The following is a 72089-nucleotide window of genomic DNA, read 5'->3' on the forward strand; positions in this document are numbered from 1 at the left end:
ACTTCTGCCACTGTTAGTATTTTACTGTCATTGTAAATTTTCCCTCCAATCCCAACTTATGTACCCTTTCCACCAGTCAATGTGACCTCACCACCAGTCAATGCAACCTCACCACCAGTCAATGCGACCTCACCACAGGTCAACGCAACCTCACCACCAGTCAATTCAACTTCACCACCAGTCAACGTGACCTCACCACCAGGTAACATGACCTCACCACCACTCAATGCAATCTCACGACCACCCTCACCCAATGCAACATCACTACAAGTCCACATGACCTTACCAACACCAAATGCAGCAACACCAACAGTCAGTATGACATCATTACCACTAAATGCAACTTCACAAATTGTCAACATGACCTCATCTACACTTCATTTAACCTCCCCAACAGTCAATGTGACCTCACCGACAGTGAACATGACATCAGCAACAGCTAACACAACGTCTCCAGGTAATGTAACTTCTGCCACTGTCAGAATTTTACTGTCACTGTAAATTTTCCTTCCAATCACAACTTATGTACCCTTACCACCAGTCAATGTGACCTCACCACCAGTCAATGCAACTTCACCGCCAATCAACATGACCTCACCAACAGTCAACGCAACTTCACCACCAGTCAACGTGACCTCACCAACAGTGAATGCAACCTCACCACCAGTCAATGCAACCTCACCACCAGTCAACATGACCTCACCCCAAGTCAATGCAACCTCACGACCAGTCAACATGACCTCACCACAAATCAATGCAACCTCACCACCAGTCAATGCAACCTCACCACCAGTCAACATGACCTCACCACAAGTCAATGCAACCTCACGACCAGTCAACATGACCTCACCACAAATCAATGCAACCTCACCACCAGTCAATGCAACCTCACCACCAGTCAACATGACCTCACCACAAGTCAATGCAACCTCACGACCAGTCAACATGACCTCACCACAAATCAATGCAACCTCACCACCAGTCAACATGACCTCACCAGCAGTCAACGCAACGTCACCACCAGTCAATGTGACCTCGCCAACAGTGAGCACGACGTCACCAACAGCTAACACGACTTCACCAGGTAATGCAACTTCTGCCACTGTCAGTATTTTATTGTCAGTCTAAGTTTTCCTTCCAATCACAGTAACTTATGAACACAAAAATATGCATGTTTGTGAATGCAGCTTGTCTGTCTTCAAAGGTAATGCAACCTCTGCACCTCTAACTGCAACAACCGCAACACCAACAATCCTAACTAGTGGCACTCCAGCGACAGCCCCACCATCAGAGCCAAAGGTTAACTTGGGTTTTAAGTTGGAGCAGACTTTCACCCCAGAACTAGCAAACACATCCTCACCTGAGTTCAAAGCACTAGCAGATAATGTCGAAAAAGCGGTGAGTTTGACATTTTCTTTTTGGTTTCTCTTATGCTTTTGCTTGATCTTCTTGCAGCAAGATACAAGAAAAGCAGAACATTTGTTTATGATTTCACATAGTTTTTCTCAGTCACTTTGGTGCATTTCTCTAATCATCCTCAATATTTGCAAAACTGTAAGTGCATTTCTCAAAACAATTCGTAGAAATATCAAAATAACATGGATTCCCTGCAAAAAGTAGTCTCTTGCTCAAAATCCTTAGTTCACCTCTCAAAAGTAAATATCTGTGTCAATGAACATGTCAGTGCCATCAAAATGACAAATCCTTGTGTCATTGTGTGTGGATAAGACAGTCAAATTGTTTAGTCATGTTTTCATTATAACAGTGTTCTCTGAAGGGATGCTCTGATGGCTAAAGTTTTGATGACAGTTATTGTAAATTATAAGTTACACCTTAGTGTATGTGGGAGATCGCTTGCAAGAGACTGGACAAGATTCACATTTACGCTTTTACTGTTTGCGTTGTAATTTGTTGACAGAGCATGTCATTGTGATACAGAAAGGAAAACAGCACTGCATAGCACAAAGAAAAGACAAAAGTAGAAAAGTGAACATAGGACAATCTCCTTAAGTAAAACTGTACATACAGTGCTGTAGGAATTACAATGCAGTCTTCCTACACCTCCAGAAGTTCCTGTCTGTTTGGCCACAAATTCTCATCCACATCACAAATATCATCTCTTGCATCTTTGAACAATTTCAGAAAATCCTAACCCTTCACACATTTCCCTTCATTTGAGAAAGTCAAGATTCACCTGGGAGCAATTTACCAATTCAGGACAGATTTTTTTAAAGTCTAATGGAAATGTATAGAAATATCCTTGACATATTATGACAACTTCTTCAACCATTTTGCATGTAATGACCTATGCGATGAACTAATGCCTAAATGTTGTGGGTGGTGAGACTATTCAACAGAGACCCATTACAATACATTTTGATCAGCATGACATAAGTAAGTGATAATGTAGGAAACACCAGAGAATTGTATACAATAATTTGCATGGAAATACCAAAGCATTTGCAACTTGTTCAAAGAAATGAGAAACTGCTTTTCTGATGTGCACAAGTGACACAAGGATGTAAAGATTGACGTTTGAAGTCGTTTTGAGAATTTCAATTCTGATCTAAGAAATGTACCAAAGCACTGAGAAAAACTGTAATATATGGTTGCATATAATTGGCACAGAGGCAAGACATGACCGTACTAGATTATTTGGAGATGTGAGTTTTTACAGACAGCTTAAAACTATTTTTCAAGATAAAATGTGATGAATGTCAGAGACTGCCATATTCTTGACCCAGATGTATTTTGAAATCCTTTCTTTTCCTAAATAAAATTATTTTCCTTCTTTCTTTTTCTGTCTATCTATCTGTCTGTCTGTCTGTCTGTCTGTCTGTCTGTCTGTCTGTCTGTCTGTCTGTCTGTCTGTCTCAGCTCAACGAAACCTATTCAGAAAAATTTGGACCAAGCTTTGTTAAAGCTGAAGTTGTAGGATTCAGGTATGTAACACTCTGCAATGACATCTTCAAGGTCTCTTTACCCTTTTTAGCAAATGTACATATTTTTCTTTTCCCAGTCACAGAAATTGAGAAGAATGTGCTTCTGTTTCTTTTTTATTTGCCTGTAAAAATATAAGCAGGGCTGGACTGGCCATCTGGCATACTGGTCACTGTCTCGGTGAGCCGATGTCGAGTAAAGGCTGGTCAACAGGTTTCCCCGAACCTGTAATCAGTAAATTGTAATGGGATTTTTAATTCCACTGTTCGCTTCTGTTATCCCAGTGCAGCTTTTCCAGTATGTATGGCACTGGTTATCAGCTCAGGAGACACACAGACCAATTACGTACGAGTTCAGACATCGCATGTGATGCTCCTCAGCCAATGAAGTCTGCATTGCAGCTGCTAAAGTTTAGCTGCTAAACATCAAAGCTCTGTGTTCAGACAGCAATTGAGAGGTGAGGGACAGATGAGAGGAGGATAGACAAAATAAAAAGACAAATAACGCAACACCGAGAAGAAAGTAGCCCTGCACATGCTTACTGTGTTCGGTTAAACATACAGCTGTGAGGCAGCTTTCTCAACTTTGAACATAATCAAAGCTAAATATGGTTCCAGACTCAGCAATGAGCTCCAAATGTGTTTACATTTGAAGACATCATTCAGAATTATATGAACAGACCTCACCACAAACACATCTTACCACAAATGATTCTTAATTGGTTGTTTCATTCCAGTGGCAAAACCTCAGATAAACAATGGCCACCAGAGCCAAATAAAATCAAAACATTAAAAAAAATTGCCAATTCCATTACAGCCCAGGATCCGTTGTTGCTGATGCAACGCTGACATTCAAGAATGCGACAACAGTACCAAATGCTACTACTGCAGCTGAGACTTTGAGAGCTGCTGCCTCTTCCTCAAATTTTTCCCTTCCTGTCAACACATCATCTATTACTGCGAGAGGTGAGAATAAATGGCATTTCTCAAATGTCTGAATTTGTGAACAATTTTTGGAAGCGCAACACAATCACTCATTTGGTAATTGTTATTTTCAGTTGTGTTACCGCCAACTGAAGCTCCAACCACAGCTGTACCTACAACCTTGGGAAATTCAACTTCATCATCAGGTAATGCCATGACACACACAGTCCAGGAAAGGTTGTTACTGTTCATTTTAAGAGAATAAATGAATTTCTTGTCACCACTCAAAATTAATGGCATAACAATACTATAGGAAGTGTTTATCACCTCCAGTATTATGTGTTAATGATTATATATATTGAGGAGTGAGAAATGTTTTATGTTGTTAACATAATTTTAAAAATTATCTCACTTCCACCACCAGTCAACACAACCTCATCACCAGTCAATACAACCTCACCACCAGTCAATGCAACTTCACCACCAGTCAATGCAACCTCACCAAACATCACCATGACCTCACCACCAGGTAACGTGACCTCACCACCAGTCAACACAACCTCACCACCAATCAATGCAACTTCACCACCAGTCAATGCAACCTCACCACCAGTCAATGCAACTTCACCACCAATCAACATGACTTCACCACCAGTCAATGCAACTTCACCACCAATCAACATGACTTCACCACCAGTCAATGCAACTTCACCACCAGTCAACGCAACCTCATCACCGGTCAACGTGACGTCACCACCAGTCAATGCAACCTCACCACCAGTCAATGTGACCTCATCACCAGTCAATGCAACCTCACCACCAGTCAATGTGACCTCATCACCAGTCAATACAACCTCACCACCAGTCAACATGACCTCAGCACCAGTCAACATCACCTCACCAACAGTCAACATGACCTCACCACCAGTCAATGCAACCTCACCACCAGTCAATGCAACCTCACCACCAGTCAACATGACCTCACCACCAGTCATTGCAACCTCACCACCAGTCAATACAACCTCACCACCAGTCAATGCAACCTCACCACCAGTCAATACAACCTCACCAACAGTTAATGCAACCTCACCACCAGTCAACATGACCTCACCACCAGTCAATGCAACCTCACCACCAGTCAACATGACCTCACCACCAGGTAACATGACCTCATCACTGCTCAGTGCAACCTCACCACCACTCACACCTAATGCAACCTGACTTGCAGTTAACATAACCTCACCACCGATCAGTATGACATCTCAAACACTTAATGCAACCTCATCACCAATCAACATGACTTTATCAACACCTACTGCAAGCTCACCCTCAGTCACCCTGACCTCATCCACACTTAATGCAATCTCACAACCAGTCAATATGACCTCTCCACCACTCAGCAAAATGGCATCTCCCAGTCTTACATTATCTCCAACTTCTGCTCCTAATGCTACAGTTACCTCTACTGCTGCTCCATCTACTGCTTCTAATGGTACAGCCACTCCAAACACCACTGCATCAACAAATCCACCTTCATCCAGTGAGGGAACCTTGGGTCTTCAGTTCAGCCTCAACCAAACGTTCACATCAGATCTCTCCAACCCATCATCACAAGCATATCAAAATTTAGCTGCAAATGTGACTGCAGAGGTAAGATTCCCATGTCGTATGTAACGACACGCTCGTCTCTTCTTTAACTAAATTGAAGGCTTGCTATGTACAAATTATATTCTGTAAGCATCTGAAGACAATAGAGAAAATGGAAATCAAAGCAACTTTAAATGATTCAATTACCATCCATTATGAATATGAGAAAATTCTTGTAGCCAACATTCATTTTAGCAACAGAGTCATTGTAATTTGAATTTAAATTCACGACATTTGGACAAATTTGTTGAAATACCAGACATGTAGCACATATATAGCCTATTCATGTTTACTTGAAATTCGATTTAGCTTTATTACTTTTCTTTAAACATTAAAAAAAAAAAAAATTAACTGTGTGCTTCAAAGTGAGATTTGTTTGCTTTTATTTGGTTTTTGAATGCATTTGACAGGAATGATATATTTCAGGTGAACACAGCGTGCCAGAGGCTCTATGGATCAGCTTTCATTCGTTCCAATGTTACTTCATTCACGTAAGCCCAAATTTCAGCCACTAACATTTTTTTTTAGATATTTCGCTGTGACATGCCTAATTGGTGTTGCTCTTTTTCACTGTCACAATAGGAATGGATCGGTGGTTAGTAATATGGTTCTCACGTTTGAAAATCAAAGCTCAGTGCCTTCAACAAGTAATGCTACTTCACAGCTCAGTACTGAACTTACCAGCAACTCTTCCTCCCTGAACATTGTACCAGGCAGTCTTACTGCAAGTAAGTATAAAATCCAAAATCTTTATTCATTAGTTTGTTACTGCCCTAATATTTAATACATGTGACTGCATCATATTTTTATTGATTAACCAATGATATTGTACAGCTTCCACTTCTGCTTCCACTGCGGCACCTACTGTTACAACTGCCCCGACTGCAGCTGCTAACACAACAGCTGCAACGACTGCAGCCTCTAACACAACAGCTGCAACGACTGCAGCCTCTAACACAACAGCTACAACGACTGCAGCCTCTAACACAACAGCTACGACTGCAGCCTCTAACACAACAGCTACAACGACTGCAGCCTCTAACACAACAGCTACGACTGCAGCCTCTAACACAACAGCTACGACTGCAGCCTCTAACACAACAGCTACGACTGCAGCCTCTAACACAACAGCTGCAACGACTGCAGCCTCTAACACAACAGCTACGACTGCAGCCTCTAACACAACAGCTACGACGACTGCAGCCTCTAACACAACAGCTACGACGACTGCAGCCTCTAACACAACAGCTACGACTGCAGCCTCTAACACAACAGCTGCAACGACTGCAGCCTCTAACACAACAGCTACGACTGCAGCCTCTAACACAACAGCTACGACTGCAGCCTCTAACACAACAGCTACGACGACTGCAGCCTCTAACACAACAGCTACGACTGCAGCCTCTAACACAACAGCTGGAACAACTGCAGCCTCTAACACAACAGCTACGACTGCAGCCTCTAACACAACAGCTGGAACGACTGCAGCTTCCAACACGACAGTTGCTGCAACGACTGCAGCTTCAAACACGACAGTTGCTGCAACGACTGCAGCTTCCAACACGACAGTTGCTGCAACGACTGCAGCTTCTACTACAACAGCAGCCACGACTGCAGCAACAGACCCTCCTACATCCAGCGAGGGAACTCTTGGACTGCAGTTTAGTCTCGACCAAACATTTACAAGCGATCTCAGCAACCAGTCCTCGGCTGCTTTCCAGGCTTTAGCTGCAACAGTGGTTACTGAGGTAAGATGCAACCAAAACCTGCTCATTAATGTACTGAGAATTATTTGCTGTTATTTGATGCTTGAAAGCATTTCATTGTCTTTCAGATAAACACAGTGTCTACAACACTCTTTGGAACATCATTCCTTCGCTCCATAGTTAATTCATTCTCGTAAGCCCAAATTTCAGCCTCAGACAACTTTTTTTTAAATATCTGTTTCTGACTTGCTTTTAAAAAATGTTGTTTTCTCTCACTTTCACCGCAGGAATGGATCAGTGGTTACCAATATGACTCTCGTGTTCCAAAATCAAAACTCAGTTCCTGCATCAGGCACTGCAACTACACAGCTGAGCACTGCACTTACTAACTCTACTTCCCTGAATGTAATAGCAGGCAGTGTTACTGCAGGTAAGTTACTTGAGACAAAATAATTTTTGCTTTGCATTTAAATAATAATTCAGTGAATGAATGCCATGTCTTTTTTGTAAGTCTATGGTCATTGTTAAGCATAAAAGCAAAAAAAAAAACAGCTCAAAGTTGGGAATTATTTTTCTATTAGGCTGTATTACAACCTCATGAGATAACTGCAGTTGTCTAGAATTTCTTTGACTAATGTTTCTGCTGTTTGGAATGTTTCAGAGTCAACATCAACATCAAGCAGTCCTCCTCGCCCCACAGTGGGCACACTGGCAGTCTTTTCACTAGCACTGCTGGCTGTGACACAAATGCTGATCGACTTATAGCCGGAAGCTGACGCAGATACACTGACCTGACCGAAGGTTTTTACTGTCCTATCAAATGAAGAAAAAGGCATATGCTAACGAACAAAAAAAAGAAGACATAACAGGTGTGCATTATGAAATTTACCAATGCAATGTCATGTGGTAAAAAGAAGTGTGCTGTGTGTCTAAAGTTCAGATGGTTTTATAGTATTTTCCATATTTGGTGTTACATCTGATTTAAAGTTCTAATCATGAAGGCTAATATTTGATGCTTTGTGCCATTCAGTAGACTTGTTAGTGCCTTTGTTTTACAAATGCATCTTTTTCATTGACGTAGCACATATTTATTTCTAATTAAGAGAATTATGCATCATTATAGACACTTCAGCAGGATAACATTTATTCAAAGTATGTGCAGTGAAAGAGTAAAACAGACAAAGGGTGTACCTACTCCAGTGTGATGCTGAACACTAAGAGAGTTGAGGCAAAGTGGCCTTGGATGCCAGAGGCCAATGATTCACATTCTGCCTAAGACCAACCAGTGGTAATTAAGTAACCACATTGTAACTATGTAGCTCCAGGCATCTAACCCTTAACACCAGCACAGCTGCCATGTAAGAGTACCATAGGCAAAACTGTTAGCACTGAGCTTTCAGTTATGTTGCCTTTAGCTTAGTCTTCCAATATCAAGTGGGAAATGTGGAAGGTGGATAACCATCAAATGAACTGCTTCATGCTTGTCTAAAAATGTCGACACACTATCATTATATGCATAATTTACACATATTTTTGATTGGTTAACAGTTTCTATTTAATACTGGTTCTTCCTATATGTTTTTTTTTGAAAATGGGGACACCAAAATTGTATTTATGTTAATCAACAAAGCATTAAAAATGTTATCTCTGAAATAACTGTGGTTTTTAAATGCTTTCTGTGTTTTCCCTCTCTTTTTAAAATACATTTTAAAAAGCACATGTTCCCTTTGAGGTCTCATAGCGATGATATGTCTGAATATGGACTGTGAATCGTGACACTTTAAATAATTGGTATTTTTTAAGAGCAAAGTTTATGATCATTACTGTTACTTACAGAAAATACATACAGTACATCACACTGGAAGTGAAAGCATTAGTACACTCTGGTCAGCTGAGAACCTTGCACAGCGTCATGTCTTGGTGCCACATTCAATTCTATCTTGTTCTGAACACTCCATTAAACTAATAATCACACTGATGGAGAGGAACTCTCTAGAATTTTATGTCATGGGTACATGGTAATAAAACACATGTAAATATCCTCAGAACTTCCTTAATTAAGACTAATGTTTTTAACAGTCTACGCTATTAATTCTTCTTGAACTTATGTCCATTTTTAGCCTTTAATCTATGCATTTCTCATAGAAAACAAGTATTTAGACTCTTGTATCTCAAAGAAAGACTGTTCTTAAAGAGGTGAAGATAGGAAGACTATCTTAAGCTTTTTAATCCCACACAGCCAAGTGGAAGCACTGAATATACAGTAAACTGTTGATTATATTCTCTATCTCAAACTCTGTACAAACCTGTAATAATAATAATGAGACCATTTTGCTGCTGCCGGGCCTGTGATTGTATTCCCAGGTGTCTGTTCTTTGGGATGGTGACTACAGCCCTGATAAGACTATACAGACATGCCAAAATAAATGAAGAAAAAAACACACAGGGGCCTGATTTACAATTAAAAACGGCTCTTTAATTATTTCTTCCACATCTGTCTTTTGTCTGAAATCTAAAGTACATCTTGTTCATATAGTGATGGCTGGCTGTTAACTGACCTCAATCAAAACAAACCCTTTAGGCATGAGAACAGACTTCACAAACAGCTGGTAAGAGAACAGCTAAATCATCTGGCCTGGTCTCTATTTACTTGATCACCTAGTTGCCAGCGTATTAATGCAATAATTAATTTCTCCCTGAGAAGTAAAGGGCTGCTCTTGAAGATGTGACTGTGTGCTTAATTTTCAACTAGTTTGTTACTTTTTAATGAGACCAGGCTTTAGCTATGGTGTCTCCCCACAGCCAGACCAGTTAAAAAGATGCTAGCTACAAAGAAAAGCTCTAACTATTTATTCTTGGGCAACATGTAGAATGCAAAAATTACACAGTGTTTGAGCATTTTTAGACATTTGCATTCAATGATTGTTATTTGCTTGAAGTTTTTTTTTCTGAAATATAATTTTTACGTGCTATTGTAAAATGCTTTATTGTGTGAGGATTAAAATCACCCATGGAAGTGAGATTTAACCCTTAGATGCAAGAGTGATTGGAAACTATGCTCTTCCATAACTTTTATGCCATTTTTTTGTCATTTTCTTTAAGAATAATAATTTGTATTACCGTTTATATTATACTTTTCTCCACATAAGAAAGGTTTCATGTTTTAAATGTGTTTTTTTTTCTCCCACTTCATAACGGATTTGAACGTTTTGCTAACTGAGAAAGCAGAATTTTACCCAGAACAGCAATGGAAGAATGACAGCATCCATTTTGTTGACATTTTTCCACTCTTTCCCCCGGCTGTTGCTGTTCTCCATCCCTCCAAGTGTGTGCACTTCACCACCTCTTGTATGATATGTTCAGTGATAAAGAGCTTGGGCTTGTGCATCTAAGGGTTAATTAATCTGAAGAAAAGACACAATATTGCATACATTGTGTTACTGATAAATGAATGAATTCATTATTAATGGGTTCTCACACAATTGGATTGCTCTTTTTCCTTTGTGTGCATGCAATAAGAACAATACGCCAGAAGAGGGCTGCATTGCCCCAAGCATAACTCAAGTTTGTGCACTTTCATCCCTGAAACGTTACAGTTTCCAGTTGGTTGTTCTCTTTGAGTCACAGTCACACAGCACCCCCAGCCATGACCATGATTTAGCTGTGATGAAAAGACACAGCCAGAGAAAACACTTTTAAAAAGGGGGAAAATCTGTACAAAGAGTGAGAACAGCAGACAGAGAGGCACACTAACCTGAAGGAAACAAATCTGCTCAAGCTTCCACTGCCGTCCACCAGAAAAGTTCCTGTTCTGGAACTGGTTTTGTTTGTGATCTACAGGAGTGTCGCCCAACAAACAAGCCTGCATTCTCACCCAGTTTTATGAAAACCGTTGCATCATGTCGACATTTGACTTGCACAGACACGAGATGTGCACATCGATCACATGTTCTGGGTTCTAACTTCTGGCCCTGGCGTATTCTGGTACCTAACTGGAAGCAATGTTTTTCTTTTTCTTTTTTTCCGCCTGCAGAAACATGGGACACAATTCAAATTTACCGGAATCGAATCGGTCTTGCGTTGGTTGGAAAGCGCATTGTGAGTTTTTTTCTTCTTTTTATCTGTACCGCCCCCAAATAAAAACATAAAAATCAGCAATTAAAACTGCAGCTGCTGTTGTGCAGAAGTTCCTTCTCACCTTTTCTGTTAGGTATCTTCCCACTCAGGCACCAAATGCTTTCCTAATAGGCATAAAAATTCATTGGAATCATGAGAACAAAATGTTTAAACGAAAAAAAAAGAGCAGTTTCTACTGAAGAATCACTTTTATTTATGTTGTGATGTTTTCAGTAATTCTGCTAAGATAGGCTGAGCAACGAAGGTAACTACTTGGGAACTAATTAGCATCTTGGTAGAAACTGAGGTGCACTTTCACTAATTGGTAATATTATTTAGTATTTAATGATCAATTATGATGCATCAAGATTGTCTGATTAAATGAAATAATGTTTAGTGAGATCTGTGTAGGTCATCACTGTCTGGAGGGAACACAAGTTTTTGTTTAATTGAACTGAGAGTTGAAGGAGCGTTCACATGTCTAAAGCAAGTTTGCGATTTCAGGACATATTAAAAATAGTAAAACTGAGGATAAAAGTCTTTGGGGTCATTTGTGATTTCATTTCTAATTCCAATTTGAGGAAAAAAAATATAACTTCACATTTTACAGACTTCCCATTTAAAAGCAAATTAGCTGGAAGCATTAAGAGTCAGAATGGAACTCTCAACCAACTCATGGAGTTTTAGAGCTACTTTTGAGTGAGACCAAAGAAACATTATTTAAAACGGTTTCTATTCACGAAATGTGTGATTTTTTTCTTGCCAACTAAGTACTCCAAAAGGCAAAAGCCTGATAGAAAAAATGCTGGATGTCGATGGTAAACATATTCATCACACCTCTATTGAACTATTACACATGTATATGCACTCAGCAGATTCCAAATGCAAATGCCACACTTAAAATTAACTCTAGACCTTTTATCTGCTCCTAGTAAATTACATAATGTGGGAATAACACACACCTGATCATGGAACAGCTGAGCAGTCAATTGTCCAATGGCTTTTGGTTCCTTAAACAAGCGGAGGGCACATATAGACTGTGTTGTAATTCCTACAGTATTCACCTGGTTTGCATGTAAATACCCAGTAGTTCTCGATTGTTTCATTTCACATCCATTGTGGTGGTGTACAGAGCCCAAATGCTGAAAATTGTGTCAGTGTCACTGTCCAAATATTTATGGACTAAGCAACAAAACATTTTACAAACTGAAGTCAAGTTAAACCTGTTTCTCACTAATTTGCTTAAACTTAAGCCATTTTGCAGAATGTTTCATATTGACCGCATCCTAGTATGTTGAATATTTGTTATCTTGCTTTGTGTGCTTATTACTCTGCCAAGGAGGCGGAGTCTCAGCAGAGTTATGTGACAATCTTCCTTGGCTTGTCTGTCTGTTCACAACATTGCTGAAAAACGGATCAGCGAATTTGGATGAAATTTTCCAGGATGGTCAAAAATGTCACAAGGACCACCTCGTCTGGATGCACAAATTTGTTAAACATTTCTGTATCATTGCGAGGTAGCGTCACGACTTCACTCTAACTATGACAACAAGTGACTCAATCATGAGTGCTATCCTTATGTGGACTTATCCGTCAGACATGATACAAGGAATGAGCAGCCTTGGCGGAGTACTGCACTCTCTGAGTGCTATAGCAAAACTGAGGCAAATCTGTCTCAAAACAAACACTTTCATCATTTAATTTCATTGATAAATGCAGAAATGAACAAACAAAACAAAGATGAGAAAAATGCTGCATATTTATGGCCACATGATGCTGAACATGAATAAGGCATCCCCTCAAAATTACAACTCCATATTCCTAAACTCTTTCAGCATTTATGTTTTCAAGGAGAAGTTATTGCCATCTGGATAATATTTCCCAGTCCTACAAGAGCTTGTATGCAGACGGTGTAATCCATAGAAATCTTTTCTAATTATGCTGATTTAAGATGGCGTGACATTTATCGTCAAACACATTTCAGTATTTAAATTGCAGATGTAATTTTCGGATTGCTAATTTGTAGAAAGTGAAATGGTGATGACAGAATACACACATACGGTGCTTTTAGCGAGTATTACATTGCTGATAATGAAATGTGTAATCATATATATGTGACAGGTCACTTTATTTGCTCTCTAGCGAATGAAACAAAACACTGGACTCAACCTTGCATCACTTCTTGTTCTCGAACAAAAGAACAGATGCGCCGCACTCTCCCCTGCCTGTAAAGCACACTTCTGTTACACATATGAATGACTGGTCTGAAAAAACACTAGTTGTTGAGCCAATGTGTCTTTTATTGCACCCTTCATTAAAAATCCCCTCATGTTTAATTAGAACCCATCCGCCACACTTGAGCTACGTCTGTCACTGGCTGAGGCCCAAGGTATTCAAGCTCGACAGGATTGGCTGTGGTCTGTTGGACACTGAGACACATGAAAGGGATCGTGAGAGCTGTTTTAAGGGCGTGTAGAAAATGTGCAATCAGATAATAAATAAACATGCTTCCTTCATTATATCATCCTATCTTAAACACACATTGTTGCTGTAAGTGGAGCCATCTCATTTCTTCCTACAGTGTTGTTAAGTGCAGTTAGTCAGATTTTCCCCCTTTAATTTCTGTATTCATTGTATCACATGCAATTTACAGGACAATACATGACAAGATGAGATAGTTTATCAATAGTCTTAATTGAGTGTTGTTTTCTCTTTTCAGTTTGGTCTTAAGTGTAATTTCCTGTCCTTTGAGTGTGGACAGAAACATGATTTTTGTTACACTGCTGGTGCATACAGGTCCTGGTTTGTTCTTCAGCAAATAGGAACGGCTGTGTCATCAGAAAATAAGAAAATCTAAGCCTTACCACCATTATTTGAAGTGAGTTGCCAGGGGAGCTGGCGACAGCTGTATTTTGTTGCTGTGGTTATTGTTGCATGCGTTCATTACAGCCCACCTCCCACCTCTCCCATCCCCCTTGTCTGCATAAAACCCACATTTACAGAACTGCGGTATGATACAGGCATGAGGGCAAACGATAATCTCTCGTCTACGCAGGTAAGTGTTTATGCAACTTTCTGTTGGCACCGGATGTCAAAGTCATAGTTTGAAATGTTTGCATTTATAAATATGTGAATTTGAACTGCAGTAGTAAGCGAGACGGTGGAGTCGTCACATGGGAAAATGCAGTTTTTTGCAGACTGTGTATCTTTTAAATGAAAAATTTAAGTTCTTCCGTTTAGTTTTATATTTAACTTCAATGTGCATGTTATCATTATAATATTAGTACTTTTTTCTGTCTTATTTCTGCATTACAACAGATGTAACTGTCACATCTAAATGTATTTTGTAGGAAATAAGTTTCAATTTGATAAGCATGAGAAAAAGACAGAAAGTTTTTGCACTAACACCTCAGTAATCATTGTGTGCTGCCAGTGTGAAGTCAGACGGACATTAGGAAGATCATTTTGTGGCAGTGAGAAGATCTTGTACACACAGTTCTTGCAGATATGTTGATATGATGTTAATACTAGGAAAATAGATAAATGTAAAGGAACAGTGCTATGTGCAGGGGGCTGGGGTGTGGAAATCACTATTTTGACACTTTTTTTTGTTGAATGCTGAAGTGCCTCTATTTTCCTGAGGAGGGAGGAGCAGAGTAAAGGGCACTTTCACCTGCTTTTGCTAAATATGTGTTTAACAGTAGATGTAAACAGATGTCATGATAGTCAGAGGACAAACTAATGCACACATAAAAAACTTCCTTAAAGCTGTACTGCACTTTACTTTTAAAGCAACAAACACAGGTGCAATACCTTACTGGAATTTTTAGTTTAACTCCAGTTAACTGAGTAAAGTTTATAGTTAATATCCATTTTAATTCATTTGTTTCCTCCAAAAAACAACAACAAAACCAAGCAAAAGGAACCCACAGAAAATCAGTTTAGTACAATTGGAATGGCTACAATATGAGCTGGAGCATTCGTTGCTTTTGTAATATTTGTGGTTTCAATTTGTATTATGACTTTATTGAATTACAGAGAGATCTTCATCAGACTTTGCATTGTTTTAATTGTGATCAGAGACAAAACCATCCTATTTGTCTGAAACATGCTGAAAAAGAGACACTAATGACTTCCATCATAATTTGGGTATCAAAAGAAAAACTATTCCTGGTTACTGTAGTGCAGTGCATGCTGGGAACTTTATGCAAAGAATCTAACCATCGGTCTAAGAGTTTGACAGGCTAAGCGAGCGATCTGTTGGACATTTAGTCAACTGATATGAAGAAAGTGACTAACAGTTTTTTAAATAACATTTTGTCTAGCTGAATGAAATGCATAACTAAATGCTTACTTCATTATGAGATTTTACAGCACAAATAATAAATTACACACTTTGTATTTTTTTCTCTTTCCCCAACTAAAAATAAATAAATAAAGTCATCAGAACTTCTCAATTTGTAAAGAATTACAGATGAAGACTGAAACTTATCACTTATTTTAAATGACATATGAGAAGAGCTGGATTTGTTAGCACAGTTGAAATTTTAATGTTAACTGCTGATAATTAAAATAACTAAAGCTGACTGACTTGGAATGCTTACATATGTAGAATAATGTAAGTTTATCACTGTGTTGGTTGGGTGTGAGCTTAAATGAATGCATACTATCATCCATTTTTCTCTTCGCTTCTTTGATACTGGTCTCCAGTGGTGATCAGTTCAACTGTTTACGACAAATTTTTTTGAAAAATAGAAGTAGTGTATTTTTTTTCTTAGCACTTCTCCTCAACGCTGCATTGTCCCTGCGGTGTTCATTAAAATCTTTTCCAATGTAGCCGGAACATCTGCTCCCTCCTCACTCCACTGGCACTGGAAATTTAATCTGATTCCGTTGATTACAGTCTTAAGTGTTCAGCTGTGTGATATGCTGTCGTGTGCAATGAGAACAAATATGCAGAAAAACACTCTTATAGGTTAAATTAGATATGTAACCGTTATCCTCACAAACCATTGCAACCATTCTGAATTTAACTTTAAGATTTAAATTCCTAAATACCTCTGGTGCCTGTCATGATATGCAGTTCTACTCCAATAGACCTGAAGACAATTGACTGATCCGGAGGACTCACTACCCTCTAAAGATGTTCTTTATATTATTTGACCGTTTTGATCCATGTTGATGAAAAGACCATCCGGTTTTGCTCACCACACCAAGCAAAGATGGCAGGTTAGATAAGGTGACTGCTGGAGGAAACTAACAGTTCAGAGATTAACTAATGATAAGTTACCATGGAGCTGCAATTCAACCTGAAACAAACAGAATTCTGGGAGGTTTCATGTACCATAAGGGAGTGAAGGCAAACTGCTTTGAAATACTGTCCTTATTCATCGCTGTATCTGTATGTTTTGGCAGGTCTGATTAAATCATGGATAACAGCAGTTTGGGATGGCTCGGAGATGCTAACACGTCCCTTCAGATTGAGCTTCAGCCGTGTACTACATCAAGGAACCAGATTGCACGCGTTTTCCTGTATGCCTTCCTGTCTGTTGGCATCATCTGCACGGTGGTGGGCAACTTCCTGGTGGTCTTGTCCATCGCTTACTTCAAGCAACTGCAGTCCCCGACAAACTCTTTCGTCATGTCCCTGGCAGTGGCCGACTGTCTCGTTGGCCTAGTAGTTATGCCGTACAGTATGATCCGGACCGTGGAGGGATGCTGGTACTTTGGTTCCCTTTTCTGTCAGCTTCACTCCAGCCTAGACGTCATGCTCTGCACTGCTTCCATATTCCATCTCAGCTGCATTGCCTTTGACCGCTACTATGCCGTCTGCAACCCCTTGGTTTACTCCTTAAAGATGTCCCCCAGTCGGGTGGCTCTCCTCATTGCCGTATGTTGGGCTGTTCCCATGCTCATTTCATTTGGCCCCATTATGCTCGATCTTCACGTTGCTGATGTCGACATATTGCTTCCTCAAGATGCGTGCGTGTTCTTGGTCAGTCGCATTTACGCTGTCATGGCTTCATTGGTAGCCTTTTACCTGCCCATGGCTATCATGCTGGTGGCCTACTGGAAGATCTTCAAAGCTGCAAAACGACAGGCCAGGCAGATCAGCGCCATGGAGAGCCAGATGGCTGCTGGAGTGGGCAAAGACTCAAGCAAGAAAAAGAAACACCGTAACACCATGAAGAGGGAGAGGAAGGCAGCAAAAACTTTAGGAATCATTATGGGAGTTTTCCTTCTCTTCTGGATGCCCTTCTTTACAGTCAACATTGTGGACCCGTTCATTGACTACAGCACAGAGGTGGTCGTCTGGGATATATTTCTGTGGTTAGGATATATCAACTCATCTCTAAATCCCTTCCTGTACGGCTTCTTCAACCGTTCCTTTCGTAGGGCATTCCTTATGTTCATGGGCTGCAGGGTATGCATGTCTGGATCATCCCCTGGGATGGAGTTATCGCACACTAGGAAAGAGGCAAATGAATGTGCAGATCAACCATGAAATAAAGATAATATGTGGACATTTTATGTGGGTCTAGAAAGATGAGAGTACAGTGAGGGCAGGATTTTTGTGAATCAGTGGCTCTGTTAAAACCAGAATTTCTGTTACCAGCCAGACAAAATATGTTTGAGGCAGTGAAAATGATTAACTGTGAGTTATAACACTAATGAGGTGCGACTGCCAACAGCCATGCCTTCGACCGTGATGTATGAAATCACCTGTTTGGCTTCCAAGTGCGTGCTCTGTGGCACAAACATTGTGTGAGAGAAAAAGAATCAAGTTTGATTCTGCCACAACAGCTTTCCCCAGTACTGGCACTTAAACGTAAATTAACTTTGGGTAACTTCCACGTATTTCCCTGATTCTGTTGTCCAAAGTAGGAAATGTATCAGTGATAGTAGTAGTTTGACTCGATGTCCACCTACCAGACAGTCAACATGTATCGCTATAATATATTTATGTCTAAAACATGTTTCTTTGTTGAAGTACAACTGTTCAAATGACTGATGTGTATGTATACCCACAATCAAAACTGTTGTATGACCATTATGACAAATCGATATTGATGGTGATAAACTTTCAGTAACGGAAAAGGAAGCTTCAGAATATCCAAAATGGAACCAAATGAAGCTTTGAAAGTGTTTAAAGTGATTTTTTTCCCTCATCTACAACTAATGATAAAGAAGACAAAACTACACCTAAAACACCGACAAGAGGTTTTATGTGACAGAAAACAATTCCCAAGGCTGAAATGAAAGTAGAAAGGTTGGAAGATATGCAAGGCAAGACTTGAAGACGCTACATGAAGCTTCACTTGGACGATTTACAGCTCAGGTAAAAAAAAAAATACTGATGCTTTTGATTCTGTATTTTTCTTTTGACCCCGTCAAATGGATTCCAAGTCCCAGAATTGTAGACTTTTGGCATCATCACCTAACCTGACTGTAATATAGATGAGTTTCATTTTAACCAGAAATCATATAACAAAAGTTCAAATTGAGGAAAAAAATGATTTGAATTGAAAACACAGGTCTAATACTAGTATATAATAAACAGTAATGGTGTAACCTCTTTGTTTTGTGGATAACTACAATTTGTCTTGCTGTCATTAATTAGAAAAATATCTCATGATTTGGAGTTCTTTCAGAGAGAACAGAAACCATGCAGGTAGAGGGTAAGCAGGCGAGCCAGATGTTTATGCAACTGCAAGACTGACTGAACTGACGGGAGAAATGCACGCACGTCTGAAGGTAGGTGTAAGTAAAATGGTTCAAAGGCAGAATGAAAAGCGCAGCACAAATCTGTGTCCCTAATTCTATTTACACTGGCAGCCTGCGTCGTGTGGTTTGCTTGTTTTACTGGTAACGCAATTAGTGCCTGAGCTTGCCAGCAACAATTATTGCTCCATTACGGGTGCATTTTTTGAAAAGGCTACAGTTTCGAGAAGGACGAAGGAGAAAAAAATTAAGGCCCTCTGAATGCACAGTAGCTGCTTCATGAAAATCAAAATCTCCCTGTGATAGATGTTACACCAAGTTGATAATGAGATTAATTATTCTCAGAATTTGTCAGAAAATTAACATGAATTGATCAAAGTTATGTTCTCCTCTAAACTAGATCTGCTTGAAACTTAAATAATTTTACAGCATGTTGCTCTTCTATCCTTTTAGGAATTAATAATAATTAATAGATTTACACATTCCTACACAGTCCACTTCAAACACTGTATCTTACTATACAGTGTATCCACAATGAATCCAGCATGAGGATACAAACACGTTCAAACACCTATTTTATTGTAAGCAATAAGCCAAAAAGAAAAAACAAACAAACAAACAGAGTTGTTTGTAGAATAAGTTTGCAGGAATCCTGAAGATTTTGATTGTGAGGATTTCATGGGTAAGAATAGCGCTGCTTGTTAATCATTCACTGTAATGTAAAATAAAGCATAAAAATGCAAACGCACAGTTAGTTTTAACATATTTTGGGATGTTTTAGAGATTAAATTAACTTAATTAGTTTGATGTGCTCGTGTTATATAAGCCTCTTGGTGTGTCTGGCATCACATTGCATGAATTCAAGATAATTTAATCACACAAATCGTGGGTATAAACACCATTTACTATTCAGTTAGGGGAGTGTTTTGAAGTCCTTGTACAGACTGAAAACGAGGAGTATCCCTCAGATCATATGTTTAATCCTGAGATGCACAAGTGATTGGACCCTACAGTCTTCCATAAGCGGGTCAAAAATGACTTGTATTAGAATCATTGTGTTTTAATGCCATTTTTGTCATTTTGTTTCAAAATTCTAATTTGTATTTTTACTTGTACTGGGGGCTGCACAGTGGACAGTGGTTAGCACTTTCGCCTTGCAGCAAGAAGATCCCTGGTTCAAATCCTGGCCTGGGCCTGGGATCTTTCTGCATGGAGTTTGCATGTTCTCCCTGTGCATGCGTGGGTTTTCTCTGGGTACTCCGGCTTCCTCCCACAGTCCAAAAATATGCTGAGGTTAATTGATAACTCTAAATTGCCCGTAGGTGTGAATGCGAGTGTGATTGTTTGTCTGTATATGTAGCCCTGTGACAGACTGGCGACCTGTCCAGGGTGTCCCCTGCCTTCACCCGAGTCAGCTGGGATAGGCTCCAGCGCCCCCCGCGACCCTAGTGAGGATAAAGCGGTGTATAGAGGATGGATGGATGGACTTGTACTGTTGTCCACACAGGAATGATTTCATGCTTGAAATATGTTTATTTTTGATTTTATAACAGATTTTGAACATTTTGATAATTGAAAAAGAAGAATATTACACAGAACAGCAGTAGAAGAATGTCAACATCCATTTTTTAAAAACATTTTTCCACTCTTTTTCTCTAACTGTTGCTACTCTCTGTCCCTCCAAGTTTGTGCATCACCTCTTTTATGATTATTATCAGTGATAAAGTGCTGGGGTAGTAATACAAACATTACAGTTTCTTTAAAAATGTAAAATGTGACTAAAAAAAAATAGATATAATGATATCAAAAAATGAAATGATCAAAACTTTTCATTACAAAGATATTGCAAGAAAAGGTCATTTTTGACCCATTTATGCATCTAAGGGTTTGTGTGGTTATCTCATTCAGGTGTTTGGGAACTGTCCTTTCCCTCCTGCAGTCCCAGTTGTACACCTTGTTGACACAGCTTTAACGGACAGCTCTCAATATTCCAGGTTTTCAGATTCTTTTTCTCCAAAGTGCTGCAGCTTCATAATCTTGCTCGGTGAGGCGTTCAGTGACACTAAAATATTGCTTCAGTGTCAGTTTAAGGTCTTCTAAACTCCTCATGATTTGATGAGGTTCATAAAAAGAAGTAATCGAGGTTTATTCATTTTGTTAAGATTTCTTTCTCGCCCACACACTTTCTTCAGTCTCTGTCTTTAATCTATTCCTAAAATCTCATTTGCAGTGTTGTTGTAGATGTTCTTCTTTCTTTCTGTGAGTCAGCACTGCGGATATTTGTTTGCTCCTTTATCGCCAGTTTTAGTTTTGCTCCTCAGTTTTGGATGGTAATATTAGAAATGCAGAAACATAAAGGAAGACTAATTTTAACTAAGAAAGCTAAAAAAGGTTTAGCTTAAAGGCAGAAAAGTCAGCCAATTTGGCTATCTCAACGGAGCTGACGGCTGCGTTTCCATGGGAACAAGCGATCACATCTGTTGACAGCTGACGAGAGGAAGAAAACATGACTCAGTTTGAGGTTCAACATTGCTGTAAAGTGAGTAATGAGAGAGGAAACAGTTTTTGGAAGCCCTTCTTGGAGGTGTATATTATTTTCTGCAATTGCCTCACTCTTCTTGTAGCTTGTAACCCAATCCTCCAAGGCACTTAGATACCCGGCGCCCGGAGCGCATAGCAAATTAGTCCTATTCAAGATAGTCAAGGACCAGACAGCTCTTTAAATTTATGAACTTGAATGTCTAGCTGCAGTCTGGATATAAGATCTGAGCTGTAGTCAAAGTCGCATCTTTGTTAAACGTGCATCAGTGCTGTCAGTACAACAATTAGGAGTCAAGGCAGCGGCTGCTTCTTTTGTTTTGTGAAACTGCAAACTGTGAAAGCATAATCAACACATTACAATGGGAGCTGGTGGCTTTTAGGACATGAGTTAGAAAATAGTTTTGAAAGACTTGTGTTGTAATTTCACATCTTTTCCAACAATATAGTTTTGAGGAACAGATTCTTTTGTTTTCGTCTTGTTCTTTTTTGTATTTACGTAAACGCTATATTCTGGATTTTGAGAGTACATCCAATGCAACAATAATTTGTCCTTTGGATTTCTTTCCTGTCTCACCCCCTTTTTTGGTTCCATTTCACATATATTTTCTTCTGTTGTGTGTTAGTTTTGAAAATGGTTATAAATCTTTTAAAAAAGAGCACAAATTCAACTGTTTAACTCCCCTACAGGTCAAGAACAGATTTGGGTAAACCCATGGTGGAATTAGGCTAATAACAGGAAGCAATTGAGATTTATTAGTCCTGATAGAGAGTCCCTCTCTTTTCTCTCTCTGTTCTACATTTCCTGCAGCTCCAGTCTTTTGCGAGTGTGTCTGTATGTCACTCTCCTTACTGACACATTATCACACCCATATAATTATTCCTTTCCACACAAATTCTCCTCAAAGCACAAGTTAGACTTTATGGTGAAAAGGTGGAGAAAGTAAAACGGCCAAAGCAATAGTGACCTCTTCTGGACAGATAAGTAACAAGAGGGCTTGACTAAACCTAACTGAAAAAACCGAGTAATTGTTTTCTCTTCTTTTTATTTTGCTTTTGATCTGACATGAACAAACAGAACATCGAAAAAATACAAAACAGAGTATATTCATTTCACATTAGCACTCACAAATTACAGTTAGGTGAACCAAAGTAGACTCAAGTGTACATATCAGGTTAACTTAGAAATTCAACAGAATGAATACTGTGCAGCATTTTCACTCTTATCTGGCCTCTTGTCTTTACAATGATTTGTCAGAACAAAAAGTGGCAAACGAAAGATCATAAATTATTCTGACATTTTACTTTTAATTAAATCTAGACATTTGGCGCAACAATAACAATTGCACTTATGACTCCTTTTTCCCAAAGCTTAAGGACATGTTTTACTTACAGTTACACGCGTTTTACATTTTTTATTCTTTTGTCTTTTTTTTTTTTAAATCAGCGAAATACCAAACAAAGCCATCACCAATTCCTGGAAGTCGTCATAACACAGTGTCGTGTGGCTAACAGTTAATGACATGGAGACTGATATAAAATTTAAAGGAATGCACTTAATAATAATAAAGATCCTGGCTTATGTTGAATATCTTGCCAAAAGACATTACATAAGCTACAGTCTACTGTGTAATATTGATGCAGTGCCTTTGAGCAGCAGTAAGTCCAAGGAGTAGGTAACTGTTGTGTCCACTTCTGAAATGTGGCTTTACAAGAAGTTTCATGTAAATAAACAGAATGGCAGGAAAGAATAAAGTTCTCATCCTTTGTGCTGGGATCAAGTCACTGCTCTCAGCTTTAATCAAGTTTTGATTTGCAGATATTTGGTGAGGACAAAATGATGCCCTATCACAGTCACTCTTACATATCGGTCCAATATGGCCCTTTTATAAATAAATAAAAGATTCTTTAAATGTCAGTCTCTTTCAGGCCATAGCATTCTGCCAGATCATAGAACTGATAACTGCTCTGCTCACAAGAGTTGTAAATCCCCATAGAGACCGTGTCGACCGTCTCTATCCGGCTCACTGCTGGTGTGGAACCCTTCCCTGTCCCTCCTTTGATTTTATTTGACAGATTGTTCACTTTCTCTTTGAGCTGGAAGGAGGACTTCTGCAGGGGTGGAAACAGACTCCATCTCTTGAAACCCAGCGAGCGCCCTTTCCCCTTTTGTAACAAAGAGCTGCCATAGGATTCGTGCACGATGTAGCCGGGCTTATAGTCTCCCCTCTGATCCCTTGTCATTCCTTTGACAGCTGACCGCCACCTCTGGTCATAGAAGCGGCGCAGGACCCTCCGCTTTTGGTGACACTGGCACCTGAGGAGCCGAGTGAAAGCCCGCTGGAACTCCTTGCTGGAGCAGGGGTAGATGATGGGGTTGATGCAGCTGTTGAAATATCCCAGCCAAAAGATCACCTTGAACACAGTTTCTGAGGGTTTCAGTGCCGGGAAGAAGGAACCTGGAAGGAGCAATCGGGAAGATTTGTGAGTAAACATACAGTATATGCACCACACAACACAAACCTTTTCACATACACGACCGTTGAAAAGTTTGAGGTCACCCAGACTAGTTCATGTTTTCCATCAAAACTCACACTTTTATTCATGTGCTAACATAATTGCACAAAGGTTTTTCCAATCATCAATTAGCCTTTCAACACCATTAGCTAACACAACGATCATTTACCACATCAACAATGCCTAGGCTGTATTTCTGATTAATTTACTGTTATCTTATTTGAAAAAAAGAATGCTTTTCTTTCAAAAATAAGGACATTTCTAAACGACCCCAAACTTTTGAACAGCATTTTATTTACTGTGAGAATTTTGGTCTCTTTCTGTTTATTGTTCCAACAGCTGGGCAGAAAGCTGCCATCCAAGGTCCTTTTAGGCAGGTACACCTCAAGGGACTTATAGTCAGTGGAAAAACATGCTTAGATATAACATCAAAATGAATCATAATAATAAATGATTACAGTATAGAGAAAAATGCTTTTCTTTCAAAAAAAGGACATTTCTAAGTAAACCCAAACTTTTGATGGTGTATATACTATCTAAATTAGTGCTGACATTTTGGACACATATCCGATCACGATTTTTGGCAATAGGATGCTATTTGCCATCTTGTCAATCTGAGATTTAATCACATTAAAATATGCAGTAAGAATAATCAGAATTGACCTAAGTTGACAATTACTTTCAGATTTTGTCATCACTGCCAATTTGACTGTGCAGCAAAGAGTGCTTACGAGTGTCCACAGCTGTAGTAGAGTACTATGCTATGTATATACATTTTTCAGCTCTCTGACAGCAGGATATTATTTTTTGCAGTGATTTATTGTGCAGCAGTGGCTGTGTGGTTATGTTTATTAATAGGAGCAAAGGAGTTTCTGACATTTAATGGGCAGATTTTAAAAAAAGCCCAAAATGCTTCAAGCACAAGCCCCAGTGCGCAGACCTTGTATTATGACACCTTTGCTCGAGCATAATATGTGATGGAGACACATTTTCTTGTTTCCCATTTACTTCTAGAAGGAATCTAAGTGATGCAGAGTCATCTTACTTTAAATGGGCGACATATAGGTGTTGTATTCTCTCAGGGCTTAGGTGTAATATACATCTTGTCATGAAAGAGGTTTGCGATTCTTGAAGGGGTCAGGTCAGACTTTGTGTTGCAGTGCCTGAGTCATCAAGGTTTAAAAACAAGTCTCCATATAATGCATGTATACCGCCTTTGTTTGTGCACAGGCTGAGCTTTGCCATTAGTTTTGTGTGCCACGGGCAACCTTTCAATATTTCATTTGTCATCTTTATTTAGGGTAGTGACGCATAAAAAGTTTTTTTCTTAGGGGAATGCGTAAACAACAGCCTTCTTGCATTTGCCACTATGTACTGGCAATTCAGAATAAATGAGAACATTAAATTTGTTTTTAATGGAAATTGCTTTCTTTACAGCTCACTTACAGCACAGGCTGTTGTTGCTTTGCTCATATCTTTATACTAGCAATGGTGCTTTTTGTTTAACATGCCATGACATGCTGTTTTTCATGGAATTTCGCCCTTTTTCCTATTGCTTTCTAGTTGTTCTTGTCTCCCCAGGCTTTGGATTTATCACAGCGTTGACCACAAGCAACATATCACCGTGCTAATGTCAAGTCTGCACTGCTCCAGCCCAGAAATCCATTTTCGTGGAAACATATGAAATTTCCTCCGTGCAATTTTCAAAGTAATGGTTTTCATTCTGATGTGAAAACAGCATGGAACTGTGCAATAACAAATGCAAACAGGAGACTTGTGCCATTTATCCAAAGACACAAACTGAATCATAAGACGGAGGTGTTTGTAATATTTATAGCAGGATTACAGTGTTTGCTGTATCTTTTGTGCTGCCTTGCTCTCACCCTGCTTTCACTTCTGCTAAAAGACTTGATCGAATCAGCTACATCTTGAGCCAGGTTAAAATGAATAAAGTAATTAAAGGAAGCGATGCCCTCCATTGATTCTTCTCTCGAAAATGACATCACCTTTCGAGGCAGAGAGCAAATGATTCACCGCCACGCTGACGCACAACCGCGACACCATGACAGTAAGTTTGTTTGTTCTATTATCTGTGAGTCTTTTGAAAAATATATGTAAGATGATGCCATTTTGAATCCTCTATGACTTTGATTTGTTAATGTTGGCGAATATCCTAGTACAAATCATAACATTAGGCAGCCAGTGAATTCTTTGAATGCACCCTGAAACCCATCAAGGAGTCTGGGGACTTGACAGCATTTTGTGACGGCTGTTTAGTGTGAGCAGACAGAATCCTGATCTGTCCTCCATTAAAGAGCTTAGGAAAATCTCTCTTTAACATTTAATGTTGTGCGTGAAGGTCAACATTACACTAGTATATGCAACTTTTCAAAGTTCACGCTCAACTTATGGCCATAAAGGGGGCATGGCATAGTTCAGTCAATACATACATAACCACTAGTATGCATTTATAGTATGATAGACAAATCAAACAATGAACTGTAGATATTACAGGAGATATCTGACTGCAAGAAGACTAAAACCACCAATTAAATACCCATTTTCTCAATACTTCCAAGTCCACTGGTTCCAACTCAAGATGTAAATATTTCAAAAAGGGTCGTGGACATATAGATTCCAAAAAAAGGTTGAATAATTTTTCAAAATGAATAATATCTGGCAAACAGTGGTGAAAGCAAAACACGAGTATATTCATGGTAGAACATCCTGCGATGCAACAATAACTGACTGTGAGCAAAAGTGAGGGTCTCTAGGACAAAGAAATGAGTTGTATCTTTGTTCAGCTACACTGACGATATTCCTGGTGGTCTTTTCATGGGATTTGTTTGGAAATCTAAAAAAATGAAGAATATAACCCAACTCATCATTTAAACAGAGAAGACCTTCAGTTCTTGATAAGCGATAAGAAAAAATATAAATGTAATACATACATGAAGTAACTTGTGCGAGGTAAAGACCACAAACATAAAATCCATTCTACTTAGCTGTAGTGGTCAAGCATAATTAAGTGTTTTCAGTGCTAAACACGGCATTCTCTAATGATGTCTTAATGTGAAACACAAAGACAGTCAACTGTAGGAAATAGTGAATTGAAACCTGTAGGAGTTGTACCACCCCTTTTTTATTCATTTTTTACTATTTGTATTGATGCCAGCCAGGAATAGAAACCATGAAGGAAAAGCAGCCAATTATAAAACTGGCATCCCATCGGTGCTAAAATGCTAATTCTGTACATCCAGTGCAGCGTGGTTGGGCTCAGCTTTACACACAGGGAAACAGACAGCATTCAGGGGAAATATGAAAGGCTATTACTTTTTATTCCATCAGTTTCTGGCAATAAACACGATTCCAGTACACCAATATAAGCAAATGGTTTGAGGGCACTCTCACTGGAGTTTCAAATGAGTCAGACTACTCCATCTACTTCCACATCATCACAGAGAAAAGGTCTGATCGGCATAAGAGGTGCTAAAAGTACACGCCTGCCTCTCAGCAAAAGGTTACGCAGTAATGATTGTTTCTACAGTGTACCGACATCAATCTGTCAGACTGATCAAGTACCAGTAAGGAGGGATGGCAGTTGTGGGCTGTGATCGCTCCACGCTCATCAGTTTGTCATTCAGTAAACAAACAGGAACCCTCCACAGGGATGAATCGACAGCGTAGCTCGCATTGATTCCTGTGAGGATGTATTGTTTTAAAATACCTCCCCCAGGGAAGTCAGAGTTCAGGTGAAATGATCCTGCAGGTCAGGTGGTTTCCAGCAGCAAATCCAGTAAGTTACTAGTTTAGAAGATTACAGTGTTCTTAATGGTCTGTCAGTCTTTATCATGCAAAGGAGAGGCCTCAACCATCTACCGGGGATCACAGATTTAAACCAACGAGCCAAGATAACATCAGCTCTACTCCTCCGAGTTAATTATCACTCTTGGCTGAGCTCCTTTGTGTTTTGTTTCCAATACTGATTTATAGTGCCATTGCTTCAGACTTGACATCCTTGAGGACCTTTGCTGAGGTTGCAGAGCAGCTGTATAAGATCACAAATCAGTATGATCATAAGAATAACATTAGAAAAAAAAATTCCACTATTAGAGATCTGGTTTGAAGCATGTGCCTGCTATTATCCATCCATCCATCCATTATCTATACACCGCTTAATCCTCATTAGAGTCGTCTATCCCAGCTGACTTAGGGCAAAGAAAGGCCACCAGTCCATCACAGGGCTGCATATACAGACAAACAATCGCACTCACGAGTTACCAATTAACCCTAGCATGTTAGACTGTGAGAGAAACTTGGAGTACCCATGGAAAACCCACACATGCACAGGGAGAACATGCAAACTCCATGCAGAAAGATCGTGGAAAGGCCGGGACGTGAACCAGGGATCTTCTAGCTGCAAAGTGCCAACCACCAAGCCACTGTGCAGCCCTGCCTGTTATTATGCAAAATAGAAATGATAATGCATGTTGTGTAACGTGTACCCAGCGACAATTAAATGAGATTCTTCAAAACTTGTCTTTACTCCTTTTTAATCACCAGAAAGGGCAGAGCAGACGTCTGCATACAAATAAACGTGGCCTTTTCTCTCCCACTGACTGAGTAAAGTGATTAGTTGCACCGATTTCATTTCTTGCACCCTCTCCATCCCAGCGGCCTTTGCTCTATTAATTCGATGCTGTAAATTTAGAGGTGCAGCAAGAATGAGAGTGCTGCGTGAGTGCGACACCTGATAAGATACTGGCCATTTGTTCGGAATGGCTTTTAAAATCAATTAGGTGAAACATATGGAGAATGAAAATTCATGAGACCGCCGTTAGTGCGTTTATGTGTGTGCCTCCAGATGTGCAGGGAGTGATATCGCTTTCTTTGACAACACAGATGCAAATGAGCAGAGAAATGTTGGTTGTTCTTTGTAAAGGGCTTTTAAAACCATCTGACTATCTCTGATCCCAGTACTGTGATCAGCTTTAGACATAGCCTTACTCATTATTTAATGTAAACACATATTTGCTCCTGTGATGTGCAGCTGGTATGTAATGTAATACATCTGCAGCAACCTTACCCTGTCACAAGTGTAGATCATGAAAAGCAACCCTTTGCAGACAAATATGGTGTCTTTATATTACTGTATGAGATTCTTAGCCCATGGGACTGCACTTGGAAGCATATTTAGTTTTTCAGTGCTCATTACAGAAGAATGCCAGTCTATTATGGCCGTTTTGTTTTTTGAAGGGATTTAGCCATCTGAAGAAAGAGATTCCCAGAAAAATTACAGACATGAAAACAAGCCATGTGAATGGTCAGCTCTGGCCTTTTCTGATCAAAATATTTGTTTTTATAGCATTAAAACAGTTTTCATTTTTGATCAGTCCCTGGCACACTTCCTAAAATAAACAGGGAATGAACTCCAGGCATTTTTCTGTTTTTGTTATGCCCAACTCTCAGGGTTTTGTAGTTCATGTAAGTTTTCTTTACGTATTGATTTAATACTGAGTTTGTGTCTGCGGCCAAAATAGTGAGTTGTTAGTAGAAGTCTACGCGGAAGAGCTGCACAGGCCAGCTGAGGCGAATTTTTATTCACACTGAACATGAATGAGGTTGCCAGAGAAAATCTGCAAACCAATTTGAATGAAGTGCTGGGTATGACTCATGAATGCACCTGACAGCATGAAAAGTGAGCATAATGTGTGCGTTTGATCTTTGTGAGAATAGAAAGTTTGACAAGTAGCACACTTTATGAAATGAAAATATCTCTCATGAGTGCGCTTATTGTTAAGAAAAAGCAAGCTGGAGACTGGAAAAGGCGCACCGGAGCGCGTTTTGTGGCTGCCTAAAGAAATCTAAAGACATAAAACATACCCATTGGCAAAAAGAAGAAAAAGGGCAGCCAGCAGAGGATGAACATCCCCACTACGATGGCGAGGGTTTTCGCAGCCTTTTTCTCCCTGGAGAACTTCATGAGGCGCACTGACAGCGAACTTCGGAGCGGGTTGTTCTTGCTGTTCTTGGAGCTGCTCGGACGCGCGTCCTCCAGCACGCTGCGACAGTGTATCCGCAGCACCACCTCCACAGACTTGTCCCTCTCCCGTTTCACGCCCGCTTCCAGGCTCTTGGTAGTCCTGCGGGCCACCACGTACACCCTGAAGTACATGATGAGGATGACCATGAGCGGGAGGTAGAAGGAGAAAAGAGAGGAGAAGAGCGCGTAGCCCGGTTCCTCCGTGATGCTGCAGATGCTGTCGTCCACCGGCGGCGGCTCCTTCCATCCCAGGAGCGGACCGACGGAGATGACCGTGGATGAGACCCACACAAGTAGCAAAATAGCCACAGCCTTCCTCTCTGTCATAATGGTGGGGTATTTAAGGCAGTATTTCACCCCAATATACCGGTCGACGGAGATGATGCAGAGGCTGAGGATGGATGCGGTGCAGCAGAGCACATCCACCGCTGCCCAGATGTTGCAGAAAACCCGGCCAAACACCCAGCATCCCAGGACCTCCAGAGACGCAGAGAAGGGCAGCACGATGATGCTCAGCAGCAGGTCTGCCATGGCCAAGTTGACGATGAAGAAGTTTGTGACGGTCTGTAAGTGTTTGTTGCAGACCACAGAGAGGATGACCAAGATATTTCCAACAATCGCCACCAGAATAAAAACGGAGAGGAAGATTCCCACTCCGACGACCTGCGAGTCCATCGTGAAGTTTCTGCATGTTGTGACGCTGTCATTTGGAAAGATCTGATCCAGAACGGATCCATTGAAAGCTCCAGTGAAATACATCCCATAGTTGCTCTCGTTCCTCGAGTTAGAGTCTGTCATTTTGAAACGCCATAAAGAAGAAGTTTAGAGTAAGTTTTCTGAGGAAAGCAGAGAGGCTGGGATTTTTTTCATTTCATTCCGTCTTTCCAGCAGCATCTGTCCTGTCCTCTCCTTCAATGTTTGGTTTAAATCAAGCGAGGAATGTATTTTAAAAAAAACAACAACAAAAAACTAAAGCATCCAAACGCACCAGAAACTGATGTTTTCAGAAGCAGCTGTTCAAGTCACTAAAAGGCTGCTTGGGTTGAAATCCTGGGGATAAAAGTACATTAAGATGATAACAAAACAAAAAAAATCAAACACATTTTAGATCCATTTCAATGCATTTCTTCCATCCGAAGGTTTTCCACTGGTGGCATCCTCTGAAACAAGTCTCTGATCACGGACTCTGAGCTGCTCCAGCAGGTCTGAACCTACAGCTCCACCCACTCCACACATACTAGCTGCTTTCCCAGTCCCCACAGCAGCACAGTGTGGCTTTAAATGTAGCCACCAGGTCTATATCACCACCACTCTGCCACTTCTCACATCATCACATCACTTGTTGTCATGTGTTAAATCAGTGCTTTTGCGTCCATGCATCCCATGAACTTTCATGTCTTCATGGGAAAACAAACACAACAAAGAGATTAAAAAAACCTCTCTACCCAAATAAACCTTGCCTCCAGGATGGAAAGATGACACGGAGGAGCATCGGTCAAATCATTTAAACAGCCAGCGGGCACCGACGAGCCAGTACTGACCCCTGATGTGAGTTTTCTTGGTGCCTCCAGGCGAAGCTCTGAAATTTCCCAGTGACACTGCAGCTGCCAGCTCCAGGCCCAGTGTGCATAGCTTAAGTAGAAGGACAGGCCTGTGCAAACCACCAGGGAGCCTGGAGAAGAGGAAGAGGTCAAGAGGCAGAGTCACAAAGAGGACAAACAAGGCCTCCATGGGAAAACAAAAGCCCCAAACTAGCACTTCGTCCTGTGTAGCAACAGCGTGACAAAAGGCTGCTGCTGTCCAAATCTTATTTATATCCCATAAATTTCACATGTGTGTTGGTGAAAAATGATCTAAGACATTGTGTGCATAGTGTGTGAATTTATATCCAGGTTTACAGAAGACAGCGCTACTCTAGTTTGACTTTGCTGCTGCTCTTTTATTGTTTCATTTGAATGGGTTTGATAGAAGTGCAGCTCTTTGCATCTGCCTCATGTTTTACACACACTAGTCACTGTAGTATCATGCAGCTCTGAATAACGCTTTAATTAATTTTACCTCAAAACAGCCAAAGACCAAAAGGCCCCACTGCTGAGAGTGTCTCACAGAAGGTAAAGAATGAAACCCCTTTGCTTTGTTGGGTTTCTACCTATATCTTCTTATTACTTTAAGTGCTTAAAATAGGCTAAAAGTCTGAAGATACAGTACATTCTGGATGATGTGTGTCTGTGCAGCTCAAAAAGCATTAGAGCCTCACCCCACTCGGCTCTAATGATGATTACGCACCGCATAGCAAAATTACTGGATGAAAAATGAAGAGACTACTGTTCTATTCTTGGATTCTTGCCGTCGTGGTGCCAAGTTTGCCCAGATAATGTTGGTGCTAGACAATTCTGCAACATCTGTGACAATGTGCAGTGCCAGTGCTTTTAAATGTCTCGCTTTCTGCAGTCTATATATATTTAGATATGCTGGCTGTCCATCAAACCAACCAGCTGAGGCTTTTTTTTTTCCTTTTCGATAAAGCACAAAATATATACATTAGCAACCCGGGTTTAATATTGAGTCAGTTTTGTGGCTGTGGGCAGCAGCACTTCTTTTCCCAGTCACGGTGAGTCTGCTCAGCTGTCAGAGCACATCCTCATTATTGGATTTCAAAAAAAAGCTACAACCTCATCCAGCCCACCTGCTCCTCCCTACGAGAGGGATAAATCTGCAGTCAAGCAGAACCAGCTTCAGGCCACACCATACAGGAGAGGCTTTCTGTGATGGCACTGAGCACGAGCTCGTCAAAGTAGCAGCAGATAATGAAAAATGGACTGAACTGTGGTTAGAGGTCACTAATGGTAATGTCCTGACCAGTCCACTCGACTTGTGACTACTTATTTTTTCATTTTACTAATGGTAGGAGAAATGAAACGGTGACTTTTGACAGTGTCTCTGCTTTAAGGGTGTTTAAAGGTGTCCAAGACCCATAGCCACAAGTGTGTAACATCACCTTACTTTCAGAAAGATTTGGCAGAACTTTGATCCGTTAACTGGCAAACAAAGCAATGAGGGGTTTTTTTGTTTGTTTTTTTTGGTGCCAGTGGAAAGCACTTGGCAATCAAACTGAGAACGTGTTTGGCTTGCTGAAGAGCAGCCTAAAGGCAAAAAGCCTCTGAAACAAGAAAGAGAGCAGAGCATCATTGGGGAAGACAACAGTTGTATGCTAATTTCTCTGGGACCACGGGTGACCACTGATAGCAAACAAATACCTATGTTTAATGCTTAAATGTCTGAAGATCCCTCCAATGACAATCTTTTTGTAACCTTATTAAATAACAGTAAATGTCCTTTTTGGTGCATTTCTGCCTAAAAGCTACAGTGTACTAGCCTAGCCGCGCTAGATAACCCACGGCAACGAATTTAATTCTCTGCCAGGGTGGGTCTAGTTACCCTCCATAAGGCTCAAGGTTGGATACTCCTAAAACTGGCCAGACGAATCACCATGAAGTGTAGTCAGAAGGCGGGCGTAACTAAGTGACGACAGAGGCGCGACGATTCTGACAGAAACAACCGGAAACAACTAGCCTAGCCGCGCTAGACAAGCCACTGCAACGAATTTAATTCTCTGCCAGGGTCGACAACAGAAACGACAACAGTCATTGAGCTCCATTAGCACCGACTCTGAATAATCTTTCTGTTAACATGTCTGTAATATACTTGAGCTTCACCCATTGACTGTATAAATAAGGCTTCACTGAACTACCCACTGTTGCCAACTCCTCAGTAAGGAAAGTAGCTATTGGCTGTCCTAAAAGTCGCTAGCAGTCGCTAAATGATGTCATCGCCTAATTTGCATATTTCCCAGTTTGCATGTAATTGTAATCAATGTTGTAGGAGAGAGGAATAACGTTGTCGAAGAGACCAAAAAGAGAGTATAAAACACCCAAAATATGTTTTTTCATTAGAGGCTAAATGCTGTGGTTTATTTTAGCATGACAGTGAAGAAACATTATCGTTTATATGGCTCCGTAAGTCTGGATGGGATCTGTAGTGACTGCGCATGCGCGATCCATCTATCGTCTGGCCGCGGAGTGATGTGGGTCTCCCCCTCCCCTCACTGAGACTGCTGCGGAGTTACTGGACTGACAGCCTGTGCTCTGGGAGGGGGAGAAGCTCACAGCAGCACCTGCTGCTTGTTGAGGACAGTAACTGCAGAATGAGCCGAGTTTTCCTATTGGAGTCTCCAAAACGGCAGAAAAAGTCGCTAGATTTGTCGCTAGTCGCTTTTGCCAAAAAAAAGTCGCTAGGAGCTTTGAAACGTCACTAGATTTAGCGAGAAAGTCGCTAAGTTGGCAACACTGGAACTACCGCATCCTCTGATTTCCGGCGCTCTAGGAGCCTATTTGTTGCGCTGATTGGTTGTATACCTACCCAATTGCTGCAGAGTGATTTGATAGACAACCTTTTAGCCCGCCTCCCTCCCTGTCGAGCGTGCCTAGACCCTTGCGTCTTCAGAGCATGGGTCTAGCACGGCTAGGCTAACAGTGTACTATTCACAGTATGAAAAACACTGATTTAGGCTTTTGTATGGAACAAACCTAAATAACCTAGCCCATCAGCTTGGAGAGTGGGGCTTTTTTATATCATTATTCTTCCAAAGAATGAAGTTCTAACATGTATGACTGAATTGCTCCAATAAAACAACTTTTAAATTAAAGTGTAGAGGAGTTTTACAGTGTTTGAGTCGAGGTGAGCTGGTGTGCTTAGCTGCAGTGCGGAGGAGTGACAGGAGGGAAATATATTATAATCATAGATCATTTTGAAATATGTCATTTTTATACATAGTGGTGAGTTTAGGAGTTAAATCATTAATTGGAGGGGGACACTTTATGGTCGAATAATGATTTTTGTGAGCTACAAAATTGTGTAAAATAGTGCAGCATATATTATACACTATCAGTCAAGAATTTGGACACACCTTCTCATTTAAAGTTTTTCTTTATTTTTACTACCTTCTACGTGTATGTGGATACATACTGAAGACATCAAAGCTATGAAGCAAGATATACGGAATGTAGCAAACAAACAAATGTGAAATAACTCTGAATATGTTTTATATTTTAGATTCTTCAAAGGAGCCACCCTTTGCTTTGATAACTGCTTTGCACACTCTTGACATTTTCTCAATGAGCTTCATGAGGTAGTCACCTGAAATGGTTTTCACTTCACAGGTGTGCCTTGTCAAGGTTAATTTGTGGAATTTCTTGCCTTCTTAATGGGGTTGGGACCATCAGTTGTGCAGAAGTCAGGTTGGCACACAGTTAACAGCTTTGTTTGACAACTGTTAGAATCCATATAATGGGAAATACCAATCAGCTGAAACGACAGTCCATCATTACTTGTGGGTCAGTGAAGGTCAGTCAGTCTGGAAAATTGCAAAAAAATTGAATATATCCCCAAGCGCAGTCACAAAAACCATGATCTGACCTCCCCAGTCACCTGACCTAAACCCCATCTAGATGGTTTGGGATGAGATGGACCGCAGAGTGAAGGCAAAAGGGCCAACAAGTGCTCAGCATCTCTGGGAACTCCTTCAAGACTGTTGGAAAACCATTTCAGGTGACTACCTCATGAAGCTCATGGAGAGAATGCCAAGAGTGTGTAAAGCAGTAATCAAAGCAAAGGAGGGTGATTTTGAAGAGTCAAAAATATAAAACATATTTTTGATTTATTTCACAGTTTTTTGTTTATTGCATAATTCCATATGTGTTCATTCATAGTTTTGATGCTTTCAGTGAGAATCTTCAATGTAAACAGTCATGAAAATAAAGATAAACCATTAAGAGAGAAGGTGTGTCCAAACGCTCTACCAAGATACAATGTTTTTCCTGTTTTCTGTGCAGCCTACCAGCATGAAAGTGTTTTACTGACTCATACTACTTGTTGAAATGTACATACATGGCAGCTTTTGGTCATTTGGTGTATCTTGCCCGTGAGCATTGTTTATCGCCTTCAAATTAACATTTGCAGTGGCATTTTTATCTGTGTTCCACGATGCTATGCTGTTGCGCCTGTGGCAATTAGTGACAAAGAGCATTCTCTCCTCTCTGCCACATGAAACATTTATTGTTTTCTCCATGTGTCCATGTGATCATTAAAGAAATATCTACACAACCTTCTCTTCCTCGGCACTCCACTCACCCTCAGAGGCTTCTGACCTGTTTTGAAATGCCTGGTATTTCCTGTAATATTGTACTGTATGTGTCCAGTGAGAGAAAAAAAAGCAACATGCTCAGCCTACTTGGATATATCTTTGTAGGATGCCTAATCCAAAACCATTCGTCCTGAAGTCTGTCATCACTGTGCTGAAAGTAAAAAAATCTCTTGAAGGATTTATTTGTTTCTGTGTTTTATTTTTTTTATGTTTGAAATGATTTTTCAAGCTGACAAACAGGAGAAGAGGGAGCAATCTGTTGCCTCATATTTTTGGGCCCTTTTGTTACGGTGCTAACCCAGATATTTGTGCATTCAGACAAACACACACACATGCACACGCACGCACACACACACGAACAAACACATTCTTTCTCTCCCCTCTGACTCTCAATATGGTAATCTACCCTAGACTTTGACTGTGTGCCATCTTATCAGTCCTCAGCAGAGCGCTGGGATTCAGTTGGTCACAAGTCATGTCATGCTTTGATATCACTTCATACATGACTGGTAAAAAGCTAAAATGTTCGAAAGGTCAAACGGTCACAAGTTTCTCATACTGCTTCTCGGTTTGTTATATTTTGTCATCAAGAGAACAGCTGATCAGAATGCATTTAACTTGAAGAAACAAAAACATAAACACGTTGCAGATTTGCACATTTTAAGGCATTAGCTGCAAAGCATTTCGGTTTGTTTTGGAGAAAATTCCACCGCTGTTCTGAAATGACATAAGCAAGCCCATTTTAGCAGTAAATTGAAACACTTTTCCTCAATGTCAAACAAGGATCTGCACTTTTCACTCAGGTTTCACTGTAAACCAGCAGTAACGTCATCTGCCTCTCACCCTCTCTGCATTCATAAGTGTTGATTTACACCTCGTGACTGAGCCTCAGAGAGCTCTCCTGTCAGACGGGGAAGCTGTTGCATTCACTGCTCCGATTTAATAGCATGGAAATGGGTACATTTATCCCACTTTTCCAATGTTTAATTAATGCCAATACAAAAAGGGCACCTATGAGCAGGTGGAGAAGGGTGGAAAGATGAGTGGCATCTTCGCAATCTTACATTTTATCAAAAGAATATTTTCCATTCTGACTTTAAAAGTGCAAAAAAAAAAAAATCTCCAATGTTTATCTCCTTATCCTTGCAGGCAAAGACTTGTATATCTATATAAAAGATAAAAGCACTAAAACAGGTCCATCTGTTTTTAAACCAAACCTATTAGTTTGCAATTCCCTCCGCTGTGCACGATTCTGAAGGCTTTCACTAGCTTCAATACATTTCTAATGCATAAGGTTTTGACTTACAGACAAGCGAGGTAAAATATAAGTGTGTTTATGTGACCTTAAGGTCTTGACTGTTGTTATTGCAGCTGTGGAATGCAAATTATATTATGGCTGTCAAGCAGGATTGGCATGTTATTAGATTATTGTGTTTGTCTTAAGTGTTGGAGGCCACGGCAGTGGTCCTGAAACAGATGAGAGTACCAGCACACACACAGGGGATTGAATGTCAATCACTGGGAATGATATGCTCTGAGAATCAGAAATGAGCTACACCATTTAAGATATTCTCTGGAAAGTTGCGAGACAAATGTATTAATTTTCAGGCCAGATTTGTGGCAATAAGCATGTTGTGGTGTCAGAAACCTATAGAAAAATGGGCTGCAAAAATGAAAAGAAATGCTTTTAAATTATGTTTTCAGAAAGAGCAGCATTAAGGCAGTTTTCTGTCTTTTTTCCTTTCTCTTTACATTTATATGGCTTCTTCTGATAATTTGACAAAAAGATGAGGCTCTTGTGGTATTCCTGCTATATTGCAATATTGCACATAATATCCAACACATACCTTAGATAAATGATTGTTATTCATAATTTACTAACTACCTGCATGTATTTTAATAGTAAGAAGTCAGAAGTCTGATGAGTAATACACTGAATGTACTGCAGCATAGTAACAACAGCAGCCACATTTTTTAAAATATGTTCACACATACAAAGAACATCCATATTAAACAATGCAAACTTATCTTTGGACATTTGTATTGTCACTGCCACACCTGAGCAGAGCTGATAACAGCGTCTTCTCCATATTGGGTCATTGCATATGACTGCAGACAGAGCACTATTACAATACAGAGCAGTAGATTAATGAGACACATCCGACAGAAACACGGCATCTCTCCTGAAGTCCCCCACTGTCTGAGCCATACCTCCACACTGCCTTTTGTTCCTCAGACAGAGAATAGATGGAACTGCATTAAGTCAGTACCTGTTGGCATTGTGCCTCTCATAAAAGGCTGGATTGCGAACCAGCCAGAATTCTTCCTCTGAGCACGGCTCGCTTGAAAACAACAGTAGTGGTGGCAAATAAACACTAGAGTAGCCGTGGCTCACGTGGGAAAGGAGGTCATTAAATCGCACATGCGGCAGTGCAAACCACACCTCTTGCTGCCCCAGCATCAAAGTATTCTCGAGCAAGACACTCAAATTGTTCCCAACAGGTGGGCCAGCACTTTCCACTGCAACTTCCAGTGTGTGTCTGCAGGAGTAAATAAGGGATGCTGCAATGCGCCAGTGACATTCTCAACAAGAAACACAGATTCAAAATCTGGGGCTTCATCAGAAACAAATGTTAGTAGCCAATGCTGTTATCTCATAGGGTGGGGCTTTGCCTGTATCATTATTCTTCTTAAAAATTGGTTTCAGGTCATGCTAACATATGCTAAACAAGAAAAACATTCAAAGAGTGCATACTCTGCCAAGGCTGTTCATTTCCCCATGTAGCATTGTCAGAAATGTGGCATATTTTTGTAGAAATGCAGCATTTTTTTTAATTAATTATTGATGATTAGAAATCACGGCAACATAGAATGTGACCATTTAGTATAGATGTACCCACAAACAAAATGACTTTGCGCTGAGCACAGGTGTGTGTTATGCAAGTGTATGTTATGTATGGCTACCGAATCACGTGACCAAAATATACAGCGGGCAATTTAATTAGTTGTTCCTTGTATAATTTTCAATGGATAAGTCCTGATACAGTTAGGTTCATATATATTTGGACACTGACACAAGTTTTCTTTTTTTTACCTGTTTACTGAAACATACTCTAATTATAGTGATATAATGGACATGGACATAAAGTGCAGACTCTCAGCTTTCATTTGAGGGTATCCACATCCAAATTGGATGAAGGGTTTAGGAGTTTCAGCTCTTTAACATGGGCCACCCTCTTTTTAAAGGGACCAAAAGTAATTGGACAATTGACCAAAAGGCTATTTCATGGGCAGGTGTGGGCAATTCCTTCGTTATATCATTATCAATTAAGCAGATATAAGGCCTGGAGTTGATCTGAGGTGTGGTGCTTGCAGTCGGAAGATTTTGCTGTGAAGACAACATGCGGTCAAAGGAGCTCTCCATGCAGGTGAAACAAGCCATCCTTAGGTTGCGAAAACAGGAAAAAAAAAACATCAGAGAAATTGCTACAATATTAGGAGTGGCAAAATCTACAGTTTGGTACATCCTGAGAAAGAAAGCAAGCACTGGTGAACTCAGCAACGCAAAAAGACCTGGACGTCCACGGAAGACAACAGCGGTGGATGATCGCAGAATCATTTCCATGGTGAAGAGAAACCCCTTCACAACAGCCAGGGAAGTGAACAACACTCTCTAGGAGGTAGGCGTATCAATATCCAAGTCTACCATAAAGAGAAGACTGCACAAAAGTAAATACAGAGGGCTCACTGCAAGGTGCAAGCCACTCATAAGCCTCAAGAATAGAAAGGCTAGATTGGACTTTGCTGAGAAACATCTAAAAAAGCCAGAATCGTTCTGGAAGAACATTCTTTGGACAGATGAAACCAAGATCAACCTCTACCAGAATGATGGCAAGAAAAAAGTATGGTGAAAGCTTGGAACATCTCATGAGCCAAAGCACACTACATCCTCTGTAAAAACATGGGGGAGGCAGTGTGATGGCTTGGGCGTGCATGGCTGCCAGTGGCACTGGGTCACTAGTGTTTATTGATGATGTGACACAGGACAGAAGCAGTCGGATGAATTCTGCGGTGTTCAGAGACATACTGTCTGCTCAGATCCAGTCAAATGCAGCCAAATTGATTGGGCGGCGTTTCATAATACAGATGGACAATGACCCAAAACATACAGCAAAAGCAACCCAGGAGTTCATTAAAGCAAAGAAGTGGAATATTCTTGAATGGCCAAGTCAGTCACCTGATCTCAACCCAATTGAGCATGCATTTCACTTGTTAAAGACTAAACTTAGGACAAAAAGGCCCACAAACAACAGCAACTGAAAGATGCAGTAAAGGCCTGGCAGAGCATTCAAATGGAGGAAACCCAGCATCTGGTGATGCCCATGAGTTCAAGACTTCAAGCAGTCATTGCCAGCAAAGGGTTTTCAACCAAGTATTAGAAATGAACATTTTGTTTTCAGTTATTTAATTTGTCAAATTACTTTTGAGCCCCTGAAATGAAGGGATTGTATTTAAAAACTGCTTTAGTTCCTCACATTTTTATGTAATCTTTTTGTTCAACCTGCTGAATTAAAGCTGAAAGTCTGCACTTGAACTGCATCTGAACTGTGTCATTTCAAATTCATTGTGGTGGTGTACAGTACCAAAATTAGAAAAACTTTGTCTCTGTCCAAATATTTATGGACCTAACTGTAAGTCCACAGCGGTGGATTTGTAGTAGGATCACAATCATGTGATCGTCAGCAGGCAGCTGATGTAGTGTTCACTTGTTGTCATAATTACAGTGATGCCGTGTCGCTATCTTTGAATGATACAGAAATCTTTAACACATCCGTGGATCCAGACTATCAGCTGCATCACTGTCAAAATCTAATCTGGTGGTCCTTGTGTCATTTCTGACCTTCCCTGAAAATTTCATCCAAATCCATTAGTCCGTATTTTTAGTCACGCTGCAAGACAGACGTACTACGATCGTCACAGGACTCTGCCGCAATCCTTGGCGGAGTACTTACTCCAGTATTTTGCAGCGTGAAGTAGTTTAAAGCATTGTCATAGATGAGCTAGTGTGCTCAAGCTGCAGCCAGTAGGGAGGGTGCATGGAGAGAGAGTTAGGAACTTTATACATCTGCATAATTTTAGAGGAAGCAATGGTGTTGAGTTACAAGAACACAATCTTAATGTAGGAAGGCATAAAAAACATAAATTTAAATACATTCTTCCGGAGGATGACTATTTAGTTTGAAAACCACTCTTTAAATCAAATAACATTTACACGGTTAATTAAAGTTTCCTGAGCATCATACTTCCTACTTTACCACTTGCAGATACAACAGGTGTGTATGTGTGGGTAGGTCACAGATCTTTACCATCTGCTCTAATTTACAAACATGCAAACACACACACACACACACACACATTCACACACTGCTGCAACCAGAGTGCTTTTCCATTTTTTTTTTTTTTTTTTTGGAGAGGTAGACACAGATCTGACAGTCAGAGATACACAGGTGGGATGCCATCTGTTCTCTGGAAAACGGCCATATTACATAAATTTATCAACCCAAACAATACAGAAGGAGGTAGTGAGGCAAAATGGCAGGGCAATGACGGGAAACAACCACACAATTAACTGCAGTTAACACGGACCGCCTGTCTTTGCTGTGAAGGGAATAGTGCTATGGGAAGCTGGTGCTGCTTGGAAGATAGTCATTTGAAATGTTGATTTTTTATTTTTTTTTTGTCGTCTTGTTGAGGTCCATTTTGACATTTCTTTTGACAGCATGAAGCACCTACGGCTATCAGAGCTCACTGTGTGTCCTAATGTTTTCTGAGGAATCTCAAATTGCTCCACAGCTTGAAAATCATGCAGTTTTCTTAAAAGGCTTTTCCGGACTGTTGCATGGCCATATTTTTCAAGGTCGAGACACATTTGTATGTTTTTTTTCCTCTGAGAAAGAATTTATAATGCACCCTTGAATATCACAAACTGAAAGAATACAAAACAACTGTATTTGAAGGTCAGGATCCAGGGGGTTTGTTTGGCCAATTTGAAATTCATTCAGATTTAAATTTCCTCTGAATGTGGTGAGTAACGAGTGTCAGGCAGAATGAAATCTTGGTAAGAATTGTAAATTCAAAATGTCCAAAGTGGCCTTTGGTAAACAGGACTTACTGAAATGACTCTACTAAAAGAAACAGTTCAACTATGGGCTTCGTTTTTGGTCCATGTACATTTTGGTAACTGGATTTTCCGTTCTGAAATGGGTATTGAAAAACAAAAGAGAAGTGGTTATTTGATTTTTATTTTAAAATACAAAAATTACAATTGAAATACAAGGTGTTTTTTTATTTTCATGATCAAAGGGGCTATATGAAATTTAAAAATGCTTTGATTTTCATTTTATATTTTGAATAACAAAGAAATAAAATCAGTAAGACACAGAAACGAAAAAAGGTCTTTTTTTTTTTTTAAATTTTCTGAGACCGGAAGTGGTCATCAGAAAGTGTAGAGCCAAACCATAACAAGATTCTCAGAGGGCAGAGCCAGAGAGCAGTGATTGGTCAGACCATAGACATATAGAGAAGACAGCGCTAGTCTTCCATATATATCTATGGTCGGCAAGTCTGGTAGCTTCTTTGACTGCTGTTGACCTTGTTTTTGGAGTAAAACACGGTAAGAAGATAAACACTTCTAACCAGTAGCGTTGTTTTGGTGTACGTTAAGTCAGCGACTTGTGAAGAGTTGTGTTTTGTCGTGTTTGAGCAGTTGGCCCGGACACGTTAGTGAGCTAAGCAGCTAAGTTAGCTAACGGGCTAATTAACACAGGTGGCTAACTTAGCGCTGAACACCTGTGTGAGTTGCTGCTGAAGAGGTCCGTTATTAGAATGAACTTCTCAACCTGTATTTCTCTGCTATGTATTTTAGCTTTTTAAAAAAGTTATTTTACTTTAAGGTTAACTGAAACCTGTTCAACTGCACTGAAGTTTAACATTCAACTGGTTTGAATTAAACACCGCTTAACATTGTGCAATATATTACCTCTCTGAATCTCCATAGTTTCATTAAATTCCTTCTCTCTTCCACTGCTCAAGTTCAATTTAATATATAAAATGACATTAATAGTGAATAAACTAACAAATAGCCGTTGTATTTATTTATTTATTATTGCATGTATTTGTAGTAAAACATGACTTGACACTTTCTACTAGGACTGCTCAAGCCGATCATTTTCAGTCACCTGACGAGTTAAACTCCCCTTTTTATGTGAGGTTTAAGCAGAAAATTTAGTTAAAGAAAGTTGTTTATAATTTGCAATGCCTGTTATCTCTGACTGAGGCTTTAGTTTTTGTTAAGCCGATTTACACGTAGAAACTTTGTTCAGGAAGATTTCTCAGTAGCTCAGAGGACAGGCTGCTTTTTACACAACCTTGTAAGAGAATGTCTGCCAGTGCTTTCAGCAGAATTTAGAAACACAACACTTCCTAAACTGATATATTAGGATGTGAGGATGAACGTTTGAGAGTCTGTGTGTTTGTTTGTGGTCTTTCTGTTTCTAGGTGGAAGCTGGATTAGTGAGGATGACTCCTGCTCCTGTCATCTCTAAGCTCCTCACACATCTTTACCTGCACATGATTAAAATCACTCCTGTAGAATACAGAAGTTGGAGAGAGTTAGCTTTAGCTGAGCCAAAGAGCATGTGGGACGCTAATCTAGCAAACATTTCAGACTTTTCTCTGTGAATTCTGAGAAATATTTTCCTATTTAATGACAGAGCTACACATCTGAACTCAGTCTCATTAAAGCAGACTCTAATTCAGTGTCATCCATCCATTTTAAAGTGCAGTTACCCAAAATGTTTGTTGCATGAGCTCCGACAAAACCTGTCCAGGTAGAAGGCCACTTTGACAAACAGGAAGTGGAAGATTCCAAGCGGATTTATAGAAGGGGGAACTGGACTGTACTAAGTGTGGTCGAGTATAGAGGGGTGCTTTGTGGGTTTTTGAGGCTGATAATGATTATTAGTGAGACATTTGGAGCAGACATTCATTTGCAGTCAATAAAAGTATTTAAAATCTTGGATTTAAACTTAGAAGAACACAAACTCTAACAGAAAACTTTGTTGATACGTTTTTGTTTTGTTTACAGATGTTAAGTTAAAGGAGTTTTATTCGTGACGTAGAACCAATCAAATCACTCCAGAAGACAGAGTGACCACAGGTAGATAAAAGTTCAGAGCCAAACTAGTGTCATTTTAACATTTATTTATTATCATAAATCAGTAAAAAATAAAATACTGATTATCAGTAAATCAGTCAGCCCACAATTACTACAATTCTACAATGTATCTCTCTTTCCTTTGACTCGTTATTTGTACAATATACGATCTATATGATGGCGTTTTTTCATACCAAAGGCTATACTATGATGTTTTCTACAGACATCCTATGCTACTCGGTTTGTTTTGGCCCTGGACCGCTGCACTCCTCCTCTGTTGTTTTCTGGATTGTACTCAGCTGAATGCCTTCGTCCACCCGGCATCCGTTGACTCGTCCCGCCTGCCGTCCCCAGAGCTGAAGCTGGACTGGAACAGACCAAAGTATCATCCAATCACGATGCCAGCTGCCTCTCAAAAGGCTCCTTCATCTAGCAGCAGTTCTTCTGAGGCTGAAGCTGAACTTCAGCAGAACTTTGGAGATGTGTTCCAGTGGTTAGTGGATGTGTGGTGAGATTGAGAGGAACCTTTGAATTGTTCAGAAAGGAAAACAGGGAACCCATTAGTAGTTTTAGTTTAGGGTGCTACTGTGGTGTATTTTTGGGTTTTAAGAGGTGAACAGGAAGAGTTTTTTTTTTCGTATTGATGATCTTTTACTTTGTTCCTGGTTGGAATGTCCATCAATGTCAACAATCCATTAGTTGACATTGTCCCCTTGTCCTAACTGCAAGGGAAGTTCACTTTTAGTTCTGGTTATTTATTTTTATTTTACTCAAATAAATACTCTTCTAACCCTCTGGAAACCAGCGTTTGGACTGTTTTTGGGTTGCTCCTCACCTACTTCAGACAGCCGGGACAGAACAACGTTGTGTGGACCAAAGGCTGTACGATGACGTTTTTAGAATGACATGCTACACTATGATGTTTGTTGAGCGACATGCTATACTATAACATTTGTTGGGTGACACGCTGTACGATAGGTTTTTTAATTGGCATATTACTATGACGTTTTTAGAGCGAAATGCTGTATTTTTCTTGTGCAATGAACTATTCTATGGCATTTTTTAGACCACATATTATACTCTGTTTTCTTGAATCACATACTATTTTGAAAATATATTTACTTTGACATTTTTTGAAATGCATATCATACATGACAATTTTAGGCAACATCCTATCATTTTGTGCTTTATGAACCACATAAAAATCCATGTTTTTTTGCTGACATGCTATACTATGAACTACAGGCCATACTATGTTATTCTTGAAAAGTATACTATACTTTGACATTTTCTGAATTACATCCTGTATGTAGTGAAGGCTCACATTAGTTTTATAAGAGTTTAAATATAGTTTAGATCATAGTTCATATGATTTTCCCCTGCCCCTAATGGTGGAGTGTAGCAACCCCATTCCCATTTATTTGTTTATTACTTTCTTTGAATGTGTAGTATTCGAGAAGTCATTTGTCCTATGTTTTTATGATGTAATTGAATGTCGCTCGTGGTTCGGGCATGTTTTGAGGCGTTCTCGTTGAATTGTGGGACAGTTTTGCTTGGTTGTGTCGTGTACAGCGATCAATACATGAAGGAAGAGACGTCTTAACTTCTTAACAGTGCTTTTTACTGGGCAGCATTTGCGGTACGTTACAGGCGAGTCAACAACAGACACAGTTCTGTTTACGTAAGTGCGTGATGACGTAGACACCACAGTGGCCTGTAGGCTCATATCATGACAGGTTGCATATGTATGGACATAACATGGAGCACATAGGAAGTGCAATGTTTCGTGGACTGTGCTTCGTTTAATGCAGTCTGAAACCGTCGCTGAGCAGTGTGGACTCTTTGACAGATCTAGAAAAAACGTAGTGCGCCTGGTGCGCGTTCACAAGGAGGACTGCTGCGGCTAACTGGTAGCGTTAGCTCCAATCGTCGGCTGCCGTTAATGAGAACGGAGGACTGCTGTGGGCTAACTGGTAGCGTTAGCTCATATCATCGGCCGTTGTCTACGAGGACTAAGGTAGCAGGTGACAGTCGGTGTTTCGGCGGACATCGTCACCGCTAGTGGATCGTCTTTCTTCGGACAGCTCCCCGCTTCCTTCCGCCTCACCCGCGGACAGGCATCAGTGCAGCAGCTCTCATAACTGTCGTCATCGCCCCTTCTGCCTCCAGGACATTCATCACATCAAACGAGCTCCACCTGGCCGCAACGGCATCATTCAGTAAGTTGGGTAATTCAGTCTAAGTTGAATTAGCTGGGAATAAGTACATTTGATTGTTTATATTCCATTGTGTGTTTTTATATTGCATTGTGTGTTTGTTCTGCTTATTCTTATATAAATAATTGTTGTTTTAAGTACATCCTGTCTCCCTCCCCTAGTTATTTAGTGGAGTGTTCACATTAAATCACAAGTACATAGGGTACGCCGGTGGCTATACACAGCACCGTATTTGGGTTCAGTTAATTTACAGTCCTTAGTTGAATTTAATTCATTTTCAGTAGCCGTCATTACACTGTACTATGGCGTTATACACAGAGTGCTTTGGTTACATGTTGATTTATAATCTAGATTTTTTTCTGTTGTTTTTTGACAGGATTACCACAGACCTGACCGTGAACACCGTTGACACCAACTTGAGGGAGACGCTGCCTAAGATCTCCAAGCTGCTTGGTTGTGGCTTTTCTGACACTGCACCAGAACGCCTTCATCAACTACGTCTTCTTTTGAAGAGGCCCTCAGATGCTGCAATCTCTGACCTTAAGGAGGAACTGCTACTTTCACTCTGTAACCAGACGGCGGTTATTTTAAAGACCCAGCTCCTGGCAGCTTTGATTGAAAATTTAACATCCATCAAAACGGAACTACAGACAGTTAAATCTGGGCTATCGGTCAGTATTTCAAACATCAAGTCCAACCCGGGTGTCCTAAAGCACGCTGTGGGTGAAACGGAAACTTCAGTCTTCACGTCGCCGACATCGTCACACTCCAAAGCAGACCACCTGTCTGCTGAACAGAGAATAATAATAAACTGCTTAAACAGTTGGTCTGTCCTTCTGTCAGTGAAAGCTAAACAGGAAGTGGTTCACTGAGGATGTTGTCCATTCAGTCTCCTTCTTCATAACCAGATGAGGATTTCCTTCTGTTGGCTTCACTCAGAAGATCCTCACAGTGAACATGAGACACCTGAGATGAAGACAGATGTCACAGTATCAGCATCAACAGCAGAGGTTCATTTTAAAGTGACCCTAGAAAGATTTCCTCTGTCGTATATATTTTCCAAGCACTGAAAGACAGAAAGGCCTGTAGTCAGTTTAGCTTTAGAGGAGAGGATTTTATTAACCATCGTATCTGTGGTGCAATTTAAATGTAATAACTGTAGTGTTCATCATTACTTTGGACATATTCTGGGAGGTTATTTTTCAAATCTGCACTAAGATATACAACAACGTGAATCAGTCATTAAATAATGTTAACGACTAGAGAGTAGATTTACTGTTTTCTCCAGTTTAACTTCAGAGACTCAGCAGATATTCAGGATTACTGACAACACAGAACCTTAACCTGACTGTTTTAATCACATTTAGGTACAGCGGCGGCTGGTGAATTTTTCTCTTGGGGGAGCGCACTTAATTTACCAAACCAAATAGCAGTCGGCAACACTGGAATACAAGAATTGATGTAAATTATGTTCACAGCCATTTGATGTGCTATTACTATGCACCACTACGAGGGTACACCTAAGCACTACTGCTGAGTCAAATAGACAGTTAAATGCATGTAAATGTTACCAGCTAGTGAATTTGAATTTATCTCCCCAGTGTTTGATATGAGTTGTTCCAGATAAGGTGTAATTGGTACACACAAACCCTTAAAATCTCCTTTTCTATAATTAAACAAATTAAGAATGTATAAATATGCAAATCTATTTTTTACTTCAAAAGTAAAAAAAGAAACAATTCATTTTTCAGCTTCAAAGAGTGCCAAGTGCTTCTTCTGTCCAGCAAAATCTTTGGAACAACATATTTATATTTACATACTCAAATAAACAAAAACAAATCCATACCTGTGAAACCAACAAACATTGGACATTTTGTAAAAAACAAACAACCTAACTATAAGGCTTAAAGCAGCCAGTGCTTCTGTGAGCTAACTTTGACATTAACAACCTTCCATGACAATGAGAAAACAGCAAATCTGCATATTTAAGATCAAAGCAATAAAAATTTGTCACTTTGCCTGAAAAAAAATTACTGAAACCATTAGGCATTATACGATGTATAACTATGCATGTGACAAATAAAACCTTATCTTATCTTAGGCTTTGAGCCCAAAGTGCTTCTGTCAACTAACATTAAATATTTACAATAAAAATAAAAACAGTAATTCCTCAGATTTCAGAATATATGAAAATCAACAGGCTTTCAGTCTAAAGTGCCACTTGTGTCAACTAACATTTGTATTTACATTATTAAATGACAAAATGTAAATCCTCACATTTTAGAGATTAAAGCCAGCACCTCTACATCTGTGCTATTTTACTTTCTCAGAAAAATGCTTTAAGTCTGCCATACCTGTCTGAATCCAGGCTTGGTCAGTTCCCTTGGTTGGAAAAAGCAGGCAAGGGAAGCAAAATAAAGCACCTGCCTCACTGCATCCTGTCCAGGCCGTTTGCATTTTTCAGAGAGATGTTTCAGGTCTCTGACCCCCGTTGTTTTCCACAGAACTTCAGTGCCAACACTTTGAAAAAGCAAGCAGGGAAAGCAATACAGAGCATTGCTAACTTCACATCCAGCTAGCCAGCTGTGTTTAGCATAACACAGGCAGGAGAAGCCCCGGGTGTAACTCCGTCCACGGTCACTTGCCTGCTGCTGGATTTCTAAATCAGGTTGCTCCGGTCCAAGCTCCCTTATCCTTTTTTTTTCCCTCCAGCGAACGCCTCGTAAAAGGATTATTTCGTAAAGAAACAACCGAATTTTCTTTTGCTGCCGCCATCATCTTCTGTCTTATTGTGGTCTGTCTGTCTCTCTCCGTATGTGTCTGTGTACGCTGCCAGGGGTGACTTTGATTGACAGGTATCATGAATCAATCAGATCAGATGAAAAATGATCGCCCAAACGCGCTGATTCGCCAGGGACGCAGAGAGCTGCGCCCGGAGGACAATCTTTAAGTAACCAATTAGAGACCAGTATTAAGCCAAAAGTTTTAGAATGTACATGCATGCTCATTTGGCAGGCGCCCCTCGCTATTGAAACGTGTAAAACAACCCTGAAAAAAAAAACAATATGGAATGGAAAGGCTTAAAAAAATAAAAATGAGACCCATTGTATGAGTGAACACTGTGCAGATGTGTTAATTACTTTAAATATGTATTTATGTTTACTGTGTCAATACCTTTTTCACAAAATCTTGATGGGGGCGGTGCCCAAGCACCCCCATTAACAAGCCGCCACTGTTTAGGTTTTCTAAACCTTACATTAATGTGAACCAGTGTCTCCACTGACAGTTTTATTAACTAAATGTACCACATTACACTAACACAACACACTTCAGCTGTTTACATGAAACTCAACACAAACATCGTTAGCTTAATGCTATGTTAGCTTTAATCAGGCTACGACTGAGCAGCTAGCTAGGTTAGCATCGCGAACATTACAGCTAATATTTACTGGATGCTAACTCTCTTCTCCGGTCAATACACACAAAAATAAACTCCACCAATGTCTGGAGTGCATGGCAAACATTATATCTGACACTAAAGCTGCATATAAAGTGCATTAAAAGCGGCACCGATACGAAAATAAACAGTTACTGAACAATTAGAGTCCTTTCAGTGTCGGAAAACTGGTTAAAACAAGCCAACAGGCAGGAAAACTGTCTGTGGAAAAGATTCTGCTGCTCCACCGACAAATAAACCAACAGTTATTATATCAGACTTAATCCAAAGGAGGAGAGCAGAGTCTGGGCTGCCTCCTCCATAGGACCTGTTACTGTAATCAATCATTCCAGACCTCACTGTCAATCAAGTAACCCTGCCCCCCGACTTCTCTAAACTTTAATGCTCTATAAAAAAAAACAAAACACAATATTGATTTATGATTATGACCATGAAAACTAACGAAAAAACATTATATACAGTCTATGCACCGTACTCTGTTTGGCTCCACACTTGCTGATGATCACTTCCGGTCTCAGAAAATGAAAATAACGGACCCTTTTTGTTTCTGTCTCTTACTAATTTTATTTTCTTGTTGTAAATATAAAATGAAAATCAAAGCATCCCTTTTTGATCATGAACAGGAAAAACGCCTTGTATTTCTATTTTCATTTTTGTATTTTAAAACAAAATTCCAATAACCACTCCTTTTTTGTTTTTCAATACCCGTTTCAGAACGGAAAATCCAATTACCAAAAAAACATGGACCATGTATAATGTGATGGTAGAGTTAAAATAAGTGGAAAATCACCAAAAAAAATAGAGAAATGTGTCTTTAAGAGTGGCAGGCTAGCTGGAAGAAACTCTTCTGAGGTAACATCAGATTACTTTATTACTTTCAACTTGAGTTTCAGTGTGAATCTCACTATTTTTTCCCCTCTCATAGAAACAGCGCTATGCAGTTCTGTCATGTCCAATGCTACGAGATTTTTTATCTAGATTAGAACAGCACCTGCTCGACTGAAATTGTCCTTGAATATTTGCTATTCGGAAACATGCAGTGAATCACTACAAACTGCAAATTACAAGTCAGGGAACGTGTCGGTGATTTAGTGCAGTCTGACTCTTTCATCAAAAGGAGAGCACAAGTTATAAATAGCTTCAGCTGTCACTGTGACGCATGTGGTGCAAACAGGACTCATAATGTCAGATCATCTCACACAAACAATATCTTTTATTATGTTCACAGATGGAAATTCATTTTAAGACCATTTCTAGATATGCTTTTTAACCTTGATTGAATTGTTAGTACATAGTTGTTTGGTGGCATGCTACTGTGAAGGTAAAATGTGTTTTGAAATGACCATTATTAGTATTAGCAGCATCATAACTCAATACAGAGTCATACTTAAAAAGAAAGTCATGGTCAGAGAAAATAAACACAGCAGGGGTTTTAACAATAGAATAGAATAGAATTTATTTATTGTCATTGCGATTTACAATGAAATTGGTCAATCTCGAACTGACCAATTTTTATTACACATAATTTACATCATTATTACATAAAGCCTGACAAAATAAATAAATAACAAATCAGTCCTTAAATCTTTATTTATAATGCTTATTTACAGCTACTGTGTCTAATAATGTTTTATAATTTTATGTGTTAAACCGTTAAAAGGTTTAGGTTTAATTACCATTTTAGTTGAATGAATAAATCAGCGTTAATGCTTGCATGAAGCAATTTAACATCGAAGTTGAAAATCCATTTACTATTCTATGCAAATGTTTTCCATTAAATGTTTATTGGAAAATGCTCCACATGTCGGAGGTGACTGTGAATGTGTCATGATCAAAGTTTGCAACAATTATTGTGACTTATCAGCAATCAACATCAGACTGCTCATTTCATTTTGTTTTCTTGTCAATATCATAATAAACTATAATACGCTCGCTGTCCTGCTCATGTTCTAATGCAGCTCATCTCTAGTGCTAATACGTCCCCAGAAGCTGTAGCTCGCCCTCATGTCAAAATGAAAAGTTAGTCATTGAATGCGTCCTCTACATCTGAATCATGTTAGGCTATCTTATGTGCAGACAAAATCTAACCTGAATGAGTCCGAAACAAGATTAGAATCCGAATTAGGCTGGTTTAAGGCCTGACAGCTGAACAGCTGAGACTTTTTAAATGTTTCTCTGTCATGTCCAGAGGACAAAGGCACTGAGGAAAGGTGAGGACACTGGCAAATGTTTGCTGCGACCTTGGTGAAATCCATTTAATACTGAATTTTTAATAGACACTCAGTCCATATCCTGTCAAGTGGCCCGCGGGCGGGCCGTTTTGATATCTGCATAAGCATTTTTCGAAATAGAACGACACTGCCAACTCGATGATAGAAACATTATACACCGATGGAAAGCTTAGATTCTCATGAATCCGCCGGTATAAACCACTTTCAGATGTGATTACCACAGCGGGTAATATAAACACATTTGTCTGACAAACAACGAATATTCATCCATCCGTTCTCTATACACGGCTTTAACGTACACAGCGCGACTCACATTTGCGGGTTCATTATTACACACAGATGAAAATATTCCTCAAAAAACGTAATCCAACCTTGGACATCCAGATGAAACAAGCCAGTAAACTATTTTGTCCAAAACATGTCCTGAAGTCGGTATATAATCCACGAATAGGTCGTTTTCAAGGAAATGCACCTCGCGATGCGCGTCCAATATTCCCTGTATTTCTCGTCATATTTTTATGTACAAATAAAACATTAGCGATTTTTTTTGTACTGAAAATGGCTGGAATTGACTGTACCTTATAGGGCTACAGTTTCCGAACAACTGGTGTTTGCTCTCACTTAAATATTATGAATACCTGTTGATTAAAGGTCCCATATTATGCTATTTTTCAGTCACATCATATAGGTCTCAGAAGCCCAAAAACATAGTATTTAAGTTTGTTCGCCCCAAAATCATCCTTTGTTCGGAGTTTCAGCAGTCGAAAAATTCACTCTCACCAGCCCTCCTCAGAACAGGCTGTTTCTGGGCCTGCTTCCAGGTATGCAAATGAACGCATCTGTCCGCGCCCACTCCCCCTCCCCTCTCTGGGAGAGAACGCGCTCAGTGCTAAATTGGTGTCAGAAGTGGGATGGCACTCGCCCGACTGCAGATGGAGGAAGAACTGAGGGAGCTCCAACAAGCTGTCATCGAGGGACTGAGCCGCCTCTTGGGAGCAAACCCAGGAGGAAAAGAGCCGGCCAGCGGAGAGTTCGCTCCCGTAAACCCCGACAGCTCCACCACACCAAGAACCCGCCGCCCCTTGACGAAACGGTGGGCCACCACAGGCAGCAGCCGCTAGCAGGAGAGATGCTCCAGCAGCCAGCCGCTGGCCGCTGGCCGCTGGCCGCTGGCCGCCGGAGCATCTCCCCAGCTGCCAGCAGCCAGCCAGGGGGTTCTGGAGTGGCGGTTCCCTCACAGTGCCACTCTTCTCTCGTTTCCCGGAGCTCGGTTTCTCGGTGCGGCCGCCGGGCAGTCTCGTGCGAAGTGACTAGGCTCATGGCACCGGTAGCAGCTGTCTGGAGATCGGCGGCGAAGTAGCCGGCTCGGTCTCTCGCTCCTCTTCTTCCCCGGGCCTGTACTCAGCCATCCTGACATGCGACTTGAACACGGAAGTCGTGGGGGGCCGGGACGTGAGCGCGTGTTCCGCTCTCTCGGCTTCCAATTCTTTTATTTACTTTACATTCAATTTTTGAGCCAATTTGCACATTCAAACACTGAAATAAAATCAAGGAGTTCAAAAGCAGTCCAATACATAATTGGGAGTAATTTCAGACAGGACTGGATGACCACTTTTAGTTTTTAAAGCCCCATTTAGCTTTTCTGAGGGCAAAGCAGAATTGAACTCAATTTCAAGAGCTTAATATTCATATTACTGCTTTTATCCTCTCAGCATGCATAAATACTAATTCAAGAGGAGCTGAAACTAATATAAACTGTGGCTGCAAATGGAAATTATTTCACCGATCAGTCTGCCAGTAACTTTCATAATTAAATGTCTGCTCCTCTCTGTCTCACATGTATTTATTTACTCCTACTCCACTTGTTTGTTATGTATAACACATGTGTTTTCCTAAATATCTTTGCTGTTCATTTTATTGCTTCACAACTGTTGCTACTTTCAACCAACCAATCATACAATAGATAAGACACGACTCATCACACACAAAAAAAAGCAGAAGGTTTAAACATGTTGTAAAACAGTTGTATTTTAACTGCAATGATATCTGCACAGACAAATTTACTGTACAACACTCAGCGCTTTCCATCTTCATGATTGTTCTGGTTGCTTCTCTTTGACACATCTCATTTAATTACAAGCCACTGACAGCGTTTACTGAAACATCTCTCCTGAGATCTGCTCCTCCAAAACACAGGAACCCTGCAGCAGCTTTCTCACGCTACATGCACTTTGTTGAGTGTTTATGTGTGTGGACAGATGAAATCAACACTGATCCATCCAAAAATACTGTGAAACACAACACACACACACATATCCTCTTGGCCTGTATTTGGTGTAGTGTAAACTGTATTTGATTGCTGACTGTGGAGCTAGTTTTCAGTGTTTTTGTGTCTGCGTTTGTGTAAGCTTGACAGAGAGAATAGTGTAAAAATTCACAGTCTTGCCAACATCATCTTTTATTTACTTTACATCAGTTGCTCTTTTGTGTGATAAATTAATCACTGCGTGCATAATTTGAATTTTTTTTTCATGTTGCCAGAATGAATTTCTTCTTGGCTTATAAATGCTTTAATCAGTTGACACTGTTCATCTAACATGAACCAAATATTCTTCATCTTTGGGTAGACGGTTTTTTTTATTCCCTTTATTATTCAATATTTAAATCTCTTTGTTTGTCAGATCTGAGTGTACCAGTAAGAAAACCAAGAAACATTTGGTTCAATACCACTAAGACAATCATCAATCAAAAGCTTCTGATTTTTGTATCTTTGTTTTTGCTTGTTGATTTTAAATATTGAACTAATCTAATGATTAATTTGTCCATTAAATGTAAAAAAACAGTGACAAAATACCTTTAGAACCTAAGTTGACATCTTTAAATGTCTGACGATATTCAGTTTATAATGATCTAAAATATATTAAGCAAACATAACAAATGCTTCAATAAGAGAAGATGAAACCAACGGTTTCCTTGAACAATATAGACACACATCAAACATTTAACAGCTTCAGTTTAAAACAAAAGTTTATTCACTCTTGTAGTGACCATGTATATCATGGCCATGTTGAGTTTCCTATGACTTCTATGTATAATAAATTTTTGAAAAACATGAGCTTTTCTCAGAAAAAAACAATAATGTGTTTAATTTTTTTTCCCCTTTCTTTTTTTAATAATACATTTATTAGAAAAAGAAAAAAAAGAACCTAACCAAAATCTGTTGGGTCAAAATATACATAAAGCAATTTGAATTTTCAGTTTTCAGATTCAAAAAACTTTTTCTGAATCTGAAAACTGAAAATTCAAGTTTGGTGATGTAGAAAGTTGTTAGTCAAATTTTCTTAGTGGCATGGCCTTTTACATTCTTGCGAATGATTGCAGTTGACTACAGCTGCTGACTCCTCTGAGCCAATTTGGATACACTCATTGGACTCAGGCACAAAGACTACAATGGGAAAGTCTAAGAAGCTCAGAACAGATTGGAAAAAGCAAACCAATGACTTGAACAAGTAAGGATGGTCACTTGGGCTGTCACATTCAAGAACAAAACACAAGCTATCCCCTGCTGCTGAAAGACAATTGGTCAAGAGTTAACCAAGAATTACCAAAAAGCAGGTCTGCAATTAATTAGAAGCTATTGGAACACAGATGTCAGTACTCAGTGTCAAGAGTGTTTTACATCACCATGGTTGAGAGGCTGATGTAAGGAGGGTCTTCCTATAGAAGTGGCACCCTAAGGCTCGACTGAAGCTTGCTGCAGATCACATGGTCAAAGAAAATTCTGTGGTCAGATTCCACAAAAATTCAGTAATTTGCCCACAATGACCAGAAATATGTTTAGAGGAGAGAAGTTGAGGCCCTAAACCCCAAGAACACCTACACCTACCATCAAGCATGGTGGAGCCAGTGGAAATGGTGCTTTGTGCAAAGTAAATGGAATAATGAAGAGGCAGGATTACCTGTTTTCCACAGGTACATGCAAACTTTTGTTCACAACTGTATGTTGGTCTACAGAACAAAACCTCTTCATGTGAAGTCAGTTTCACTTGCAAGATGCCTGTTTTCTCTGTCTTTTGTTCTCTTTGCCCATGTCATGACTCACTAGTTCTTTTTATCACATTAAAGATAAAAAAAGCAACAGAGTCGGCATAAAAAGCCACATTTGTGGAGGTCAGTAAACTTAAGACTTTCAGCTAGGAGAGTTTGAGTTCTGTTTGGGACCATTATTGTGCGGTGTTTTTACTTGCTGTTTATTTTTGTTTTATGCCACTGTTTTTAATTGTTGGCAGTCGCTGTTTTCTTCTCTTTCTTTTTTCACACGACAAAACTACAACTTATCAAAATGACACGTGAGTAAACGAACATAGACCTCTGTTTGTTTTCTAAGCTGCTATAGTGACAAGTCCAACCCCAAGAATAGCCCATAAAAAATGACTTTCATGCCTTTTTAGTAACAAGGATGCATTTTGTCCTGTGGACTGGCAAAGCTATTATGCTATCTTAGCTATTTTTTTGTGAAACCTCGTTGTGAAAAATCACTTAAGCAAGACTATAACAAGGTGCACACAGTTCAGAGTCTAGAAGCAGGCCTTGTCTTCTGGAGAATGGTTATATGCTTCAGCTCAGAGGATCTTTAAAAAGAATAACGCTCAGTACTTCAGCATTTTCTTTACTTTATGCCAGAATCAACAGAGCAGGTGTACTGTGAGCTGCTAACCTTGTTGCACTCACTCAACAACATCTACTCCTTATTTTGCCTCTGGAGGGAACCTGCACAGAATGTTTGATACTGTAGGGGGCACAGAGAAGAGTGTTAGTGGTGATGCAGAGAGGAAGAGGGAGAAACAAAAAATATTTGTGCCAACTTGACAGTTGTAACTTTGAGTGGAGTATACAAACAACATATTGCCGCAAGTGTTTGCAGTACGTGCTACTAAAGTGTTTTTTTGTCACGTGTACAGGTGTATATCAGATGTATAATAGTTCAGAAGAGTCTTTTTGTCACCAGTTCCCTGTTAATCCACTATTGTGTACACAGCAATTGGACATGCAATAAACACCTAAGGTTGTACAAATTTGCTGTTTAATCTCCACCTCTGTTTAGTTTTGAACATTACATGTTCCCATATACAGTATTCTTCATCTTTACACACTGTCATTAGTCACTTCTTCTCACTTGTCTTCCAGCCAAGCTGCTATTTTTGGAAACGCTGGAAACACAACAGCGCTGAAACAATGTTAAGCTGATTGGAAAACGTTGTACCCCTGTTTTACTCAGTTGGCAGCGCTGATTTACATGTAACATTTAAAATCTGCACTTGCCCATTGTCCGGTCGCCATGGTTATGTCATCAGCAAGACTGAAATAGCAACTTGACATTTCTCACATGATTCTGGATAATGATGGGTCCTGTGTTGATCTTTACAGCATTTTTTTTCTTTCTGCAACAACAGGCAGTTAAAGAACCAACATGACAGTGATTCTATATTTTCTGCAACTTTGACCTCTAATTAAGGCAGCTTAGACAACTGATGTGTACTTAATGAAAGAGATGCTGCACCAGCTGGCGTATGTACTGTAACTTTAAACTATGAATGACAAAGGCTCCGGCATCGTACGTGAACCAGTTTTCTGTAATAACATTCGTACTGTTTGTATACCGCTATCAGCAGCACGTTTAAGGTTCTGCATCATTTGCTGCTGTGTCTGTCACATCTGTTCACTGACAAACTAGATTGTTGCTCCGACGAAAACCGGCAAGCCTGTGCTGAAATATGACAGTAACAAAAACAGTAACCAGTTACAGCAAAATAGAGGACAGAGAGGAAGGGAAAGAAAGGGCAAAATCAATTTCTGAAATTTGAGAGAAAATTGAGGCAAGGCATTTTGGCAGCAACCAGTTGAGAGTGATGTTCACGAGAGCAAGAAGAAAAGCGAACATGATAGAAAAAGAGTTTATTTCTGCTTCGACAGAGCACCTAGAGACCAGGCGTGAACTAACCGTGAAGTCACCCGTTGGTTTCAACGCCGAGAAAATGAAGCCCGGATTTTGCTACTTCCTGGTCGCCATTTTGGATTTTTTGGAGCCAGTGATGTAAAAAGCGTCATCAAACAGGCTGGACCGGAGAGCACCTCGGCACAGGACTAGTCTATAGGACTGTCAATCAAGTACAGCCCCGATGATTTATTTAAAATTCAGTATTGATTTATTTTAAGATCGGCCACCTGATCTCTCATTTTGACCATGAAAACTAACGGGAAAAAAATCCTGAGCTGTAGAAAATCAGTCTATCAAATTTTATTTTTTCTAAAAATGAATTGGGGTCTATGGAGCAAAAGCCTTTTGGAGCCAACCCAAGTGGACGGCATGATATTGCAAGTTTTTGACACTTCCGGGTGGGCTTCATTTTTGGAGCCAGATGCTACGTCCACTATATATACAGTCTATGCTAGAGACACACTTTCTAAACATTTGTTTCCCAGACCTAGAAAAATCTGCACTGTAATGATCTAAGCTATTTTAATGACTTTATTATTCTGTTAGACAGTGTTGTCTTTGTTGTGTGAGTACAGTAGCAAGTTAGACTCTGATGCTCTTCAGTTAACAGGACAGCAAATCCCAAGAGGGTCTGCATCAAGACTTGTCTGAAAGCATAAAAGTTGCAGCACTGGTGGATTGGAAAGACTTTTTCAGCCGAGGATCTACAATAACAAAGCACAAAGAGGGAAAATTGAAAGTGGAGGATTTGGTAACCCTTTCAGTTTGCATTATTCAGGAGTTGTGTAACAGCATGCCGATCAGATGTAAGCTGCAGCCACTAACAGTAAGAATAGACGCGTGTGTGCATGCAATTATATGCATGTATTCAATCTGGTTTAAACTGTGCAGTCGATCATGTGGAATTAAGGAAACAGTAACCATGGAGTCGTGTGGAGCTACATGAATGTTAAGCTCACACTGTCAGCATGTCTCTGTAGCTTACGGAAATGTTGATGAGATTCGAGAATTCACACAAAGCAAATCTCCTTAAGTCTTACCCTTCTACATAGTCACATAGCTTTTGTGTAACAAACTCTTGTGAGAAGAATTTCAAAGCTAACAACTCATATTTATGCAAGATGCAGTGCTAGGTTAAATCTCTGGTTCTCTTTGAGTAGCCCAGCCAAAGCTTAACCTTAACCTCCATAGAACATCTGCTGAGAGACCTTTAGATGGCACTTCACAGACCTGACCATCCCCACCACGAAAGTCACCAACTTCTGGACTGTGCTATTTTTTCAAGGTGTTTTACACAACATCAAGAAAATCAACTTTCTCATCTGATCACCCTGTAATGATAACTAAATCTTTATCAACAGAGAGGAAACTGTTTGATTGAATCAAAATAGATTCTCGTAACTTTAAGCATCTAGCCTAATCATTTAACCTGGCAATAGCCAGATTAATAATTGTGTAGTACTTGATAGTACTCCACAATATCAATCTGGGACCGCTCCATGGAAATCCGTTCGGAGGAAAGAGGCACGGATTGGACAATGCAACAGTATGTCCCGCCTCTGACAGGTTTGTTTTTAGCCAATCGTGGGACCTTCACAACGAGCGGAGCCAATTGGTAGATTAAACTCTTACCAAAAGCCGTAGGTAAAAAAGCACAAACATCTTTACCATCCAGAAATGCGCAAAGCGCCTCTCGTTGTTCTTCCTTCAAAGAAGCAATAGGAGATTCAGCTAAAACTGACTTAATAGCAGCATCTACACGATCGTTGTCCTCCGTTGCCGTGTTTGTTTTGATCTACTGGCGCTTGGTGTCGTCTTCACACCCGGATATCCCGCCCCACACACGAATACTGCTGCGTGATTGGACCGTGCCAACTTGGCTCTGTACGAACAGTGAATGCGGGAGCGGTGCAAGATGGTTTCTTGAGAGATTTGTGAACTCACAAATATCGCGAGAAATCAACTTGCTGGCAAGGTTACTAATCAGCCCGATCTCACGAGGATTCGTGAAACTGTCACGTAAGTTTTAGTTTCGGTTTCGTGCGCACCAACACGATTTCGTCATGTTTTTCGTGCCGCTCACCACGAAATGCGCACCAATGTATTTTAAACGGCGGACTTTTCGTGCCACCCAGAACGTATTTCAAACGAATGTGTGTATTATATTTTTAATGTAAAACCATGGCGAATCCAACGCTATATTTTGCATGACATCGTCCCTAACCATAACCCTAACCATAACCATAACCCGGTGGTACACTTACCTTTTTTTTTTTTTTTTTTTTTTTTTTTTTTTTTCCCAATTTGCATAGGAATTTCAAGAATGTCCGGCGGCCGGCGGCCGCAAACGCGATCACACAAGCAGTATACGCCGATGGACAGCTTAGATCGTCATGAATCCGCTGGTATAAACCACTTTCAGCTGTGATTACCACAGCGGGTTTCGTTGTGAGCAACACGAAAAACATTTCGTGGTGAGCGGCACGAAAAACATGACGAAATCGTGTTGGTGCGCACGAAAAAGAAACAAAAAATTTACGTAACAGTTTCACGAATCCCCGTGAGACCGTGTTGTACTAATCATTATATGAATTCAGTAAGTATAATAGGCAAGATAACAGTTCAGTGTCTTTCTCCAACCTACAAATAAGGGTTGTAAAATGAAGAAAAGCACTCAGAGAGCGCAGTACTCTGCCAAGGCTGCTCAGTCGCTGTAAGATGCTGGATGAAATGAAGAGTTCATTTGCAAAAACGGGTAACTCCATTTTCAGAAAACTCATTTTTTTTATTGTTTACTTGAGATAATAACAATTATAACACTAATCATTTATTTTTTTCTCTATTTTGTCATGTATTTTTCTACTGAGTCAAATCCACTCAGCTTCAGTTTGATTGATATTATCTCAAGTAAACATTAAAAAAAGAAGTTTTCTGAAAATCTATCAAAACGGAGTTATCTGTTTTTGCAAATGAACTCTTCAAATCTTTAAACATTTCATGGTCCACAGCGGTTGATCTGTAGTAGGATCGCAATCATGAGATCATCAGCAGGCAGCTGACGTAATGTTCACTTTTAGTGTTTATCTGGCAATGATACGGAAATCCTGAACGAATCCGTGAATCCTGACTATAAGCCGCATCACTGCCAAAATCTAACCACTTGATCTTTGTGCCATTTCTGACACAAAGACCAAGTGATTAATCTTGGTCAAATAAATCTGTTATTTTGGATGAATAACAGATTTAATCCAAATCCATTATTCTGTTTTTGAGTTTTGAAACTCTCAACCTCTATTCTGCCTGAATTAGAACATTTACCGATATATTTATTTTTGTGGAATAACTTATCATACCTGGTAGGCTAATAACTGGCCGCACAGTGGATTGGTGGTTAGCACTTTTGCAGCTAGAACAGGGGTCGGCAACCCGCGGCTCCGGAGCCGCATGCGGCTCTTTCAGCCCTCTGTTGTGGCTCCCTGTAACTTTGGAAAATAAATTGTTCTGCCTTTCAGGAGCGTTTCAATGCATTTTAATATAGAGTTTTATTGTGAAATTACCGCTCTTATTTTGACGTGTCACTCCACCGGATGTGCTGCGGTTTTCCCCTGGGACATGAGAGCGTAAAGTTGATACAGAGAACATGGAGAAGCAACACTTGTAGTTTCACATAGTTTTGTACTCAAGATTGGCAAGCCTGTATATTAAAGCTCCACTCCAAGAAAGACACGTCTGGTCTTTGAGTCAAAAGTACTCATGAGTACTAAGGTAAACTACGGATAATTGTCTTGCTCAGTATGTACTCTTTGATAGGGTAATACACGTTACTCGCAAGAGCACGTCCAGCATCCAGGCAGCAGGTCAGAGAGTCAGAGGAGTGTCGTCTTGGAAAATGGGGAAGAGACTTACCTGAGAAAAGTTATAAGCTTCAGATAAATAGATTTTACAAGTTAAATAGACATTCGCAAAATATTGATTTCCAGCTAACATTACGTAACATATGAGGTCCAGGAGCAAAAATGACATTAACCAAGTAAGATAAATATTAGTGGAAGGACACAATTAAAAAATTTTTAATCTATCTAATTAGAGGCTTTGTAATTAATTAATCACGACTGATTAACAAGGGCATAGAGGTAAAAAAGTGATATATGCAATGTTGTCTTCATTTTAAATGCCAAAAGGATTTTGCAGCTCCCGGTGTTTTCTTTTCTGTGGGAAACGGGCCGAAATGGCTCTTTGAGTATTAAAGGTTGCCGACCCCTGAGCTGGAAGATTCTCGTTTCACGTCCCCGCCTTCCCAGTATCTCTCTACATGATGTTTGTATGTTCTCCCTGTCCATGCATGGGTACTTCAGCTTCCTCCCACAGTCCAAAAACGTGCTGGGGTTAATTAGTGATTCTAAATTGTCCTTAGGTGTGAATGTGAGAGTGACTCTTTGTCTCTCTGTGTAGTCCTGTGATAGACTGGTGACCTGTCCATGGTGTCCCCTGCCTTCACCCGAAATATGCTGTGAGTCTACAGACAGTTTTTAAAAAAATAAAAAATTTAGCCCACTAGTACTTGGTAAATTAATCTTGAATTTCAATGATGGCGTTTAAATATTCATAGCTTATGACGAAATATAGCTTCAAGCAAATCAAAGATGGCTGAGCAAAAAAACCCTTGTTGGTTTGAAATGGAATGACCCTTGACCCTGGAGTGTCTACATGAATGCATACGAGGCTCCAAAGCACAACATTGCATTGTAATGAGCCGAACGATGTTATTCGCTTGTTATTTGAATGTTGCTTATGTTTATGTCCTATTTGAGACACATGCTCCAAAATGATGCTAATTCAAAAACTATAAAGAAATAAAGATAATGTATATATTTCTAAATAAAGCCTTTGTGTTTAAGCAAAGACAGGACTGACACGACAGTTTGTCATTTCCGAGACTCCGACAGTGCAACCAAAATTGGACACAGAAAGGATGTTTGTATCAATGACAACAGGTGATGCATGATGATGGGAGGTTTTCTGCTCTTATTATACAGTAGATGCGAAAATGTAACTGCAGAACTCCCCTGAATTTGTTTCTGCCTCATTTAAAGAGCACAGAGTATGATTTGTGCACATCTATGCAGGCTGATCAGAAAGAAACGATCAGTGGGGCAAAGCCTTATTTAGAAATCCTGATGGTTAAGATTAGGCATTGAGAAGTGGCTCCAAGTTAGAAAAAGTTCCAAAAAGCACATTACAATGGAGTCATTTTAATTGCAAGCCTGTATATCTGTTCCAAAAAAGAAAGAAAAACTCACTTGTGCTGGTCAGCAAACGTTATACTGCAAGCGCCTTTACATCTGTGACATTACTACTGTGAGCTGAACGCCTGTGCATCTTCCTGTTTCCTAGTGAGTTTGTCTTAATAAATAACTTGTCTCGTAATATTGTCGTACTGAGCAGTTGCTGAGTTGTTTAGCAGGTGTAAAGTACAAAATGTAATTGTCTTTTAATCACCTGTCAATTAAGCAGTTGAAGTGGATTCAAATGCAGTAATCCAGAGGAGCACTGGCTGCTTTTGAACACAACTTTCATTGTGGAGGACGGTGGAGCGGGTTCGGGGAGGTTGGTGGCCATTAGATGAGGTGGCAGGTGGAGGCTGGCAAGGAAATGTCAGCGTGGAACCTGGCGTAGAGAGTTTGGCAGAGGAATGGCACAGCTGGGTGATCAAGGCTGTTCAGCAGCTGGGCGAGCGGGCTGGTTTTCACAAGGCGGCAGGAACAGAGGAAACATGCGAGCAAACACTGGGAGCAACAAGTAACTGGAGCGATATTCTATGCAAGAGTGAAGAACTGAGGTTTAAGTCTGCCAGGTGGTCCTTGATAATTCAAGGAGGAGCAGGTGTGCAGGCAGCCAGGAGAGAGCCACCCGAATGGAGGCACACAGACACAGAAAAACAGGGAGACCATGAGAAAGGAAGGAGAGAACAGAAGAAACATGAGTGATAGGAAAGCACCGCCAGATCATAACATCACCTTAATTTAGTAAATGCTGTTCTACAAATTGAGGGTTGGACACTCTTTACAGCAAAGTAGCCAAATTACTGTAAGCAATAATATTCAAGAAACCGGTAATGAGACCACGGTTGCTATGGTTACATTCACTTTATACAACTCTGTGCTTCTGCTGGTGAGATTTACCTAAGTGGTGTTTCACACAACACAGGGACTCTTTATTTCTGTTCAGTGACAGCAAACACAACACACAGGCTCTCAGTAACTATCAGCTTATCAAGGCACGTTACAGCTGACTAAAGTCAACTTTATTGCCCTCGCAGCAACACTTTTCTGTGAGTGACTGTGGCAACATACTTATGTTTTTCTCACACCACGAGAGACTCAACTCCTACAGCAAACCTGCTAGTTGATGTCACCACCTTCCTTAAAGAGGATGTGCACTTAGGCTTTCAGTATGCAAACCTCACTGCTCATAAAACATAGCTTTGTTTATGGATTTATTTATTGACCTTTATTTAACCAGGAGAAATCCCACTGAGATTAAGAACCTCTTTTTCAAAGGTGTCCTGGCCACGATCGTTAGCAAATTCAAAACACAGCTACAAATTACATTTAAAACAGTATTAAAGCAATAGCAAATAATAAAAGATTACATTTATGAGCATATTATGAAAAACAAGTGTGGAGTCAACCTCATGAATTCGCAGTTTGGATTTAAAAGTACTCAATGAGATTGACGTAGATTCCTTCTGTGACATATTCCATGCAAAAGGTGAAGAGTAGAGAGAACAAAAGGCATTTTGCCCAATGCAGTACAGGCATATGGAACTGAAAGCAACAAATGATCTTGAGATTGGAAAGAGTAAAGAGCAGGGGCCTCATTTATAAAGCTTGTGTACGCACAAAACAGGGCTAGAAAGTGGCGTACGCCACTTTCTACGCAAAGGTTGTGATTTATAAAAACAAACTTGGCGTGAGAATGTGCGCACCGGTGCGCCAACCTTGATTCTTGATGCTTGCTTACGCACAAAAGAGGGCGTAAATCACAAACTTTGTGTAGAAAGTGGCGTACGCTGTGTACGTTGTGATTTCTAAAAACAAACTTGGCGTGAGAATGTGCGCACCGGTGCGCCAACTTTGATGCTTGCTTAAGCACATTTTGGAGACAGAGGGAACGGCAGTGCCGGAGGGTGAAGTGGCGAATTGAAACCAGATTGATCTCAAACCTTTATTGTTATCACATATCAGACTTGTAGAGCCGGATAATCATAAACCCTCATTGTTGTAGATGTTCCTATAGTGCGTCATTCGGCCTGCGACTGTATTTGCAGAACTATGTTCATATATTAACAGGGGCAGGTTGAACGTTATTTCATTCAGTCATTTGACCGAAGGGCCGGTCCACATCTGGGGCCGGTGCGGTGATCTTTATTAAATAATTTTGTTTATTGATCACCCGGCGCCCGTATGGCTCATCGGGGAAAGCAGAAGACCCATTTGTAGGGGTGGTCTCCGACTCAGTGGCCCGGCTTCGATTCCTGCCCGCGGCACTTTTATGCATGTCTTCCCCCTACTCTTCTCCCCATTTCCTGTCACTCTTCACTGCAACTATCACAATAAAAAGGCCAAAAAAAAGTAAAGAATTTTGTTTATTTATTCATATGCGGCCGAATGGGATGAGCGTCCAACCATTAATCAGCCCTGTACAGGCACGCAGGCACACATGCTTCACACCACAACCCCCGAGTGGAAATGAATTTGTCTATATGAACCGAAAAAATGCACATTCAATCAGTTTACAAATTATTTGTACATTGGACATGATCATAACAAATTTAGTGGCAGGGTGGCCTGGGTCAACACATGATTCATTCATCCTGACGCACAGCAGTGAAAAGACTGCCGGCCGGCGCTGCGTGAAATGCTGTGGATCAGCAGCTTATTTATATACAGATACATTCATGAGTTACTTTGCATTGACCATTCATGGTAAAATGTGGGTGTGTTGTGGGCGGGATGTGAGGTGGATCCACCTGTGCAATCTTCCAGCTGGTGTCTGATTTATCAAGAAATTGCATGCAGCTGTGCGTACGCACAGTTTTATAAATCAGGGGCGAAGGGCATACGCCCTTTTCGTATTTTCGGCGTACGCAAACTTTAGTATGGATCCTACGCAATGTTTTATAAATGAGGCCCCAGCACTTTTCTGTGCAATTTAAGAAACAAATGGAAGTGGGCAGTAGGCCAAGTATTGCTTCATATGTAAAAGTACACCATTGACTATGACGTATATGACACTTCCTGTGAGTGATGGACGAAGCACTCAGATCCTTTAGTGAAAGTATTAATACCACACTGTAAAGGTCCAGCACTGAAAAATGTACTTGAAGTAAAAGCACATGTGTATAATCAGGAAAATGTACTATGGTATTGAAAGAATGTGTCTTGTGACTGTTACGCTGAAATAGTATATTTTACTGGCATGGTAACCCTAATGGGCTGCTCCTCAAAGAACTGGAATTGATAATCAGATGTTAGGAACTGTGGCAGTTAGAACTCAAGCAGCAGGCAAACAGGTGAATTAATGAGGTTAATGCGCTTGATTTAACAGTAAATAAGCCAAAACGGGAGGCACAGGGAATGAACACAACGGGGACCTAAACAAACTAAAGCAACGGCTCACGACCGTTGTGGGAGCTGAACTAAACTAAAACGGGGAGAGGTGACTCACGGTAGTCCGGGGGGGAAAAATAAAAAAAAAATAAAAAATCGGGAGACGAGGTGGGGGTAGAGCTGATGAAGCCGGTGGCGGGGACGGCAGAGCAAGCGGAATCTGGGCAGACGAGGGGAGTGCAGAGCGGAGGAGGGGAGATGAGCAGACGAGGGTTCCAGGTTGATGGGAAGAAGACGGAGCAGGCGAGGAAGTCCGATGGCCGGGGGGAGCAAGACAGCTCGGGTAGAGGTGTGCATATCTCGGAGAGCTGCAGGTAATGACCCAGCAATGGAGAGAGTCTGGTTTTATACTATGGTGATAACTGATGCGAGCTGGAGTGCGGAGCAGGAGAGGGAGGGGCCATGACATCAGAACTGAAAAATCTTAGATAGCACAGTGACACTTTGAATGCAAACCAAAGTTATGTAGTGATGTATGTGGAAGACATTGTTGCTATGATTACATTAAAGTCAGCGCTTTCCCAGGTATAGTGGTGTCATTCATGTCAGCTTTGTAGAAACAAGTGTTATGTAATCACACAGGTTACAAAATGTGATGTAACATATTAGCTACTGATTTAATTGATCATACTGAAACTATTCTGCCAATTAAACTGGTAAACTAATAAGGACAGATTTTTTACATTGCAGAAATTAAGTACACTTTCAAAATTTAGGTAGAACCCACTTCCCCAAGTGTGGTAATGCTACAAGGGTTAATGTATTTAGGCTGATTACCAAATGACTGACAACACGACCTGGGGGAATTTCACCCCCAGGAAATCCGATTAGAGGGAACCACCACTCCAATACAGGGAAAGGTCACACAGGTACGTATGACACGAGAGACAGACGTGACGCAAATATACACAAAAATGGAATTTACAATATATTCTGTCTGTTAAAAGGACAATGTTTCAATATAAAAGCCTTAGTGATGGTGCCATGAGATAGCTCAATAACAAGTGGCCAAATAGAGGTAATCTGTTAGGACCTCCAGGTTGCAGCCACTGAACATGTATATACAGAACGCAGGGCTTACCAGACCAGAATGACTGACTGACTGAAGAGGGAGGGAGATGGTCCAGATGTGACACACCACATGTGCAAAAAAAAAAAAAAAAAAAAAACACACACACACTAATGGACACCCAAGTGCTCTACTGTACAGAGAGTGAAGGGACCACCACCTCAGGGGGAAAAAATAAAAATAAAAAAAATAAAAAATCAGCCAGCCACTCGCCACCCAGCCCAACAGCCCCTGTCCACAGAAACAGAAATACAGTTAGCCACAGGAACAGAGATCTCTACAACTACCCTGACACCACACTATATGATACTGGACCCCAGAGGTCACCACCCAAGCCAATCAGGCCACCTGCTCACCCAAACAAACAATCATACAAAACCCCCCCAAAAAATAATTAAAGAACCAAACACAGAATCACAAAAGAACAAACAGATCACAAACTCAGTAAAAAGTAATTCTAATAATTTTTACAAACAATAACGGGCGTGCCAGGTGATGGGCACAAACACCAGGATTGTCTTTTAAAACACCATAAAAAGACCAATTCAGCAATTCATGATGGGCAGTTTGCTGCAATGAACACGGAGACAGAACAGCAGCTTGCTTCAGACGTAGAGCGGCTCGTCAATAAAACTGCAGCTCCTCAGGCATCGGGGGAAACAGCCACAGAGAACCTGCATGATCACTGCCAACAGCAGTCAGAAACAGTGAGTTCACAGGCAGCCCAGCAAACACATTCAAAATGACAGGAATGAGCCAACCTACCTCAAAAATCCAACTCGATGCATAGGTTATGCCCAGCTCCGAGGCCACACACACCCGGCTCCCAGCCTTCGGCCAAGGTACCAGCCGAATTCTACTGAAAGCAACGAGCAGATCAGACACAGCACAAACGTCGCTGGGAGACGCAGTGAACGCGTTGGAACGTACCTGACAGGTAGGTAGAAAAATACTCCCACCAGCATCTCGAGACTGCCACAGCAAACCACGCAGCTGAGTGAACACCCCAGCTCCAGGTAGAGGACACATGTGGAAAATGTGCAGCCCTCTCACAGATATAATGCACTATAGCACCGCCCAGTAATCAAGATGCGATTGGATGATTGCTCCCAGCTGCATTCAATGACTGGGAGCAACTGAAAACTATACCACCTGATCCAATACACAACATGAGTGGAGACGGACTGGGCCGTCCTGCCACACAAGCATCTAAAAAAAGAAAAAGAACAGAAACAAGAGTTGAGGAACTAAAACCGTGGGAGTCATGGCCCTGCAGTGTGTGCATGAGAGAGGTCAGCAATACAGGGAAGACTAAACAACAACTTCTGTTGGACTCTGCATTTATAATTATATTAGGTATTTAAGTTCATTTGTACAGCATTTAAAATGAAATGCATTACACACACAATGAAATACGCAGTCATGCATGAATAAACAGGCAGGACAATGAATGATTAAAGACCATAATAAAAACACCAAGGATCATATATCATCTATAACATAAAGAAATTTAAAACTTAATTTGAAATAATGCGGGGCTCAAGTGCAAAAGTCCAAAATAATGTTAGAGGAGAGCACATTTTGATTTTAGTTAAATGATTTTAAAAATATTCAGAATAGTTAGAAGAATGTATTTCCATACAAGCAAGATGCACGTCTTTTTGTTTGTTTCTGGAAACCTACTATTCTTGTACAACTTGTACCACTGGAAGTAGCGTAAATAAAATGTTACACTTCAGGTGGAAGGTGGATGATTAGTTGTTAAACTGATGCAATTGCAGGTATTTAAATATAATTCTACCGACAGCATATACTGTGAGTCAATCCTCTTTAGTCTGAGTGTTGGCCCTATGATAGACTACTGACCTGTTCAGGATGTAGCTTTAACCCTAACTCAGCTGATAGACTCCAGCCCTTCTGCAACTCTCAACAGACAATTGATGGATACTGTTCGTGAATTGGTCCGTGATTGATAGATATTCACACATCTATCCACTCCTTATCTAAGCTGTATCAAAAGATCAATACATAGATGGATAGATATACTGTATATGGATATGGATGTATCTTTCTATCTCTTCTCATCCATTATAAATGATGGATTAGCATACCTGTGTGGTAATGTAAAAAGTATGTGTTCCATCTCTACCATAAATGGATGCAAAGGTATCCACACAAGTCTGTTTGTCCATCATCTTTAGGTCTATGATCAGTAAGTATTCGCATGGATGGATAAAGATAGATGGAATCTATTTACAATAGACTGTAGATGCACAAGTTAAAATATATTTGAATATTTACAAAAGACTGCATTTGAAACTTCAACAACTTGATTTTAGTCACACATATGAAAATCATGTTTTAAAAACATGAACCACCCAGCATTGTTTGAAAGCTAAAAGTCCAACAGAACTCAGTCATTATAAGGATTAGTTGTTTGTACATCCTGGTACACTTCAGGTAGTTTAGCTGTAACGCTGTGTTTCAACAAATAACCACGCAGTTTTTTCCCCCAGCCCAGCTAACACTTGTACAAGTTGGTTGCAAGTTTAAAATATTAAAGTTTTAGGCATCAAAATCATTGTTAGGATAATATGAAGTTTGATATGGATCCTTAAACATGTAGCTCATTAAAAAAAAAGAAAGCATAGAGAGCACAGTACTCCACCAAGGCTGCTTAGTCATTGTGTGATTTCCGATGGATAAGTCCCGATAAGTCTGTAGTGGTCAATTTTTTAGTTGGATAGCCTGTCGACAATCACATGATTGCGATCCTACATAGTTTACAGTGACGCTGTGCTGTTATCTTGCAATAATACAGAAATCTTTAGCAAATCCATGGATCCAGACTATAAGCCGCATCACTGTCAAAACCTAATCACTTGGCCTTTGTGTCATTTCTGATCATCCCTCAAAATTGCATCCAAATCAGTTGGTTCATTTTTGAGCAATGTTGCTAACAGACAGACAGACAGACAGGCTCCGATCGTCACATAACTCCGCTGAGGCTCTGCCTCCTCGGCGAAGTAAAAAAAAAAAAGTATGATAAAGAAATTGTGTCAACAAAACTCTCTTTACCATAGATCTCCGCAGAAACATCCCCACACTCTCTAAAAATGCTGCGACTTTCCGGCAAGATCCACATCCAAGGTGATGCAACAGCAAACATCCATCTCCATTTAGTCTTTAAGTATATTAGACAGGAACAGTGAGGAACTTGAGAAGCTCAGGCTGTGCAGTGGTTGGTAAAATGACAGCATCTCTGATATATATTCAGGGTCCAGGCAATAAAGAGCTTTAAAGGTAATGAGTGAAATCTTGGGCAGCCATTGCTGGGTTCATTTCTCATCTGGAAAGACATCTGGAAGAGCTTTGACCCTTTTGACAGAATCCCAGTGTGTAGCTGAGTCTACATCAGAAGCTCTTTGGTGTGTGATGTGGGGAAGTCTCGGCATATAACCCCTCTCAGATTTATTCCTCTGCACAGTTAAAGGATGGAAATAACTATATTAAGAGTTAGAGCAGGTGCTTTAAGCCTGAATATAGTTAGAGATGTTCAAAATCTGTACAGAGGAGCTCTTTCTTCTGGCCAAATTTTATGATTTGTCTTGGTAATGGTGATTCTAATACCAGCATGTGTTACAGGCACAAACTAGATCTATGTCCAGACAGAGTCAATACACAGCAACATCAACATACTTAATAGGTTTTGGAGTCTTTTTTATATGAGGGATGAGATGGATTTGAGGAAGATACATAAAACTTTTTATCTTGGCTATGACACAACAGAACTGTAGAAAAGTCATATACCAATTGTTCCAAATTTAGTGAAGATGTCGAAATCAAGAGAGACAAATAGCTTATAATGGTTAAATAA

General features: G+C 40.2%; 3 protein-coding genes across 3 annotated transcripts; 2 read left to right on the forward strand and 1 right to left on the reverse strand.

Annotated features, from left to right (window-relative positions):
* The first annotated feature begins 5267 nt into the window (after positions 1-5267).
* Positions 5268-8171, forward strand: LOC127533312 (mucin-22-like). The gene is made up of 7 exons (XM_051945967.1): positions 5268-5513; positions 5937-6001; positions 6093-6238; positions 6345-7258; positions 7345-7409; positions 7504-7646; positions 7878-8171. Exons 1-7 carry the CDS (start codon positions 5268-5270, stop codon positions 7979-7981), a joined length of 1683 nt encoding a protein of 560 aa, XP_051801927.1. The 3' UTR covers positions 7982-8171.
* A 6152-nt stretch (positions 8172-14323) lies between these two features.
* LOC110966541 (5-hydroxytryptamine receptor 4) lies at positions 14324-18910 on the forward strand. The gene is made up of 2 exons (XM_022215936.2): positions 14324-14387; positions 16748-18910. Exon 2 carries the CDS (start codon positions 16761-16763, stop codon positions 17835-17837), a length of 1077 nt encoding a protein of 358 aa, XP_022071628.1. The 5' UTR covers positions 14324-14387; positions 16748-16760; the 3' UTR covers positions 17838-18910.
* Positions 18911-22621: 3711 nt separating this feature from the next.
* adra1d (adrenoceptor alpha 1D) lies at positions 22622-31416 on the reverse strand. The gene is made up of 2 exons (XM_022216062.2): positions 29993-31416; positions 22622-24051 (listed from the first exon to the last, which is right to left on the reverse strand). Exons 1-2 carry the CDS (start codon positions 30948-30950, stop codon positions 23501-23503), a joined length of 1509 nt encoding a protein of 502 aa, XP_022071754.1. The 5' UTR covers positions 30951-31416; the 3' UTR covers positions 22622-23500.
* Between the last annotated feature and the right edge of the window lie 40673 nt (positions 31417-72089).

This window comes from Acanthochromis polyacanthus, chromosome 3 (assembly GCF_021347895.1).
Source record: "Acanthochromis polyacanthus isolate Apoly-LR-REF ecotype Palm Island chromosome 3, KAUST_Apoly_ChrSc, whole genome shotgun sequence".
Lineage (NCBI taxonomy): Eukaryota > Metazoa > Chordata > Actinopteri > Pomacentridae > Acanthochromis > Acanthochromis polyacanthus.

Excerpts from the sequence above, each read along its gene's own strand:
- LOC110966541 (XM_022215936.2), top strand. The coding sequence starts at position 16,761 with ATGGATAACAGCAGTTTGGGATGGCTCGGAGATGCTAACACGTCCCTT.
- LOC127533312 (XM_051945967.1), top strand. The coding sequence starts at position 5,268 with ATGGCATCTCCCAGTCTTACATTATCTCCAACTTCTGCTCCTAATGCT. Across the intron at positions 6,239-6,344 it reads ACCAGGCAGTCTTACTGCAA|CTTCCACTTCTGCTTCCACT; the intron begins GTAAGTATAAAA and ends GATATTGTACAG. Across the intron at positions 7,410-7,503 it reads TCCATAGTTAATTCATTCTC|GAATGGATCAGTGGTTACCA; the intron begins GTAAGCCCAAAT and ends CTTTCACCGCAG.
- adra1d (XM_022216062.2), bottom strand. The coding sequence starts at position 30,950 with ATGACAGACTCTAACTCGAGGAACGAGAGCAACTATGGGATGTATTTC. Across the intron at positions 24,052-29,992 it reads TTTCTTCTTTTTGCCAATGG|GTTCCTTCTTCCCGGCACTG; the intron begins GTATGTTTTATG and ends TGCTCCTTCCAG.